Genomic DNA, 72089 nt, shown 5'->3' with positions numbered 1-72089 from the left:
CTTCTCCCTTAATCTCTACCTTCTGCCTGTCTGTCTTTTTCCTTTGTCTGTCTCATTCTCCCCTGTCTGTCTCTGCCCTCTCTCACTCTTGGCCTGATTCAGCATGAATTGCTATTCTGCTTATACGCACGCTACTTCATTGCTAATAGCAGTGATATTTAAATGTTTGCATTGTGAAAGCAGCCTGACATAAGGACGCCCACTTCCCCTTACTCACATCTGCATACTAGGGCAACATAGCAAAACAATCGGTAACATCAGACCCAGATGCATAATTAAGGAAGCCCAGACATTACTCAGGAATTGCTAACTTCTGCGCACTCTATGAGTACTCAGGAGGCGTCTGGTATCACAGTGGATAACATCGTCACCACGAATTTTGAGTTTGGGTTCTGCATATCTGATTTTTATTTCTTCCACATTACTAATTAAAGAAAAAATAGTTTTACCCAAAAAAGTTTGCTTTTATAGCTATCAGAATGAAATTACGGATTTTAAGAAAATTTCCCTATTTTCATACCTTTATTGTATGTAAAAATCAAACAAAGTTTTGTTACGAATTGAATTACTTTTATTTACAATTTTTTTTTAAAACAAACAACTACTGTAACAGAATATATACAAAAAAGTTTAGAAATTAATATTTTTCGTATTTCTTCTGTGATTGTATGGACTTTCTCGTATTAGCCCCCACATATAATTCCCCATCATACTCTCATTGTATTGCCCCTGATAAGTCCATCACATCTTGATGAAAACGTTCACCTTGCTCTTCCGAATAGGTACCCATGTTATCTTTAAATTGGTCCAAGTGAGCATGTAACATACGCACTTTATGGGACATTCTGCAACCCATGAGTTTAAAGTTATCAAGCATAGTTGAAATAAGCTCTTTGTAATTCTCAGCTCTGTTTCCGAGGAAACCATGAACCACTGCTTTAAGGCTGTCCCAGGTGTGTTGAGTAACTGTGGAAATTCGTCACTGCCCATTATTTTCTTTATTTGCGGCCTGACGAAAATACCGGCTTTAACTTTGGCTTCGGATAACTTAGGAAAAAAATTCTTTAAATATTGAAAAGCTTCAGAATCTTGACGAAGAGCCTTTACGAATTGCTTCATAAGGCCTAATTTTATATGCAATGGAGGCATCAATACGTGTTTAGGCTCCACAATTGGTTCCCATTTGACATTATGTTTTCCTATCTGGAACTCGGTCCGCTTAGGCCATGAGTGCTGTTGGTAATGCGCTGTGTCTGCTGTACTGTCCCATAAGCAAAAGTAGCAAGGATATTTAGTATACCCGCCTTGCATTTCCATCAGAAAGCCAACCATCTTAAAATCCCCTATCACTGGCCAGGTGTACTCTTTATACTTTAAAATCTCAAGGACCATTTTCATACGCTCGTCATTTTCTTTGAGCATTACGGAATGAGCCAAAGGAAGAGATGGAAATTTATTTCCATTGTGAAGGACAACTTTTTTTTTTTCATAAATATTTTTATTGAGACATTGTGTATATAAAATAAGAAACATTTTTGTTTCAAACATCACTTGATATACAATCATACATAATAAAATGTAATACAGAAACAAATTCTATTCATATATAATGGTAAATCATACAATTCAATATATGTCTTATAAACTTGAGAACAAATCTATAATTTTGTCTTTTGCATATATCTGTGAAGGACAACTTTTAAGCTTTTTGAAGAAATGTCTATGAAAAGAGGCCAGTCAGAAGGAATGCTTGGGATTCCGATTTCTTCAAACAAGCCCTTCACATCGTTACAATAGCAAAGTACGTCTTCTTTAGTGAAAAAGAAAGAAAATGCTTCATGACGCTTTCTTTGAGCACTTATTTTAACATTTGTTTCAAGCAAATTCCACTGTTTCAACCGAGAAGCTAGGATTTCTGCTTTACTTTTGGGCACGTTCAGACCTCTAACTAAGGACCTCATTCAGCGCTGGACGCTATTTGTGGTCGTTCGTTCAGAAAAAAGGGGTGGCTATTCAAATGAACCATTCGCTCTTTGCGGTCTGTTCACGCCTCTAGGTCTGAATGAGCGAACAAAACTTGCGGTCGTTTTTTGGATAATTGCGCCCCCTGGCCGCTTGCATCCTACGTCATGTCCGCTATTTATTAGATTAATCGAGTACATCGACCAGCGTACGAACTGCTCGCTATTCTTGTGGTTGGTTTTTCCTACCACAATCTTGCGAGTAGTTCTGACTATAAAATAACCCAGTGACGTGGTCAATGACGCTGCTGTATTAATTATGCACACCCATAAAACGCCCGTTTAGACCTTTAAGCACGCCTGCGTTCGGATCTCCACTCCCCGTTTTCAAGCACCTTCCCCTGTTACCACCCACATACGCCTCCTCCTGTCACTCAAAATAGCAGGCATTCGCTATTTAGCGAACAAACGATTTTCGTCCGCACTGACTGGTTCGCGCATGCGTATTACGATCCGTACGCATGCGCAGTTGGGCAAACATCGCTCGGAATGAACGAACGGCCGCTTACGAGCGGCTCTGAATCAGGCCCTAAGTCATTTAGCTCTTTTGAGTTAATGAGGTGTGGTTCACAACTTACTGATTTGATCACGAAAACTTTGCTGTCATAGCTACTACTAGAAGTTTGTGATGTAGGTACTTGGGAATCCTTCAGCTCTGGACAAGAAGGTACAGGAATATATTCACTATGGGGCACTGGAGCAGACGTTGAAGGTAGATCTGGATAAAACATATTTTTTGCATTTTTGCCAGCCCGACGCTTACTTGGGTTAACTATACAAAAATAGCAATCTTGAACATGATCAGTGGGTTCCATCCATATTCTTGGCACTGCAAACCTCATAAAAAAAATTCTCCCCGATACCAGGCTAAAAATAAAAAAAACTATAATATTAAAAATATAGTTTAAATTGGCTTAAAAGATGTATTGTGTCTACTTAACTTCTAAATAGTTTTTTGCAGTTATTACATGATAAATGAGGCGCCCAATTTTTATCTTGACTTCAAATGGGTAGTTTAAAATAAGCTTCATAGGCTTCACAAAGCTTTAAATTCATAGTCAAAGCAAATTTTTTATCTATTGTTTTGATAAATTGCCACAAATATAGCAAAATGAGGCTACATCATGTTTACAACTTCTTGAGGCTATTTTTGGACCTAGCGTCACACAAATATCATATTGTCTTGTTATTGATTTCATGTGACAAGTTAATGTTCTACACTCTGCTGGTTAAGTCTACTCTGTTCTATGCACAGAGGCGTATCTATAATGGGTGCATGGTGTGTGGGGCACACGGGCCCCTGGGTCCAGGGAGGCACCGCACTGCACTCCCTGCACCCATAGCATTACCTACCTCTCCAGAGTCTCACATTGGAGCGGGGGTCCGGCGCTCTAAAAACGATTGGAAAATGGCCACCGTGGCCATTTTCCCATCGTTTGCGCATGCGCAGTACAGGGAAAATGGCTGCCGCGGCCAGGGCCAGATTAACAATGGGGCGGATGGAGCTACAGCTCCAGGCCTCCACGTAAAAATAGGCCCATTGTCATGACAACATAATGTTGACTAGCTATCTGCGCTCCATATGGTCAGCCATAAATCATAAGTAGTAAAATTGTATTTCTATTTACCTCACAAAATGAAGGATTTTTTTTCCTTTACATAATTAGGGAGACTTTGGAGCAGAGAGTATAATGGGGTACACGCCCACATGGCACTAGACACAACTACACAGCACTGGTCACGCCTCCTCTGCTTCTCATAATAGGCCCTTAGTCATTTTCAGCTCCAGGCCCATGTGGCCATCAATCCGGCCCTGGCCGCGGCCATTTTCCCGGTGACCTGTGCATACTCTATAGACTCTGGGCGCACTCTAGTGCCCAGAGTCTATAACTCCGGTGCTGGCCGCGCACAGCTCACTGCAATGCCGGCCGCTGGACAGAGAGGAGGGGGCCCGTGTCATAGGCTGCACACGGGCCCCCTCCTCTCTAGAAACGCCCCTGTCTGTGCAGATCTGCACTTGTTTGTCTATGCTTAGCTGCCTTTTGCCATGTGACAGGTCAAAGAGTTAGATCCTCCTTTTTTGTTACTACTCAGTTATCTGTGCATTAGTTGCTGACAGGCTGTGTTAAGTCTCCTCTACCCCAGAGACTTATAGCTTCTTACTGTGCACTGTTTATTCTCTTATTTGTTACATGTACAGTGATCTATTCTGCAGAACTACAGCTATATTATATAGACAATCATTCCAGTCTGTATTAATAAAAGGTTTACAGTTCCAGAAATCTCATCGTCTGAACATTGAGAGATGGACATGGTTTAGCTATCTGAATAGTTACACACTGCTTACGTGTAATGAGGGTCAGAATACCACTTGCTTTCCCCCAGCTCGTCCCTTCCCTTACTTACTAAAACATGCTTCTCCTTATATGGTCATTCAAAAACTACAATATTTATTGATCATTGTAAAAGGGACAAAAGCAAAGTTTTTTAAAAATAAACGAAGGTTTTGGTTATTTTTTTATATAGAGATTCAGAAAATAGTCATTAAAATAAAGACTCAAAAAAATTTTTTTTTTGTGTTGACTGGTGTACTTTATGCAAGCCCATGCAATGGCGTTGAAACGCACTGGCATGCCTCCGTTTGCATCCCCCCCCCATCACCACCCACAAAGGGCACTTCCTGTCAATCACTGTCATTCGTCTGTGTAGCCTCTGCGAATGCAGTTCTGAACTCAGCGTCTGGCTCGCGCACGCACACTGCGATGCATACGCATGTGCAGTACGAATTATTTGACCGATTGCATGCATATATGCAACTGCGTTCCTTCAGAATCAGGCCCTCTGCCTCTTACTTCTGTCTCTCTCTTCCCTCTGCCCTCTCACATCCTTTTTCTGAAGACTGTCATGTCTGCACTTGAGGGCTGGCTCAGGCTTTGCATTAGTGCAGATACAGATGTATAAGGTAGCACTGGGCATTGTGTGTGTGCCAGGTAGACAGACCCTTTCCCTGCTGGGCATGCTGGCCCTGCATTTATCTTGACACTGACACTGTGCTACATTGTGACGGGCTTATAATGCCGTTTGCAGACAATTTCCAGAGCCCACCGGACCCGCAAATGCCCCATATATGGCTGCGAGCGGCTGGCTGGGTTGTCTGCCCTATCACTCTCAGCATCTGTTTCCTTCCTTGCTTTATGTCAGCTACCTGTAGCTTGTTGCTGTGTTAGGCTAAATGGGCTTACCAGTATGCTCTGGGGTCTTCGTGTTTAGTCCATACTTGCCGACATTCAGCTCCCTGAATGCCTGTATGCAGCGGAGGGCGTGGCCGGACAATGACACTGTATTGGGAGCGGGGCCGCATGATCGGGTCATCATGACTCCGCCCCATCTTCACAATGCCGACATTAAAGGCATTGTGAAACAGGGGGCGGGGCCACGATGACGCAATTCGGGAGGCTCCCGGTCAAATTGGGAGGGTAGACAAGCCTAGTTTAGTCTTATTTCACTAAATTAACATGGACGCCCCTCCCTTGGCCTGAAAATTCCATAAGCCATTTCTGATTGCTTAAAACATGTAGAGGGGCAGCTGGCACCTCTGTCTGTGTCACACAGTAGTGACAGTCAGTAAAAATTAAATGAGATGATAATCTAGCATAGATGTCTGAGATTAATATTTAACATATGAGGGATTATCCCACCCCCTCAATGACCTGCCCTCATTTAGGGTTGCTTCCAGAAATTTCCCGGGCTGGTTTTCCATCCCAATCTGCAGCTGGCGGGATGTAGAGTACCTGCAGGGACAGGAGCTCCGAAAAGAGCCTGTCCCTGCAATGTGCCGTGAGTGCTGCTGCCCATTTCCAAGGAGGGCTCCTGGGGAACCCTCTGCCAGCTGAATCCGTGATGTGTAGCCCATACTATCTACAATGGGCTACCGCAATCTTCAGATGGAGATAGCTGTGAGGGCCAGTCTTCGAAAGTTGGTATATATGGCAGTATCGAGTCCCCCATAAAAACCTATAGTGGATGCGGCTTCCCTCTGTGATACATCTGTGGGAAACTTAATATTTGCGGTAACCCCTGAAAATGGGCGTTTTCATGGATTAAGCCACAAATATACCATGATAAATGGGCCCCTTTATCCTCCTGTATTTGCCACACTCAGCACTGGTGCTTGGAACACTTTCTTAATTTAAAAATGGATTTTGTTGCACTGCAAAGGAGCACGCTGATGATCATCACCAGCACAGACCCTACAATAGATACAAGTCCAGATGAGAGTACATCTAACTACTGTATATAGACAGCCATGCGCAGTATGAAAAAGCATATATTATGCTACAAAAAAGTGCTTGCTTCTGACAAGATGTTTTCAAAAATCATATTTTCTTGATACAGCTTCTTTAAAATAGGGTTAAATGGCAATTTAATTGAATAAGTTGAACATTAATAGCATCTGTTAACCAGGAATGTCTGGACTTTACAGTCACAATAACAGCCAGGAATGTTGCTTTTAGAGAGTCTTTATTTTCAGTTTCAGAGCTGGGGCAATTCAGTTCTCGGGGATGTCAGAATGCCATTTTCAATCACACCCTCAACATCGCAAGAGCGCAGCTGAGATAGGATTCCTCTCCTGCGTGTCAAAGAATGCTCACTTATGTGCAGGGCTGTTAAGAGTCGGCCAGGGCCCGGGGGAAGGGATCACGCTGGCTTACTCGCGGGCCACACCCCCTTATCAAAATAAACCCTGCCCCCCCTGCAAGTGCCGCCCCTAGGCATGTGTCTCATGTACCTAATGGGAAATCCATCACCAGCTGCAGCAGCAGCAGAAAAATTCACATTTTAGAAATTGATTTCAAATATATTGTGTTGTTCCCTCAATAACGCTGCCTCAGCCGTCCTCATTATAAGGTCATCCATGAGTCACATTGATGTTTATATTTACCTCTTGTTTGTGATAGGTTATAGGTTTTGATTTTTGAGTTGTTGCTGTAACACTTTCTTTTCTGTTCCTTATATAATGGAAGAATGAGGAGTGTCCTTAGTAACCAAAACACAATGACCCTGCATTGTCTAACTAACACTTACTAACATGTAATGTAATGAGATGCAATTTGTCACTGCAAACAATAAGGATTAGTACTTGATCAAATGTTTGAGACAGTGTAGCCAGTGAAACTCTATTCAGCATCAACAGTATCAACAAAAAAACAACAATATGCCTTATACCTCAGTATTGTCACTAGTTCCTAATGAATTGAGAAGCTGAACTGCCAAATATTTCTTAAGCCAGAGTCATCCATGCATAATGCCTCGGTGATATCACCAGATCCCACCAAATTGAAGGACTACATTATCACCAGATCCCACCATATTGAAGGACTACATTATCACCAGATCCCACCAAATTGAAAGACTACATTATCATAAACATTCAGCTTGGATACGCTTGGAAAATGTAAAACTGATCTCTTGTGGGACAGCGCCTTCCTCTGTTTTGAATTGTATGTGAATAGTGCGGTTTTTGGATTGGTAATGGTATATTTTTAATTTGTGTGATTCCCCCCTCCCCCCTCCCTAACTGTAGGTTGAAATGAAATAGAAATAGAATACATGAAAATTACAAAGGCATGCATTTTTAGATACGGTATATGGGCATTCAGCAAAATGCACTAATAAGTAAGTGTGAATAATTTAAGGGAGCACATAAACCGGTTTATAGGGACAGGCAGCCTGCAGTAAACATCAATGATGTCCAGACTTAAGCTGGGTGCACACTATATGATCTGTGTACCTAATGAAGGAATGACGGGATGTACTGATAAATCACATGCACCTTACACACTGCACCATCCCAGGCATGACCGCACAATATATTGTTACATGCTGCATGTAGCAGCATGGGGTTGTTCATTGTATCATCCCATCTTCCGTGCAGAACAGCAGATGGGACAATGCAATGAACAACCATCGTGAACAACGGATCAGGTGTACACACTGCACATTCCGCATGATATATTGTTCCGATACGCAATGGACCGATATATTGTACCATGGATCATAGGATCATATAGTGTGTACCCGGCTTTGTCTACATATAGTAATGATTCTTGAAGAATCTTATAGGTTTGTGGGGGTTTTGTACAATTAAATTATCACATGTTGAAAGTGGAGCACAAGGTGCTGCTGTTATTATAATGTGTGGTGCACAGGATGGTGCTTATATTATTATTTGTGGGAAGTGGCTGGGTAACTGTAGATCACTGTTATAATCGCTACAATAAAATACAGCCATTTAGTGCAGTCTGCTGAGGATCCTAAATGGTCTTCTGGTGTCTCAATTTTTCATTTATTCCCCATATGGCATAAAAAGGAAAGTGTAGGTAACAACAACAACAGAAACAAAGATAGTATAGAATATTTTGGAACACTGTCCTCCTTATTGACTAAAGGTGTGTACACACGTAGCGATATAAATGAGCAATTTTAATGATATCATTATCGTTTAAATCGTTCATTTTTAGGTCCTTACAAACTCACCGACGACCAGCAATGCGCGGCCACGTATGGACGATAGCTAGTCATTATGTACATTGATAGTGCTCCACCACAGATACTGCTCCACCAGAGATACTGCTCCAACAGAGATAGTGCTCCACAAGAGATGCTGGGCCTGATTCAGAGCCGGACGCTCTGAACGAGCGCCCGCTCTGAATCAGGGCATTTTTATTTTTTTTGGAGCGTCCTCCTGGACACTCGCATAGCTGTGGGTTACCACCCACAGCTTATGCGAGCGTCCATGATGATTGTCGCGATGGTCAAGACCATCACGACCATCGGGTTTGCGATGAGACCCTGCGGTAGGGTCTCGGTGACCGCAAGCCCTGGAGTGATTTTGGCTCTATCAGAGCCAAAATCACTCCCACTGACATCACTAGTGATGTCAGTGGGGCTGGACCCAGATGTAGGCATTCCCATGGGAACGCCTCCAGCTGGCAGCCACGCCCCCGGCACGCCCACCAAAGGGGGCGTGCTGTCACTCAACATCGACAGCACACCCCCTTTGGTGCGAGACCCGAAGTGACAGCTTGGCTGTCGCTATCTGGATCTCGCGCATGCGCTCGATGGAGCTCCCTCTGTCGTGCGCATGCGCACTAGGGCACCATCGACCCGTTTGCGAGCGCTCAGCGCTCACGAGCGGGTCTGAATCAGGCCCACTGCTCCATACTTTTTTTGACAAAGAAAACCCGGGAACTGCTTGTCATTATGAACATTGATAGTACTCCACCAGAGATACTACTCCACCAGAGATACTGCTCCACCACTGATACTGCTCCACCACTAATACTGCTCCACCAGATACAGCTCCACTGGAGATACTAGTCCACCAGAGATACTGTTCCAGCAATGGTATTGCTCCACCAGAGAGAGATGCTGCTCCACCACATACTGCTTCACCAGAGACACAACAGAGTCAACATGGCCATCGACATTCTCATGTTGACATTATGAATGTCAGCAAAACATACCAAACCTGTAAAAAGTGTAAGTGTATTTGTCTTAAAGATCTTAATGTTTTTAAGGGTATTCTATGTGCACGTATTTTTTCCTATGATTTCTATTGTGGATTTGCTATTGTTAGTGTGGTGTTGCAGGGGGACCCTGGCTGTTCCTTCCAATCCATAGCCTCACAACCCTCCCTGTCATTCTCTTCCTTTAAGGTTCATACTATTCACCTTCTCCACCCAGTCCACCTTCACAGAATTGTTATCTGTTACCCCTTCCTTCCCTCCCCCCCCCCCCGTTTCTATCTACATTTGCCTGACATCTTTGCTTCCTGGTTCTCTCTATTCTGACCCACCTTCCCTTTGGTGACTTAAATATCTCCATTGATGCCCCACTGACCCCTCTGCCTCTACTAAACTACTTTATTTCACATATTCATTTTGTCTCTCTCAATGATACCTCCACGCCCTCACACATGACTGGGCACTCTCCTGATCTGGTCTTTACTCATTGTTGTGATATGTCTAACTTTGCCAATTCCCCATTCCTCTACAATAAAAACCTACATCTGCTCTGGGCTTTGTTGCTCCAGCTGTCAGTACTCACCTTCGCAGATCCATGCATCAACCCTAGCATATCACGCGCCACTGGAGACTTCCTCCTGCAGTCCTTTCCATCTCCAAACAGTGTAATTTCAAAACCTTTATCTCCTCTTAGTTTTCCAGCCTCCGTTGTCTCGATGCTACCTTCAACTATCTACTCTGCCCCCACATACTTACCTTACCTACTCGTTGCCCTTGACTTTCCAACCCACATCACATTCAAAATTGAATCCATCCATCAGGACATCATCTCCCATCAGGCCCTCCTTGTCCTATTCTTTCCCATCATCCTCTCCCTAGATTCTTCCTACATCCTGCCAGCTCTGACTTCTTTTTCCCCAGTTTATGGAGATGAAGTCTTATCCAGTCCTCCCCACTTTTCACCTCCCCCTTGATCCTATCCCCTCCTGCCTCATCCACTCCTGCTCTCCTTTTGCCTGTTCACATCTTGCTCATATTTTCAACCTTTATCTCTTCTCAAGCACTGTCTCCTCACATTCAAGCATACTCTTGTCTATATCCTTCTTAAAAAATCACTTTCCTTCCCTTTGCTTCCAAGCTTCTTGAGCGGATTGTCTACAACGGCATTATCACCTTTCTTTCCTTCCACTCCCTGTTTGACGTACTTCAGTCTGGCTTTTATTCTCTCCACCTTACATAAACTGCCCTCCCTAAAGTCTGTAATTACCTTCTTGCTACCAAATCCAAAAGCAACTAGTCTCTGCTCATTTTAGTTGATCTCTATGCTGCTTTTGACACCATGGACCAACATCTCCACTTGCAAATCCTTCACTCCCGTGGTCCCTTCCTGCTATCAAATCGAAGGGCAACTAGTCTCTGCACATTCTTCTTGACTTCTACACTGCTTTTGAAACTGTGGTTTGCTGTCTCCTCCTGCAAATCCTTCAATCCCTTGGTTTGCATGACACTGCCCTCTACTGGCTGTCCTCCTGCCTCTCTGACTTTATTTCTCCCATTCTTCCACTACCACTTTAGTGGGGATCAAGTAAATTACCGTGGCTAATTACCTCGCCCGGGGCTATCCAATTAGCCCCGAAGTCGGCCTGATGCGGGCACATATCAGGTTTTTTTTTTCAGGACGTGATGTGTCCCGAAAAAGAATCCACGATAATTGCCGTTTTTTCACCTAAGAAAGGCAAAAACACATAGGTCCGCAAGCTTATCGTGGTACCTATGTGTTTTCGGGAGAACTATCCTATTATTTTGACTGAAATAATAGGATAGGGTAAACAAAAAACAATGGCGAAAATTGAGGATAATCGGCGAAAAATCCCTGTTTTTTTGTGATCGCGGGGGTCAATTAGCGCCCGAACAATGTTCGGGGCTAATTGGATACCGCTCATGTGTTCCCTATTTATTCTCCCTTTGCACTTCTTCTTAAGGTGAGCTTATTAAATCTTTTGGTCTCTAATATAATCTCTATGCTGATGATAGTCAGCTCTACCTCTCCTCCCCTGACCTTTCCTTCTCTCTCCTCACCCTCTAGCTGTCTCTTTATTTCCTCCTGTATGTCCTAACACTTTTTTACTAGAATTTATTTACTAATATTTTGAAAAATAACATTGGCTACTATACAAAAAAACTAATGAATGACAGACATACCTAGCAAATAGTAATAACTGTAATAATAGCATACAATAAAAAAGAAAGGAGGGAGAGAAGGGAGCAATCCAGAGACAATGAAACTACTGATATACACAAGAAACGTAACATCTCTAGGATTCAGCCAATCATCTTCCCACCTCCCAGAGTCCCCTCACCTCCTTTGCTTTTGCTATCCATCAATAACCTCAACTTCTATCCCGCAAGGCCACTGTCTTTGAATTATACTTGACTCCATCTTCTCCTTCAAACCCAACATTTAGTACCTCTCCCAGTACTGACACTTCTACCTTCACCTCTCTACCAGGGTGTACACAGGCTCCCCTTTCTTATCAGAGCTCAATTAAAACTCCTCATACTCCCCTACAATGCCATACATCTCTGATGTTCAGTGATTCACTGTGTAATGTTAAGGTTCAGCACAGTTCTGCTAAGCAGATAGTGACATTCTTGCTAGTGTCTGGTTGTATCAAACAACTTCAATTGATTCTGCAATGTCAGCAACTATATATCAATTGGTATCTGCTGGTTGTATTTTTGCACCCACGGCTTTGCGAGCAGGCTGGAGAAAAAAAAACCCACCCTGATTCAGAGCGAGCGCTCGCCAACAGCGAGTGGCTCTGAATCAGGCCCACAGTCTGCTCAGGGATCAGTTTCTTCAGTTGGTGTGATTATATGAAAGCCGCAGCCAGGTGAGGTTTATTATATAATAATTACTGGCTGGAGGTACACTGGGGGCTGGCTGGAGGCAGGGCCAGATTTCCTGCAAGGCTACGCCTCTTGCTATGAGGCCACGCCCCCTATTTTGGAACCTGCGACTTTGGCATGCGCAAGAACATTATTAATCTTCTAAATTCCTGTGGGGGTAGCAGGGGTGGGGTGGGGGGGAAGCCAGATCGTCTAGAAACAGCCCTGGTGGTTGCCTCGATTGAAGTCAATGGTGGGAATTGCTCATTGGTCAATGGACGCTCAGCCCGTTCATTTCTATGGGAAATGTTGCGGCTGAGCCCTCACTTGCGAGGTGCCGCCCTTAGAGACGCTGGATGCCTACATGGACAGAAGAGGACTGGAACAAGGGGTAGGTGAGTATGGATTTTTTTTTCTTTTTTTTTACAGGTGTCGTGGATGCTATATGGACAAGAGGATGTGAATGGCTACAGAGATTGGAGGTAGGATGTGTGAATGAGCAAATGAGTGAGTGCATGTGAAATAAAATAATAAACCTTTGCTGTTCGTGTCCTGTGTTTATTTTTATATTTATTTTACAGGTGAACTAGAGATACTTAATGCCCCACATGCTGGTACTTGTGGTTCTCCAAGTGCCAGCATGTGGGTAAGGCTTGCTGGCATATGGAGAACCAAAAGTAGCTCACTAGTTCTACTGTAAACGATTATATTATTCAATCTATTTTTTACACAATCAACCTGGCACCCACCATGTTGAACAAAATCCCCATGCTTTTATTTGCTAGATACACACAGATTTGCAGTATAATATTGTTAGCGCCAATATCAAAAGTTTTGCTGTTTTGTATACAAATAATGGCATTAATACTACCACGCAGCTGGTAACATGTACAATATGGGTAAAACTGAGCATATTCCTTTTTAGATATTATGTACATAAATTACTACATGTATTGAAGTTGGCTGCCTTTTATAATGATACATCGAGGGGTAATAACATACATTATAGTTATTCTACAGAAATGAATACATACAGTATACTGCTGTTATTTATCTATTATAATGTGACATTAGGGAGATTGGGTCTTTTTGTTGGTAAAGAAAAGTGACATTGGAGGGTGTTGTGGAAATATGCAGAATGTTGGGTGATCAGACAGATCCTTTATTATAAATATATGAATTAAGTACAGAACAATTTCATGACATAGGCCCTCATTCAGAGCCGCTCGTTAGCAGCAGTACGCTCGTAGCCTTCCGATGTTGTGCAACCACGCATGCGCCGGTGTTACACAGCGCATGCGCGTACGGCTGATTGCGATCTTTTTTTAAGTCGTTCGTCAAATAGCGAACAGGAAGTGACATGTCAAATGTGATTGACAGAACAGGCCATTTTTGGACGGTGACGGGGGTGGAGATGGGAAAACGCAGGCGTGTCGAGGCATTTTGTGGGCATCCCTAAATTATCTCATGCGAACGGCAAATGTGATCGGAATGAGTCATACGTCACTGTCTGCTCCACTTTCCGTTCAAACTGCTTTCACAGCTTGGGGTCTGGTATACTCTACCACAATGTCGATGGGCTCGTCCCCCTCCCCGTGCCTCCTCGATGTTTCATCGATGTTTCATTTTTACCCAGAAAAGCAATCAACTTTGATTACCAAACTTGCTTGTAATGTGTTTAGCAACTAGTTTTTTTTTGGAAGCACAAAACCGTACGCAGGTGAAATACTCAGCTGCTAATTTCTGGATTAGACAATCAATTAGCGTACCATTTTTTGGGACAAAATTTATCTTTGTTTTTTGATGTTATTGCAACAATATTGTCATCCTGTTTGTGTTTTTTCTCCATTTTTAATGTTCCCGGAAATTTCACAGTCATTTTTAAATGGAAAAGTGTTCCTTTAAACTCCAAAATGGTTTTTAACCCTTTAGATTTTTTTTCCCGTTATTTTTTATTTATTTTTTTTGGGGCCGGGATTACCTAAAAACCATTTTGGGAATAATGTCACAATACAATGGTGAAGATTTAGAATGTTTTTATTTTTTTACACACATTTTTTGTTTTTTCAGGCCATTTGCCATTTTGCAGGTCTGGATAACGTCACAAAAAATGACATAATGAAATAAAAAACAAGAGTGGCATTTGGCCAAAATAAAATAACACACATTAAAAACAATTCACAAGAAAGGAGAGGGAAGTTTTGGCCCTTAAGGAATATGGGTCAAGCACAGAAGGATTGTGGGAAAATTAGCCAGTGCTGTCATCGCTTTTTGCCCCGTTTGGCTGGGGTAGGGTGGGAGCCTGACCGGGTCCGGGATGTCCTTTGGCTGGCCTCTCCAGAGGCAGATGTTGTGGCCTTTGGACTAGGCAGAGGGCTAGGCACATTTGGAGGGATGGCTGTTGTTGTGCCAGAGGTGGAGGATCCTGATGTTCCGGCAGGAAGGGAGGCCGGCTCCACCATGTGCTGGCGAACGAGCTACTCCAGGGCATTGGCAATTCGGATGTTGGCCCTGGTATTTTCTGCCAGGGCCTGACCAATGGTTACGTTGGCCGCAGCATTTTGCTCCATGGCCTCCGCCACCCGTAGCAGACTGGCGTCCATCCTCAGCAGAATCTCCGTGTGGTGATCCGATTTAAAATTGAGATCCGTGAGGAGGGCCACTGCCTGCGAGGGGGATTGCCCTGGACTGGCTTCTGCAGGGTCCCCAGCCGGATCTACTGCTTCCTCCCCTGCAGAGACAGCAGAAATTCTGCGGCCAAGGCTCCCCTCTGGAGCAGACTCATCCGCCTGTGTCTCTGTGTGAAAAATGAGAAAAGAGGAACATTACAATCTACATATTGTCACAAACACATTTCAGAGTTGGTAACATAACAACATTTACCTAGGACAACATGAGGAGCCGCAAAGTCTGGCATGTCCGTATCCATGTTGGACACGCCAAACACCTCCTCATACTGCACACACCCCTGTGCCAGCTCTTCCAAGTCATTCAGCTCCAATGACACAGGGGTGGGACCCCCACCTGTCCCCCTTGCATGCCTAGCCCTCTCTGCCAGTTTTTATTTCAGCCGATATTTATAATCGGTCCATCTGTGGGTAAAAAAAAAAGCATTATTCCTGCAGTATTTGGGCCTGTAACCACTTATATTAAAAATGTAGTTTTTACGTACCGGCGTTTGACATCCCGGGCTAGACGTTCAAAGTCACCCACCCTATTGACAGCACTGGCTATCTCCTCCCACATTTTCCACTTCTGGCTTGAACCCATATTCCGATCTGCCTGTGGCAGGGTGTCAACACACATTTGAACCAAAACCTCCATCTCCTTTCTTGTGAATTGTGGCTGCCTTTTTTTTTTGGTTTCTTTGGTTGGCATACTCGGCCCAGCAGCCTCTTCCATGGCATCCTCCACACCTTTTATACAAAAAATTATTATCATTTACATGTCCAACTGTCTCTAAATTCAGGGTCTAATTAATCCTTTAATCAGAAAGAGAGAAGTACTTACCGGGCGCCTCTTGGCCATCGTTTTGCTGGTCTGTAGCCATTTTGATCAAAACAACTTGAACTACACCAGACCGTTTTGGCTTTCCCGTGACGTATTTATACATGCGTCCTTATTTTGGGTACGCATCATTGATTGTGCGCTCCTATGATCCGTCCTTAATTTGAGCGGGAATATAAAGACTATTTATGGATATGGGCGACTCGAGTCGAGGTGGCGGGTGTTGATTGTTGGAGGTATCGTGTGTAGTAGTGGATTGTTGGTGGGATTAGTGGTTGTGAGGCGTTTTTTTGGAGGTGGAGTTGGTGCTTTATTTTTTTCGGCTATTTTGCGTTCGTTTTTTTTTCTAGCGGATATTTTGTTTGTTGGTTTTTTATGGAGTAAGTATTTTTTTCATGTCCTTTAAAAAATAAGGGATCTACAAACCGAATTTCTTCATTTTTATATATTTTTTTTCAGTTATTTTGGCTTGGCCCCAGAGAAGTTTTTGGACTGTGACTTATTGTTCGACTTTTGGTAAGTTTGTATTTAACATTATTTGAAGAATTTGATGTGTGGGTCTTCGCATATATTTGGAACATTAATGTCTTATTTATATTTATATTTTTATCATGTATTAATACTAAATATAGCGTCAGTTATTGGCAAATATTTTTTCTTGGTTTTTCAATGTCAAAATGCGAACTATTTAGCGCACTAATGTTTCCTGATTCTCCTTCGCAAAATTCGAACTATTTAGCGCACTAATGTTTCCTTATTCTCCTTTGCAAAATGCGAACTATTTAGCGCACTAATGTTTCCTTATTCTCCTTCGCAAAATGCGAACTATTTAGCGCAATAATCTTTCCTTATTCTCCTTCGCAAAATGCAAACTATTTAGCGCAATAATGTTTGTTTGGGTATAAATTTGCCCATTCTTTTTTGGCCTCTCAATGTAGGGTTCATTTTCTAAATAATGTGTGCTCCCCCCTATCTTTTAACGCATTTTTATTTTTGGTAAAGAATCAAATATGGCCCACAAAAAATCTAACCGGAATTTCAATTTTGGAAATGTAGGTTGTTGCACTCATGACAATACCCCGGCATGTAAGCATCTTTGGATTTTTAACCTAAGATAAGTATATTTTTGGCTTTACATTTAAAAAAAAAAATAACTACCTGGCTTCCCATTTCAGGTTGATGTTGGTCGTATTGTTTTGGCCATGCTTCCAGAACCCGATCAACCTCAATCTCGTCCCAGGCGTAGGCATCGTAGGCGTGCAAGGCCCAAGATATTTATAACACATGTCACCCTTTTTGGAATGCCCGATGATGAGGTTTTACGACGATACCGTCTTCCTCCAAAAATCATCATAGACACTCTCTCATTAATAGAGAGTGATCTTGAGCGGAAAATTGACAGTCCTACAGCAATACCACCACTTACGCAATTAATGGCGGTGTTACATTTCTGTGCCTCAGGATCCTTTCAAACCACGGTGGGAATAGTGGCCGGAATCTCACAATCCTCATTTTCAAGGATCCTGAGGGCAGTGATGGAGGCCCTTTTCAAGCACCTCCATCATTTTATTAACATGCCATTGGATATGGGTTCCCTTAGTGTGGTGAAGGCCAATTTTTACCAAATAGCTGGCTTCCCACACATCATAGGGGTTGTGGATGGTACTCACATACCACTTCAGCCTCCAGCACGGCTGGAGGCAATTTTTAGGAACCAAAAGCACTATCACTCCCTTAATGTAATGGTGGTATGTGATGCCTCCCTCCAGATCCTGTCCCTGAATGCAAAATTACCCGGGAGTGCACATGACTCATTCGTCATCCGGCAATCAGGGATTTGGCATAAATTAAACAACCTACAAGCTGGTGATGCATGGCTTCTGGGTAGGTGGAGACCTTTAGTTGTAACCAATGCAAAGCTTGATACACAGTGATCCTGATTGTTTGTTTTGTTTTTTCACAGGAGACAGTGGCTACCCTTGCACGCCCTGGCTGCTCACTCCTTATTTGGCTCCCACACCAGGGCCACAAAGTGAGTATAATTCCGCACTTACAGCCACCAGGCAGGTGGTGGAGCGCTGTATCGGCCTTTTAAAAGGCCGATTCAGATGCCTCCACCGCTCTGGTGGCGAACTCATGTATTTGCCGGCTATGGTTTCGAAAATTGTGGTCCTGTGTGGGATCTTTCACAACATTGCCATAAGGAGTGGTGTCCCAATGCAGCCAGAGGATGCCTTACCTGAGGATGGCCCCCCATGGTTGGTCGGAGGTCAGTATGTGGGGGGGCCATACGCGATGATGTGGTGGCCCAATTTTTCAGGTAATTATTGACAAACATTTACTTAATTGTCCCAATGTCTACATGTACGATTGTAATGTGCCTTTTTAATCTTGTTTTTCATTTTTTATTCTTGTCTTCCTTTTCAAACCATGTAAAAATGATGCCTACTACCTGATCCACTAAATTGGCTACATATGGCCACATTGGAACTAACTTGTTGAAAAATTATTTCATCGCCTCATTTGTGGATTCATGTTGGCCTGCTACTTATTTCAACAGTTCTTGAGTGTTGTTTGTTTTTTTTGCGTTTGGTGTAGGTTGTTTTTTGTAGTGTGTTTTCACTGTGTGAATTGCTTGTCACAATTCACTTTCTGTTTGTGTTTGCTGTGTATTAAAGTTTTCTTTTCTGTTAAAAAGACTGTTTATTTACACATTACAAGCACGTGTAACCTGTCTCCAAAAATGCCACCTTTCGTAATGCCGAATCCTGTAATGTGTGAAATTGTTAAGTCTTTGAACATGCTTTGTGGCTTAGAAAAAACAACAAAGGTATTAGGGTGAATCAGTAGTTTGTTAAAAAAGAGGACTAAGCAGGATTCAGTTTCTATTTACATTACCCACCACAAGAAAAACAACAAACTGTTGGTTTAGCCACAAACCTATTGGTATGGTAAGGTGTTTAATGTGGCAGCTTACATACTTTCTAGCGCTTTGTACAAGCTAATTTACCCTACTTTAAAGAACATGACCAAATAGTGGACTTATGGAAGGTTAAACAATGTAATATTTTCAGTCAAGAAATGAGACTCGTTAACATACAACGCTATTTTATTTTGTCAAAAAAACATAACTAAATTACAAACAAACAAAAAATCAGCTCCAAAGGAGTACCGCCATGCGGTCGAGGACCACGAGCATGGAAATGACGTGGCCACGCAAGGCGGCCAAGCCCTCCTGCATACCATGCATCCGCCTCTGGTCCGCTGTTGGTATAAAAAAAAAAGGGATCCTTAATGAAATGCCACCTTACATTATAAGTTGAATAAACAAACTAAACAAATAAATCTAGTTGCAAACAAGATCCAGTTTGGTGTTAAAAAAACAAGTCCTGGCAAATGCTAAGATGGTATCAATACTAAATTATAAATGAACACACAAAACGGCAACCCAAAAAGGACACAGTACCCTTGTTAGGGTAAAGCACAAAACCCCAAGAATGAGTGTTTTCACATGTGTAATATGTATCAGTGGAAAATATCCAAGACATTGTATATCCAATTCAAAATGAATTTTTACAACAAAGGAAAGGTAAACATACCGGTCATTGGGCTGGATGGTCTTGGAGGACCTCCATCCTCCTCCTCCTCGGAGGTGGGCCAGTGCTGGTGGGTTGAGGGAGGGGAGAAGGCGGAAATTGTTGACGGGCCGGAAAATCTAGGGGATGGTGGAGGGGAGGGTGAAGAAAAGAGAGGGGGGGTTGGAGGGGAGGGTGAATTTTGGGGGTGGGGCAAATTGGGAGAGGGAGGGGCCTCAGCTATTGGCTGGGCAGGGGTGGAGGGGGAATTGGGGGAAGGTTGGGGATGGGCTCGGACTGGTCGTCAGCGGCAGGGGCCGAGCCCGGCGCCGAACTCTGCGGCGAGTCCGGATTCTGCGTTCAGCCCCTAAATGATTAAGGAAAAATTTTTTTCTTTTTTTAAGGAAGGGGGGGTGTGGAAGCCAAATTTACAACACCAAAAAAATAACAAACATTCTAAAAAAGGAAAACGTGCACACACAGACATGTGTAAAAAAAATACAGGGCTAGACTGAAAACAAACATGCACACACAGACATGTCAAAAAACAAAAAACAGGGCTAGACTGAAAACAAACATGCACACGCAGATAGGGCCGCAACAAACAAACAGGGCGATACTGAAAACAAACATGCACACGCAGATAGGGCCGCAAAAAACAAACAGGGCTATACTGGAAACAAGCACACGCAGATAGGGCAGAAAACAAATCCGACAAACCAAAAAAAAACTTACTTGCAGCGATGTGCTGCCGAAAACATGCCAGCAAGCGGGGGGTGCGGCACCGCAGATCAGACCACCTGCGCTCTAATTGGCCTATATTACGGCGTGAGCCGAAGGAGCGCAGGTGGTGGCGAACCTCCGCATAGGCTGATCGCTTGGCACGGTTGGTGATGGGGGGAGGCTGGCTGGTGATCCTCCGGTCCATGACCTCTGTGAGGACCAACAGCTCCCGTGTGGTAAATGCGGAGGCTCTCATGATGGCAATGATTTTTTTTACAACAAACAGTTTTAATAAAGGCCAGAGAAAACTTTTGATTGGCTAATGTACTTTGTAAATTAACAGGAACCATTGTATTGGTTATTGTATGAGTCATGTGTCCTACAGGCTCCAAAATCTAATGTGAGTTATGATAGGCTTCATGCAGTGACATGCGTAAGCTAATTTAAATAAAGAAATTGAAATTTGAAAATAGGAATATCCTAAACACAGGAAAACAATAGAATAATTGGTTACAACATGTTTTTTTGATAAAGTAAACCATTGGTGAAACCGTACGTATTCTGCGGGTAAAATGACACACACGGACAACAATAAAGTTTATTGAAAAACAAAAAAAAAACGGATGGCAAACATGTGAAGAGCAATTAAGCTAATTGTGAGCGAGCGCAGGAATTAACATCTTCTCGCTCGTTCGGTGAACGAGCGTACTGCCGCTAACGAGCGGCTCTGAATCAGGCCCATAGTCACTGCATGCTATCTAGCAGGGCCGTAGCTAGGGTAGTGCGGCCGGTGCCATCGCACAGGGGACCACAGGTCAGGGGGCGCTGTTTGGGCCTGTCAAATTTCTGTTTATTATCATACTTGCTTGTAGCTTCCTCTTATTTCATCCCCAGCATCTCCTGACCTCTCCTATCTCTTCCCTGGCCATTCCCCATGAAGCCATGGTCCTTTTTTGGGTGCATTATGTCCCTTTGAAAAATGAGGGGGCGCCAATGCTCTTTCTGGCACAGGGCACCAAAGAGTCTAGTTACGGCTCTGCTATCTAGAGTATTAATAAGCAGAAATGTATATACCCTTAATTGGTATTGAAATGCACATTACATAATAAAACTAGACACTATGGGGTATATTCACTAAAGTGATAGTTTTTAGAAGTGGAGATGTTGCCCATATCAACTAATCACATTCTAGCTATTATCTTCTAAAAGTTGCTAGTTAAATGTTAAGGAGAATCTGATCGGTTGCTACGGGCAACATCTCCATTTCTAAAATTTCTCATTTTAGTAAATTTACCCCTATGTCAGATATGTTATGGACTGTATTTTGAAACAAAAAGAAACATGTATAGATAATAAATTTAATTTAGGTTATATATTGCAAAATGCTGCATCACAACTTATTATTATTAATAATAACCGTATTATCCATATACTGTATGTCTAACTCGATGTTCAACTTTACTCTTTGCATAACCCAGAATCATTAGATAATTTGGTAGTAATACAATAAATAATTCCAGTTTTCATAAATCTAAGGAAATAAATTGCAATTTTGACTTTTTGTTAGTGTTTGAAAATAAATGCACTTTGAAATATATGTAAAACCAATCAAATTCAGAAATTGTTGAAAAAATATTTATTTAAAACATGTATCTAAAAACAGTAATGTATTTGAACTCATTGCCATAATGCAATAATTTAATACTCTTCTCCCTCTTCTTCTCCCTCCCCTTCCACACTGTCAGTGCCAACCTCTTCATAATCCTTCTCCAGGGCCGCCATGTCCTCCCGGGCCTCAGAGAACTCTCCCTCCTCCATACCCTCCCCCACATACCAGTGCACAAAGGCACGCTTGGCGTACATCAGGTCAAACTTGTGGTCCAGGCGAGCCCAGGCCTCGGCAATGGCAGTGGTGTTACTTAACATGCACACAGCTCGCTGCACCTTGGCCAGGTCCCCACCAGGAACCACAGTTGGTGGTTGGTAATTGATACCAACCTTGAACCCGGTTGGGCACCAGTCCACAAACTGGATGGTACGCTTGGTCTTAATGGTGGCAATAGCAGCATTAACATCCTTGGGCACCACATCACCTCGGTACAGCAGACAGCAAGCCATGTATTTACCATGCCTTGGGTCACATTTCACCATCTGGTTAGCTGGCTCAAAGCAAGCATTGGTGATCTCAGACACAGAGAGCTGCTCATGGTAAGCTTTCTCTGCAGAGATAACAGGAGCATAGGTGGCCAGGGGGAAGTGAATACGGGGGTAGGGCACCAGGTTGGTCTGGAATTCTGTCAAGTCTACATTCAGAGCTCCATCAAACCTGAGGGAGGCTGTGATTGAAGACACAATCTGGCCAATCAGACGGTTTAGATTAGTGTAGGTTGGGCGTTCAATGTCCAGGTTTCTTCGGCAGATGTCATAAATGGCTTCATTGTCCACCATGAAGGCACAATCTGAGTGCTCCAGAGTGGTATGGGTGGTGAGGATGGCGTTGTACGGTTCAACAACAGCTGTGGAAATCTGAGGAGCTGGATAGATAGAGAATTCCAGCTTGGATTTCTTTCCGTAGTCAACTGAGAGTCGTTCCATCAAGAGGGAAGTGAAACCTGAACCAGTGCCACCACCAAAACTGTGGAAGATGAGGAAGCCCTGGAGACCTGTGCACTGATCAGCCTGATAGGGAGAGACACAAGAAGAGTTTGGTTGGATGTATTACAGACAAAAGAAAACATTTGCAAAAAAAAAAAAAAGTACAAGCACAGAAATCACAAAAGTGGCATCTTGCTTTAACCTGCAGCTAATGCTTGCTTTTTTTCCCCACAAAGACTATTCAGGGTATATTTACTAAAGTGGGGGTGATACCCATAGCAACCAATCAGATTGTGTCTATCATTTTCTAGAATGTAATAAAGAAATTATAGCTTGGTTGCTATGGACAACACCACCACTTTTCATTTTTGGAAGCTTTACGAAATCTACCCCTTATATTTCTAAATACACCACTTTTATAGCCAGAAACCTCAATTTTGAGAACTGGAGTTAAAAGTGACTGTAATTCTTAAACTAAAACCATGTGAACAATTTTCAAGAATTGAACCAACATTAATAAGGTTTCCAACGTGATCACCTGTGATCACCAGACAATATTACTCTGAAAAATAGATGTTTTCCATATATTGGTAGAAGGACAACATGGTGAAGATTTATCAAAGTTTGGAGAGAGATAAAGTGGACAGAGATAAAGTACCAACCAATCAGCTTCTAACTGTCATTTTTCAAACACCACCTTGTAACATGGCGTTATTTCTCTTCACTTTATCTCTCGCCACTTATCACACCAAAAATTCCATCTGTAAATGTGGGGGCACTCATATATGAAGGGAATTTTATGTATATACATGGTATACAAATATGGTATATATGAATCCTATCATAGTATAGCCTACAAATAACAATGTGAGGGGTATACGCGTATTTACTAAAATGCAGGTTTTTAGAAGTGTAAGTGTTGCCCAGAGCTATAACTAGACTTTTTGGTGCCCTGTGCCAGAAAGAGCATTGGCGCCCCCCTCATTTTTCAAAGGGACATAATGCACCCAAAAAAGGGCCATGGCTTCATGGGGAAGGGCCAGGGAAGAGATAGGAGAGGCCAGGAGATGCTGGGGATGAAATAAGAGGAAGCTACAAGCAAAAATGATAATAAACAGAAATTTGACAGGCCCACACAGCGCCCCTTGACCTGTGGTGCCCTGTGCAATGGCACCAGCCGCACTACCCTAGCTACGGCCCTGGTGTTGCCCATAGCGACCAATCAGGTTCTACGTATTTATCTAGCACTGTCTAGAAGATCATAGCTAGAATCTGATTGGTTGCAATGAGCAACAACTCCACTTCTAAAAACCTGCACTTTAGTAAATATACCCTTTATGGCAATTATATGGTTTGAGTGGAAGAACACTGCTGCCAGGCAGGGGTGTATCTAGGCATCCAAGCTCCCCTTGCAATGTAATGGACTGACGCCTCCCCCCCCATGCAGTGCCCCCAGTAGTAATCCCCCCCTATGCTGCATTGCCCCCAGTAGTAATCCCCCCTATATAGTGCCCCAGTAGTAGTCCCACCTATACAGTGGCCCCAGTAGTAGTCCCTCCCTATACAGTGCTCCCAGTAGTAGTCCCCCCTATGCTGCATTGACCCCAGTAGTAGTCCCCACTATACAGTGCCCTCAGTAGTGGCCAGCCCCCCCTAAATTGCCCCCAGTAGTGGCCACCCCTATGCAGTGCCCCCAGTAGTGGCCACCCCCCCCTAAATTGCTCCCAGTAGTGGCCATCCTTGTTCAGTGCCCCCAGTCGCGGGCACCCCCTCCTAAATTGCCCCCAGTAATGGCCACCCCTGTATAGTGCCCCCAGTCGCAGGCACCACCCCATAAAGAGCCCCCAGTAGTGGCCACCCACTATTTAATTGCCCCCCCTGCAGTGCAAAATACAACTTACCTGATTCCCGCTCCTGACACAATCACCGCTCTCCGCTATGAGTCCCGGCCCGCTATTCTCCTGCATGGGAGAGACGTCATGAAGTCTCTCCCATCAAATGCTGCGGGGGGAGCCGGAAGACGGAGCTCATTAGTGAGTTCCAGCTGGCTCCCTCCTCAGATGACGCAGCAGCAAATGAGAGTCTGTCTGACTCTCATTGGCCGGCTGCTATTACAAACACACAGCCGCTGCTGGCGGCTGTCTGTTTGTAAACTGTGTAGGGCAGACCGCTCTCAGGGCCTGATTCAGAGCCGCTCGTAAGTGGCCGCTCGTTCGCTCTGAGCGATGTTCGCACAACTGCGCATGCGTATGGGTCGTAATGCGCATGCGAAAACCAGTCAGTGCGGTCGGAAATTGAGCGCTCGCAAAATAGCGAGTGCCTGCTAATTTGAGTGACAGGATGAGGCGTTTGTGGGTGGTAACAGGGGAAGGTGCTTGAAAACGGGGAGTGGTGATCCGAACGCAGGCATGCCAAACGGTCAAAACGGGCGTTTTAAGGGTGTACATAATTAACAAAGCAGCGTCATCGGCCACGTCACTTGGTTGTCTCTTAGCCTGAACTGTTCGCATGATTGCGGTAGGAAAATCCTACCACAAGCACTGCGAGCAGTTCAGACGCCTTTCGATGTACTCGATTAATCTAATAAATAGCGGAGATGACATAGGATGCGAGCGGCCAGGGGGGCGTCTTTACAAAATAGAGAACGCATGTTTCGTTCGCTCGCTCAGACATAGAGGCGTTAACAGACCGCAAAGAGCGAGCGCTCAATTTAAATATCCGGCCCCTTTTTCTGAACGAGCGAGCACAAATAGCGTCCTGCTCTGAATCAGGCCCTCACTGCGGTCTTCCCTACACTTGTGGGGCTGGGGGACCTGTCCACTCCTTGGCTGCTGGTGGCACCGCGCGATGGTGCCCCCCCCTTTGGTCGGCGCCCCTGGCGAGTGACATCCTGGCCAATGGGTAGATACGCCCCTGCTACCAGGAAGTAATAGTTTTCTATATTTTAATCTTTGGGACAATATTTCATTTTAGAGGGCATTTCAGACACCTGTACTCTCACTTAAAATATTCTACTGCACTGAACTCACCAGTTTTCGGATCCTGTCCAGCACCAGATCAATGATCTCCTTGCCAATGGTGTAATGACCACGGGCATAGTTATTGGCAGCATCTTCCTTGCCTGTAATGAGTTGTTCTGGATGGAAAAGTTGTCTGTAGGTTCCTGTCCTCACCTCATCTGTTGAAGCAAAATAATATTTGTTAGTATCTGAGATCTAGAACCCTACTCTTTGTGACACATAGGGGTCAATCCAATTAGGTGCGAATTGCAAGGTGCGTGTTGCTATTTTTTCTTTGAATTCGCATAGTGAATTCATTTTGCAATCCAATTAGCAACTTGCACTGAATCAGTCAGACTGAATTTGCATTTTTCCATTCGCACCACCCTGGTGAGAGATGTAAATGAAAATCTTTATTTTAAGGTTAAAATGCTGGGACACCCTGCTTAACCCTTGCTCCTCCCCCCCCCCTAATGACTAATTAATCAATTGAAAGTTTCCAGTTAGCTTCATTAGTCCAATAATTACATGTCATTTTTTAGGAGAAAAAAAAAATCCCATCAAATTGCCCAAAAATCTACTTTTTTGTTAGTTTATACACCCCAAATTTAATTACAATATTTTTTTTATTGAAAAATATTTTTTTTATAATTATTTTTTTTCAAGTTGCCCTCAAAGTATCCCCAAATCACCTTTTTTCCTACTTTTTTGCATTTTTCATTTAATCCGTTTAAGATTAAATGTAAAAAGTTTTTTTTTTTTATATTTTTGCTTTAAAAAACAAAAACAAATCAGCCATGTGACACTATTTAAAAACCTACCGTACCTTCCTAATGCCCACAAACAGCCTTCTATACGGTTCTGCTAATGAAATTATTAATTTTGGGGGTCCAGGATGGTCCAGAATTCTCGGGACCCGCGTGTTCATGAGAAGTCTGCGAGTTTCAAGAAACAAACTCGCTACTCTCAATTCGCACCTAATTGGATTGACCCCCTAGACCATAGTCCTCCTCAGGACCCCAAACAATGCATATTTTTCAGGTCTCCTCACAGAATCACAAGTGAAATAATTATCTCCACCGGCGGATCTTTTAAAATGTGTCAACGAGCAATGACTATACCTGTGCACCTGCTGGGTAATGTGGAAAATGTGAACTGTTGGGGTCTTGAGGACCGAGTTTGAGAACCCACTGCCCTAGACAGATATAATTTTCCTCAAACAACCAGAGACAATAAAAGCTGATCTACTCACCGATCACAGTGGGTTCCAGGTCCACAAAGACAGCACGTGGGACATGTTTGCCAGCCCCAGTCTCACTGAAGAAAGTGTTGAAGGAATCGTCTCCTCCACCGATGGTTTTGTCACTGGGCATCTGTCCATTTGGCTGAATTCCATGTTCCAGGCAATACAGCTCCCAGCATGCATTGCCAATCTGCACTCCGGCCTGGCCAACGTGGACTGAGATGCACTCCCTCTGCATGGGGTAAATGGTGAGATATACAGTTAGATGGACAATAGATGTACAATAGATGGGATATAATGTCACACAGTCACCTAGATAATACACAGGACAGTACATACTAACAAAGTCACACACAGAAAAAATAGTTTAGGAGAGACTGATGGAAATGTAAATATGACAGGACAGTTACACACAGTTTATAGTATCTTATATATTGCAGTCATTTACAGAGTATATACTGTAGTACATTACTGTAAACACACACAATATCTAGTACATTATAGTATATTCACACGCAGACATAATAGCAGAGTCACACACTGAGAATATTACACTACAATATTATACTATAGTCACACAGAGTATATAGAACATTATGTTAAAGTCACATGCTTTTTATATAAGGCAGGAGAATACAGTTACAGATTATTTAGTATAGTATAGACATTGAGCATATTGCTCATTACAGCCATACAGAGTATATAGAACATTATATTACTGTCATACATGTGTATATAAGACAGAAGACTACAGTCATACACAGAGTATACTGTACAGAGCGGTAGAGTACAGTCGGACACAGAGTAAATAGCACATTACAGTACAGTCAGACACAGCATAAAGTGCATTACATTACAGTCATACACAGAATATTAAGTACAATCACTGCTGATGTAAAGTTGCATGCAAGTTAATCACAATTGCACTCACTGTGTGCACGGAACTAAATATGGATATTTGCCTGCATGCTAAGCTGTATGCATCTATGTAACCGCAAAGATCTGCATCTATGTAACCGCAAAGATCCTATTCACCTGCATGTGGAAGTAGCCATTACCATTATCAGCAAGTACATGCATCAGCTCTATAGCCGGAGCGGGAGATCTGTCTGATAAAAGATATATCTCTATGTAAGCCCCATCATGTCCTTATTCACCGTAGCCTAGGTGCGTTACCACCTAGTTAGTGGAGTTGTGACTGAGATAGATATAATACAGCATCACCCATAGATGGCTGCCCTTGGCTATGGAGAATGCACAGTGAGAAAAAGCTGACTGCCTGCAACTATGCACTATGACTAGCAGAGCCGTAACTAGACTTTTTGGTACCCTGTGCCAGAAAGAGCATTGGCGCCCACCCCGCTATTTTTCAAATAGGGACATAAGACGAAACACCCCAAAAAAGGGCCATGGCCTCATGGGGAAGGGCCAGGGAAGAGATAGGGGAGGCCAGGAGATGCTGGGGATGAAATAAGAGGAAGCTACAAGTGTGAATGATAATAAACAGAAAATTGACAGGCCCAAACAGCGCCCCCTGCCCTGCAGTGCCCTGTGCCACGGCACTGGTCGCACTACCCTAGTTACGGCCCTGGTCCCTAGATTCTATAGTACTTTACAGTACAGTCACACATAGAATATATAGTACATTTACAGTACAGACCCACACAGTGTACATAAGGCAGGACAGTACAGCATACTTGCCCACCCACGCCCCCTTGTGCCGGCCACACATCCCTGCCCTGCCGATCTGGAAGGGGCAGCCAGAAAGTCGGCAACCATGCAGTACAGTCACCAGTGGCAAACGCAGAATTTCTAGAGGTTTTTTTTCCAAATGCTTCATTTTAGACTGAGTGTGGCCAGTCCATGAAGAGGACATAATTAGCACTTAACCAGCTATAATATATGTCATACAAAGTGTATTGTGTGTCCAGCCTATACAGGAACCAGCGATCACAGTAAGCCATTATATGCGGCAGTAGGACTATCCTGCCTGACCTGAATACTTTTATGTCAGATGTGGGCACCATTCCAGAGCATTGGAGCAAGTCGGGGAGTCTGGGGGAGCAGCAGAAGAACCTAGCACTGCCCTGGACATATATGTACAAATTGGTCTTGTTATGCACTGGATAGTGTATTATTATATGGTATTAATAATTAACCCTATTGATGGTGTATAGCAGTGCACCTCTAAGTGCATGTTTTCCAGATTTCCTAGTTCGTGCACAGGTGTATTTATTACTGACTGACACATGTTAAAAGATCCACAGGTGGTGCTAATTATTTAATTTGTGATACTGAGAAGAATATGTAGCACTAGTAAAAAGCTATTATATTACTATTTCTATTGTGGTCATGGTGTGAGCCTGGGAGGAGGGTTTCCAGGCAACTGGATCCCCCTCCCCTGCGGTCTCCTATGGTCACAGGGTATATAAGCCAGTACAGTCACAAAAAGATTGGACACAGTATATATTACATTATAGTAATGTTGTCAGATACATACTGTAATGTATAGAATTATAGAATTCAGGCACTGAGTAAATAGTATATTAGCGGACACTGACAGTCATATAAAGAGTAAATACTGTAGTACATTAGTGCAGTACAGCCAAATAGTATATAATACATTACAGTACAGTACAGTCACAACAGAGTATATAATACATTATAGTCACACACAGAGTATATAATACAGTACAGTCACATACAGAGTATATAGTATAGTATAGTCAGACACAGAACATATAGCACAGTACAGTCGCACAGAGTATATGGTACTCTGGTATAATGGTACATTATAGAACAGTCACACAGGGCAAAAGACAGGACAGTACACTTACCATGTTATTAAATGTAGATCTCCTGTTTCCGAAGAGTTAGGTACTCGGATATGGAGCTGTTATTGAAACTTCTATTTTTTCACCTCTGTATATAGGGAACAATGACAACAGTGTCCATAGTAACACAGGAGGGGGTGGAAGAACACAATTGACAGAATCCATCCTGGGGGCTCTATTTACTACAATCCGCATATTGAATGCGGATTGTAGTGTGATATTACCGAGTGAATTCGCATTGCGAATTCAGGCAATATCACAGGGATTTACTATAAATTAGGGGTGTGCACTGGCCACTTTTCGTGTTTTGTGTTTTGGTTTTGGATCTGGATCTTTCTTCGTGTTTTGGATCTGGATTGGTTTTGCCAAAACCACCCTTCCGTGTTTTGGGTTCTGGGTTTTGTGTTTTGGATCTGGATTTTTTCTTAAAAAATAAAAAAAACCGCTAAAATCACATAAAATGGGCCTTTTTTTGTTCCTACGCTATTAATAACCCCAATAACATTCATTTCCACTCATTTCCACTCTATTCTGAACACCTCACACCTCACAATATTGTTTTTAGGCCAAAAGGTTGCACCGAGGTAGCTGGATGACTATGCTAAGCGACACAAGTGGGCGGCACAAACACGTGGCCCATCTAGGAGTGGCACTGCAGTGGCACACAGGAAGCCAATCAGCATTATGGTGCCCATTTGCATGTAGCACGAACCCGGGAGATCCATGCTACATGCATCTGTGTGATTGGCACAGAGCAATGAAAGGTCCGTGAGACCCGTCTGTGCTGCTGTGGTAAAAAAAAAAAAAAAAACCTGTGTAAAAAAAGAAAAAAATGGCGTGCACCCCCCCAAAAAAGAGCAACCAGCCCCGGACATTAGTAACCCAGTGCCGGGTGTGCTTAAATACAGGGGACAAACGACGTAAGGGTCCCCTGTACTTAAGCACAACCAGCACCGGGCTAGTCAGAACCAGCGCTGGTTGCCAAAATACGGGGGACAAATGACGTAGGGGTCCCCCGTATTCTGCGCAACCAGCTCTGGGCTCTGATCCGGTCCTGGTTCTGGAAATACAGGGGAAAAAAATTAGTAGGGTTCCCCTGTATGTTCCAGAACCAGCACTGGACTTTTTCTAGCGGGGGGCTGATGCCACAGCCAGGGGAGCCCTTTCACCGGGCCCCCCAGCCGCAGCATCAGCCCTGACCGCTAGTCAGCCCAGGCCGGGGATCCCTGGAGAGCTGGGGACCCCCCCAATAAAGGGGTCACCCTCTCCAGGGCACCCCAGGCCCAGGCTGATAGCCCGGGGCTATCCACGCCACCCCTGGTGGCGGTTGGTGGCGGGTTGATTGTGTGGTGTGGTGTAAATAAAGAATATCAAACATTGTCTTTACAAGTAGAACTGCAAGTCCCAGCTAGCCTGCCCCGCATGCTGGTACTTGGAGAACCACAAGTACCAGCATGCAGGGCATTAAGGGCCCACTAGTACCTGTAGTTCACCTGTAAAAAAAATGTTTAAAAAAAACACAGGACACACACACCGTGACAGTATAAGTTTATTAAACATACATACACACACACACACACATGTACACATACTCACCTATGTAACCCTGTAACATCGGTCCACTTGTCCGGTAAAGTATCCATAGGGGACCTGTGAAAAAAAACATACTCACCATCTCCTATGCGAGGTTCTGTCATCTTCGTTCCAAAGTAGGCATCCCCGGACTTGGCAAAAAAAAAAAACGAAAACGCGATCCACGAACTTAGTACCGTTCTATAGAACGGTACTTCCCGAATGAGAGCTTAGCGGCGGGGTATCACCATGGAAACCCCGCTGCTAAGCGTTCATTGGCTGAGCGAGGTCATCTCTCGTCTCTCAGCCAATGAACGGCTCCCTCCATTGTAGTCAATGGTGGGAACCGCAGGGTAAACTTTAATAACCTTGCGGCTCCCACCATTGACTACAATGGAGGGAGCCGTTCATTGGCTGAGAGATGGGAGATGACCTCTCTCAGCCAATGAACGCTTAGCAGCGGGGTTTCCACGGTGATACCCCGCCGCTAAGCTCTCATTCGGGAAGTACCGTTCTATAGAACGGTACTAAGTTCGTGGATCGCGTTTTCGTTTTTTTTTTTTGCCAAGTCTGGGGATGCCTACTTTGGAACGAAGAGGACAGAACCTCGCATAGGAGATGGTGAGTATGTTTTTTTTCACAGGTCCCCTATGTATACTTTACCGGACAAGTGGACCGATGCTACAGGTTACATAGGTGAGTATGTGTACATGTGTGTGTGTGTGTGTATGTATGTTTAATAAACTTATACTGTCACGGTGTGTGTGTCCTGTGTTTTTTTTAAACATTTTTTACAGGTGAACTACAGGTACTAGTGGGCCCTTAATGCCCTGCATGCTGGTACTTGTGGTTCTCCAAGTACCAGCATGCGGGGCTGGCTTGCTGGGACTTGCAGTTCTACTTGTAAAGACAATGTTTGATATTCTTTATTTACACCACACCACACAATCAACCCGCCACCCACCGCCACCAGGGGTGGCGTGGATAGCCCCGGGCTATCAGCCTGGGCCTGGGGTGCCCTGGAGAGGGTGACCCCTTTATTGGGGGGGTCCCCAGCTCTCCAGGGATCCCCGGCCTGGGCTGACTAGCGGTCAGGGCTGATGCTGCGGCTGGGGGGCCCGGTGAAAGGGCTCCCCTGGCTGTGGCATCAACCCCCCGCTAGAAAAAGTCCAGTGCTGGTTCTGGAACATACAGGGGAACCCTACTAATTTTTTTCCCCTGTATTTCCAGAACCAGGACCGGATCAGAGCCCAGAGCTGGTTGCGCAGAATACGGGGGACCCCTACGTTGTTTGTCCCCCGTATTTTTGCAACCAGCGTTGGTTCTGACTAGCCCGGTGCTGGTTGTGCTTAAGTACAGGGGACCCCTACATCGTTTGTCCCCTGTATTTAAGCACACCCAGCACTGGGTCACTAATGCCCGGGGCTGGTTGCTCTTTTTTGGGGGGGGCACGCCATTTTTTTCTTTTTTTACACAGGTTTTTTTTTTTTTATCACAGCAACACAGACGGGTCTCATGGACCCGTCAGTGCTCTGTGTCAATGACACAGATGCAAGTAGCACGGATCTCCTGGTCCGTGCGTGCATCTGTGTCATTGAAATACACAGCAGCACAGACGGGTCTCACTGACCCATCTGTGCTCTGTGTCACTGTCAGTGACACAGATGCATGTAGCACGGATCTCACGAGTCTGTGCTACATGCAAATGAGCACCATAATGCTGATTGGCTGAGAGCCGTGACAGACGGCTCTGTCAGCCAATCAGCACTTTGCCCATTAAAGGCAAAGGCATTTTTTTTAAAATGGCCGCTCGAGGCAAAACCTCGAGATCCGACAGCAGATCTCGAGGTTTTGCCTCGGGAGAGGGATCCGGGGCAGACAGGGAGATCCGAGCTTGGGCTCGGATCGCCCCGGATCCCCGAAGTTCGGGTGGGTTCGGTTCTCAGGGAACCGAACCCGCTCATCCCTAATTTCAACCTATATAAAGAAATAAAGATCAAGAGAAAGGGAAAATAGTGAGAAGAAATTATTTGCTTTGAATTCTGCAATACTGGCTCCCTCTTGTGACGACTTGTTGTAATTTCTCTATATGAACAACTACATCACTCTTTAACAACTAGTTCCATTTAGCATCTCAACATCTCATTTATGGCTCCCTAAACACCAGAATTCATACCCTCTGGGAGTCTATTCATTGGCCTTATCACCTTAATCTCCATGACCTTTTTCCGACAGTGAACTGCCTTTACCGTCATGAGCAGATCCGTTACGAGAACCAAGAAACCAAGTGGCGATATCGCTCAACATTTCGCGAAAAACGACAAAATGTCACATCCGCAAAATTCTACCTCTCCCTCAATTTCGCTTCCAGATGAAGATAGAACATCTTCCCCCGCCCTCTCTACCAAGGACGATATCCTAGCCCTAAGATCACTAATTACCGATTTTAAAGATTCCTTGGAGACCAAACTTGACAAGGCAGTTTTATCTATTAAATCAGATATCTCCTCCTTGGCCTCTAGAACATCTAAACTGGAATCACGTCAGGATATTCTTCATAAAGCTCAGACTGAGACCCACAAAGACCTAGATCATATAGCTCAAGAACTTTCTGATCTTCGCACGAAAAATTAAGATCTTGAGAACCGTGAAAGAAGAAATAACCTCCGTATTCGAAATATACCAGAATCCATAACCTCAGAATCTTTGGAACCCTATCTTCATAAGATGTTCTCTTTTATCCTCCCCGATCTGGGCTCTCATCACATGCCTCTGGAACGGGCACATAGAGCACTCAGACCCAACCTCGGGAGGGTGAACCCCCGAGAGATGTCATTATAAGATTTCTCAGCTTCAAAGATAAAGAATCTATTCTAGCCCCAACCCGAGGCAAACCTCACATCCTATACGAGAATACCAAACTTCAGTTTTATCAAGACCTTGCACCTACCACAATAATTAAAAGAAGAGAACTCAGAGAACTAACAAGGGCTCTATGTGAACGTGGAATTCGATACCGCTGGGGGTTCCCCTTCAAATTTATTATCGATTTACATGGTAAAACGATTATTATTCGAGACCCTAGAGAGGGTAAAGACTTGCTGAATCACCTTGAAGAATCCGGACCCCCTCCTCATTCAACTAATGACAGCACTTGAACTTTTCATTCATCAAAAATGAAAATACACTAGTTTAATAGGTTTTGTTATTTTACATGAGTCCTACTCAGTCATACCTATTACCTTGGATCTTTGACCCCCATTCTTACATCAATATCCGAGGCGACTTATATCCTTTTTTTGCCAATATAGGCTGTTCTTATTGCAAAATCTATACATCATGATGTTCTTGTTTTCCTACTTGTATGTTGTTTATCCACAGATTGTACATCAGTCATTTACCACATGTTCTAGAAAATGTTATATAAGTCTTTCAAACTTATTTCAGTTCCCATTCATAGCGAATGTCTTATTTTACGGTACTTGAAGTTCTTATTACTGGATTATATATACTAATTAATTATACATTTTTTATAATACAATATAGACCTTATCATACATTTATTATTGTTAGAACACACCCAGAGGGTTCTATCTCAATTCAATTCTGTTTAGATTCATTTGTACTTAGCCAGTGAATATTTTGTATACTAAAAAATATTTATTTATTTATTTTTTCCTTCTTTTGTCTGCTTCTTTTTAATTTTTATTATTTTCATATTTCCTAGAGGTTATAGAGATCAAGTTTCTTAAACCTCTCTGGACTCTTAAGTCCTAATCTCTGTGTGTGATATCCTCCGCTAGACTCGGGGATTTCATAACCGATCTTCTTTCTTACCCCTCCCCCCCCCCCCTTTTTTTTTTTTTTCTTCTTCTTCTTTCTTTCCTCTCCTCCCTCTACCCCATAGGCGAGTCGGGACCCAACTTTTATTCACTTTCCCCCTAAACCTAATCTTGCATTCTAAAATCCATTAAAATGCCTTTGACCTTCGCTTCCATGAATGTCAAAGGTCTCAATACGCCTTAGAAACGATCACTATTATTTCGCTCCATTCGTGGCCTTAAAGCTGGCATTGTACTCCTACAGGAAACCCATTTTCGTGCTTCCTCTCACCCGTCTCTCCAATCTAAATATTTCTCAAACGTGTTTTATTCTTCCAGTCCGACTAAACACAACGGTGTAGCTATACTAATCAACAATAAACTACCCTTTGTTCAAGATTCTGTCCTTACCGACACAGATGGCAGGTTCATTATTATAACAGGAAAATTGGGACATATAGACCTGACGATAGCTAATATATATATACACTCCTAACACAAACCAAATTTCCTTCTTCAATTCATTTTTTTCAACCCTAAATAAACGAAGGAAGGGTTGTCTCATTGTAGGTGGGGACTTTAATGCTGTTCTTAACCCAGAACTCGATAAATCGTACTCTCCAAATCATCCCCAAACACATCAACTAAGCAAATCTCTTAACAAACACCTGCGAGAATCGGGACTTTCGACGCTTGGCGAGCATTTAATCCCTCCTCTCGCGACTACACTTTCTTTTCTCCCCCCCATCAAACCTATTCTAGAATTGATCTGTTTCTCTGTTGCACTCAATTTTCAGAACACATAGTCAATTCCTCTATTCTTCCCAATACATGGTCGGACCATTCTATTCTTACAATTGCTCTCAATCTCCTAGAGACACCTATGTCTAAACATCCTTGGCGCTTAAATGAAACGCTTCTGAAGATACCCCAATTTCAAGAAAAAATTGGATCTGCACTGGCTGATTATTTTTCTACTAATAAAGCAAGTTCCCCCTGTTCACCTTTGGTATGGGAAGCCCACAAATCGGTTATACGCGGACGTATAATTAGCTATGCCTCTTATAGAAATAAGACTAATAAACTTCAATTAGCTCATTTGACTGAAGTTCAAAGATTAGAAAACTCTCACAAAAACAATCCTTCTTCACATATTTATAACAAACTCATATCAGCTAAAAATGATCTTAATGCCCTTCTGGCAGAAAAAAATGAGAAATCCCTCCGCTGGCTTAACCAGCGTTTCTATGAAAAAGGTAATAAGGCGGACACTCTACTAGCCAATAGATTAAAATCACGGAAAGCTAGATCTGCCATTCAAGCCCTTAGAGATGACAATGGGGAATCCCAATACAACCCAGTAGCCATAAATACTATTTTTAAGACCTATTATAGCCATCTATATAACCTTTCAGAGTCAGCCAGTTCAGATTTCAATGCTGATTCTCAAACTGCAGATTATTTATCCTCATGTGATCTCCCTTGTATTGACCAACAATTATCGGGAACACTTGGTCTTCCCATAACAGAAGAAGAAACATGTAATGCTCTGAAATCACAAAAACCATCTAAAGCACCTGGCCCTGATGGATTCCCAATATCCTATTACAAAACGTTCCAACCTTCTTTAATTCCACATCTCACTGAAATGTTTAACCAAATTTTCAATGGTGAAACTTTTCATCCCTCTACCACTAGAGCTACCATCATGGTCATTCCCAAACCGGGTAAGGATCCACTCCTCACTTCTAATTACCGACCCATTTCACTACTTAACGTGGATTTAAAAATCTTCGCTAAGATCCTGGCAAACAGGCTTAACCCCCTTCTACCCAACCTTATCCATCCGGACCAGGTTGGCTTTGTCCCGTCCAGGCAAGCACTTGATAATACTAGACGAACAGTGGACATTATCCACTATATAAATAATCACCAACTTCCTTCTCTTGTGCTTGCTCTGGATGCGGAGAAAGCCTTTGATAGGGTTTCCTGGTCATTTATGATGCACACGCTTACTTCTTTTGGCCTCGGGGGTAAATTTTTACAAGCTATTAAATCCCTTTACTTTAATCCAACTGCATCTGTTATGGCTGGGGGAATACTTTCAGATCCTTTTTCTACAACTAATGGTACCCGACAGGGCTGCCCGTTATCGCCCCTTATATTTGCTTTGATTATCGAACCGCTAGCTAGGAGAACACGGGCTAACCCTGACATATCTGGTGTAACTATTGGAAACTCTCAATACACTCTCTCTTTATTTGCTGATGATATTCTTCTTACTTTAACCAAACCACTTACCTCTCTTCCAAATTTATTTCATGAATTGTCCCTATATGGAGACCTGTCGGGATACAAAGTCAATCAAACTAAATCTGAAGCTCTTCCCATTCATCTCCCGGGTGATCTGAAATGGCTATTGCAATTGAATTTTAATTTCCATTGGAGAACAGACTCTTTGCGATATCTTGGGGTTAATATTACTAAAACATATGATCACCTATATAAAGCTAATTATCCTCCTTTGTTTAAAACAATCGAACAGGATCTCCTGCAGTGGAAAACTTATTTTATCTCATGGATTGGGCGTATCAATGCAATAAAGATGAATGTTTTACCAAAATTGCTTTATCTGTTTCAGACTCTACCTGTGACAATTCCAACCCAAGTCCTCAACCAACTCCAATCTTTATACTGTAAATTTATTTGGAACTATAAGAGACCTCGTATACGTCGAGATATCTTAGCTAGAAGATCATCAGACGGAGGCCTAGGTCTGCCTCTCTTATTACGCTACTATAAAGCTTCTCATTTGAGTCAGATGGTAGCCTGGCATGCTCCTAGTTTTACTAAACGCTGGGTTGACATTGAGAATGATTTAGTGGGATATGATTCAATCTCACATTTGCCTTGGTTACCTTTCAAATACAGACCGCGCACTGCCCTCTCCATACCGACGGTAGCTCTGACACTCTTCATATGGGATAATCTTAATAAAAAACTCTCTCTCTCCACCTATCCGTCTCCTCAAACCCCCATATGGAATAACCCTTCCTTCCCACCAGGCCTCTCACCTACCATGGCATCTACCTGGACCAGGGCGGGTATTACCCGCTTTCGTCATATTATAGGACAATTCGCCCCTCAAATGTTTAATGATATTCAGGAAAAACACGACATTCCCAACACGTTACATTACCATTATTTGCAAATTCGCCACTTCATCACCTCTCTATTTTCCACTACCTCACCCCGAAATCCCTCTACTATAGAAAGATACTGCATTCACCGATCTACTGACAAGGGTACTATATCTTTTCTCTACCATTCTATATTGGCACCGGAATCCCCCTTAACCTCGACACACGAGCTAGCATGGGAGACAGATCTGGGACACCCATTGGGCGATGACACCTGGGAGACAATATATCTTACTATTTCTAAATGTTCCATCAGTGTAGCAATCAAAGAAAATTCATATAAAGTTCTCACAAGATGGTATTTAGTCCCAGAACGCCTCCATCATATGTATCCCAACACTTCTAACCTGTGCTGGAGACAGTGTGGTCATGTCGGTACATTTTTTCACATTTGGTGGTCGTGCCCAAAGATAGTCCCATTCTGGAATATGGTCTGCTCCCTCATATCATCTGCTGTCACCCTACCTTTCTCTCTTTCCCCCGCTAACATTTTACTTTGTGTCCCAATGGATCAGGTTTCCAAAGACGCTAATAAATTGATTCTCCACATCTCCTGTGCAGCTAAGTATCAACTAGCACGCAACTGGAAAAAAATTAATACCCCAACTTAACAAGAACTTTTAAATAGAATCTGGTTTGTTTCTAAAATGGAGTATACTACCAGCCTCTTGAATAACTCAGTGTATAAATTCCACTCAATTTGGTCACCCTGGTATTCCTCTCAAGCAACTCCTATTCCAGGTCTCTCATGAATCACATCCTCTATATCTATTCCTGATGTTTTCATTTATTTATTCATTTATTTATTTTTTATTTTTATTTTTTTCACGTTACCCCGACTCGCTTACACAATCCCACCCTCCTCTTTTTTAATTTCTTTTTTTATATACTTTCCCTTCGTCCCAAATATTCTCTACCTGAATTTTTATTTTCTTACCACATTCTACCAATGTTGTTATAACTACTTAAGATAATATTCTCCGCAATTTTAAATTAGCCGAAGAATTTTTTCTAGTATAACATCACCGGTGTATTTTTTTTTCTCTTTCTCTATATGTTATATATGTTGTTTTCGAAGAATATATTTACTGTGACACCAAATTGTACTGTTGTTTACTCTTAATTCTAATAAACGATTAAAAAAAATTTAATACGGGGATAATTGAAACAGGCAAAAATTTCAACATCCGTCTCTTCCTCAAATTAAATACGGCCCATAGTCTGATACTTTATTTTCTGCATGTATGGCTGCTGCTAATGTCTGTGCGATGACATTACAGTGGTCTTATGATGTCACAATGAGTGGTAAGCCAGGGCAGCACACTAGAGTGTATGCTGTTTCCTGGTGCCTCTTAGAGTGAGAAGCGATTGCTGGAGCTGGTTGTGTTTTATTGGAGAGTGTATTGGTAGTTATAGGTTATAGTTTTTATAGTTTTATTTTCCTTAGTGTTAAGCTTAGATAGTGTTAGTTATATTAGGTTTGTTTATAAGTATTATTTATAGTTTAGTTTAGGATTTAGCATTTAGACTAGTATATAGTATAGTTATTTAGTTTAGGATTTAGCATTTAGAATAGTATTTAGTATAGTTATTTAGTTAGGAGTTAGCATTTTAGTATAGTTATTTAGTTTAGGATTTAGTATTTAGATTAGTATAGTAGTAGGACAGGAGTTAGGCCGGCACATTAGGGAGCAGCCATGAGCTGTTTCCGCTTCAGCATATTCCGCCGATGCTTCCGGAGAGAGGTAAGTGCTTGGTTATTGTTATTTGTGGTACTTTGTTATTTGCACAATTAGGGTTTTTCATGGATCTCAAAAGGGGGCGGGTCTTACCTGAAAGTGGGCGTGTCTGGGCATAGGTGGCGGCGTTTTGTCCCAGTTTATTAGGCCAAAATGTCAGGAGGTGTCTGTGCCCAAATCTGACTAAGCTAAGAGGTCATTTATTATTATTATTTATAGTATTGCTGGTTCTCAGTGGCCACAAATCATAGTCGTTACATATGAGCTGATATGGTTGTTCTAGTCCAGGGTGTACACCATGCAGCCTTCCAGCTGTTGTGGAACTACACATCCCAGCATGTCATGCCACAGTGTAGCTATTAGGGAATACTGAAACTATGGCAAGGCATGCTGGGATGTGTAGTCCCACAACACCTGCAGGGCCACATGTTGAAAGCCCCTGTTAGTCTATGAAAACCCCACCTCATGTACCCTTATGCCTGTAACATGGGGCACTGATGAGTACCTGCCATTCTGTACCACACTACTTGCACCTAACAAGGACAATGATCTTCAAATTGCCTTTTTTTTCTTCCAATATTCAAAGGGACTTTGTGACATGTCTACTTGTACGGTGTCCTGAAAATAATCCTCCACCATTCTTTGGATGGTAATCGTATTAGATGGAGTTATGGTAGAGGTGTCACTGGTGTTGGGCAATTCTTTTAGACCCGACCAGATGTCAAAATATTGACTTGACTTATCTGCATCATCACTGGGTCTTTTGGGAAAGAAATTTTTTGGTGGCTGCTGCTGGAGAAACCGAAGGAGGAGACATCATCATAGTGCCATGTGTCACTTCAGCTGCCAGCTTGCTCACCAGGAGCGCTTTGGATCTTTTAAGATCTGGGTCAGTTGTAAAGAAAGAAACAGCATATGACAAACCTAGGATCAAGCATGGTTGCTAAAATATAATGATCAGATTTCAAGATCTTGGCCACCCATGGATCCAGTCCAGAATACTTTGCAGAATCACTTTGTTTAATTTCCTCCTTCAATTTCACCAGCTGATTTTCCAAAAGCCTAATCAGGAGAATCACCTTACTCAAGCTAGCAGTGTCAGCACTCACTTCACATTTGGCAACTTCAAATGGTTTGAGCACCTTGCACAAGACAGAAAGTACACTCCACTGTGCTGGGCTAAGGTACATTCCCCCTCCTCTCCCAATGTCATGGCTTGTCGTACAGCTATGGATGGCTTTTTGCTGCTCCGCCATCCGCTGAACCCCGAGGCTGGCTGGCAACTTTCAGCCTGGGGGGGGGAAACACAAGCAAGTGGCCCAGCAAATGCAATTTTAAAAATGGGCATGACAATAATGTTGGGGGTGTGGTTTGCATGAAATCAGGTCAATTTAAGGCTGTTTATTATGGTGGGCAGATATTTAATAAAAGAAAAAGGCTTAGACTGTGCTAAGGTCACAGTGGAAATAGGGGCCTCTTCATGGTGAGGTGTTATCCAGCTATGGTCACTACCGTCCGCCTGTGTCTAGCCGCCGGTCCGCCCTTGCCTCTGCTTAAGCCTCTCACTGACAATTACAAAGTGACCAACAGCTTGTGTGTATAGCATCTAATAATGACTGTCCAGCCGGACACTGGCCCACAGCATTCAGCCTGCTCCATATCCTTCAGGTAATTTCCTGTGCTCTGGTGTCTCGTAGTCACAGGGGAAAGCTGTACGGTCTGGTGGCCCTCTCCAGTTTGCGTGGATTGGGCTGCTGGAGACATGTAGCGGGAGCCCTGAGTTGAGCAGTTGTGCCCGCCCCTTTGTTCCACCTTCCCATTCTGCTTCACCCAACAGTGTGTCTGCTGCAGAAAATGCGGGGCGCAATTCATCAATTACAAAATGGGCAGCGTTTAGCTTGGCTTGGGTTGCCTCGGATACAGGCACTTCCGGCTTTACGGCTGGAGCTGACCGGAGGTGAACCTGACCGAGACACGGGTGTCTGGCTGTAATGCTTCCCGGGAGGAGGCCGCTGCGTCTGTGGTGTACACGAAGGTCAGTTAAGGTAAAGGTTTAAGGATAAGATACCTGCTTACAGTTTACTAGAGGTTTCTATGGTTATGACGTCACTCCCGGTGGTGTGCCATGTGTAGTGTATATTTGTCTTATTTGCTACTAATATTTTAGGGGGGTATGTGCATTAGTGGTGTAGGAAAACAGCAGCATATACACTGATGGGTCCTATCTTGAGAAAGATCACGTTTGGTGACCGAAACGTCCACTATGACTGTACCTTATGTCTTCTTTGTGAGTAATAAAAGTTCTTTCTAAATGAAGTAGTCCCTGGTAAGTGCTTTCAACTTGTCTTTGGACTATGTATATATATATGTATGTATGCGTGTGTGTGTGTATTAATATGTATGTATGTGCATGTGTATATATATATATATATATATATATATATAAATCCCTTGCAGGGACAGAGCTTGCGATAAAGCTCTGTCCCTGCGGATCCCATCCACACTATAGTCGCGGTATTTTCGGAAAAAATACCGTGACTAAGAGCCCGCGCATGCGCTGACCGACCACCGCTACTACCCCCCCACCGACGCTAAGCCCCACCCCGATGCTAAGCCCCACCCCCCACGATTGCGAACCCCCGCGACCCCCCCTCCCTTCATTACACTTACCTGCACCTCCTGGCCTCCGGTGATCTTCTCCGGGCTTCCCGATCAGGTGATCTCCCATACTGCACTGGGGCCTGATCACCTGATGACCGGGCCCCAGTGTACTATGGGAGACCAGCTGACCGGAGAGGAGCCATCACCGGAGGCCCGATCACCGGTCCCTGGATTCAGGTAAGTAGAAAAAAAAATGGTTACTTTTTTTTTCTTTTTTTTACAGTAATCAGCTTGCGGTCTGCTTAGACCACACAGCTGATTACTGGTACCGGCTCCCGGCTCTGCTCTCCCCGTTAGAGCAGAGTGGGAGCCCGGTAACCGGGGGAGACCCTGGATAACGCCACCTCCAGGTGGCGTTATTATCACAGGGCTTCCCCCGGTATTTTTTTACAATTTATTTTTAGTAACTATGGTCGGATCACATTTCCCATTACAATTATGGGAAATGCGATCTGCTTTACTAAAAATAAGTGATACTGGGGGTTGGAGTAGAATTTTACTAATTCTACTCCAATTGCCCTGTAATAACTACAGGTGAAACTAAAATAATGTGAAAAGGGTGTGAAAACACCCTTTTTCACTTTATTTTAGTAAAAATAATGTTAATAAATAGAGCCCTGGGAGAGGCTGCACAAAACACAACGGTTACCGAGTGTAACTTACTGGGACAATGGCTGGGGCTGAGAGTCTAAACAAACATATGGACGGAAACAGACAGGGAAAAAGTGACAGAGAGGGAAAAGTGGAATGAAGAGGGAAGAACTCTGAGGGGAAATCCAGAAAAGAGTTAGGGGCCCATTTATCACTAGATATTTGCGGCTTATTCCACGAAAACACCCATGAATGTATTATACCAAATAATTATATCTTAATCTATTGATCACATTCACAAATTACAATAAATGATGAAAAAATAATGCTGGTGTGAATATATCACTATTCTTAGGTCAATATCAGAGATAACTTCACAGATCTCAAAATTATTAAAACATGGATATTAATAATAAAATATTTTTAGTAGATTTAGTATTTTATTTTAATATAGTTTAGTCGCGTATGTAGAGGAACGCTATTAGCTGGACATTATTCCGGATTCCATCTTTTGAGGATTACCATTGATTATTAACACCAGGCCCTTTGGACTGAGATTTCTTATCCCTATATTTGTGACTTTTATTTATTCATTTTTTCAACAACAAACTTTTTTATTTTGTATGATACTGTTTCATTGTAATATTTGTGCACTATTGTGTATTTTACTGGCATGATATGACATGCATATTAAATTAATACAATTTTTACCGTCAACCAAGCCTATACATCTATCTATTTTATTATTAATATCCATGTCTTAATAATTTTGAGATCTGTGAAGTTATCTCTGATATTGACCTAAGAATAGTGATATATTCACACCAGCATAATTTTTTCATCATTTATTGTGATATGTGAATGTTATCAATAGATTAAGATATAATTATTTGGTATATATAAGATTTAGCGCAGGTTCTTTCATTATTTGTGGTTTTGTATTAGTCAGGAGAGTGACATCCTCCTTGAACTAGCAGCTGTCAGATAGCGCCATCTGATATTTGTATCCGATCGCCGATATATCTGTTGCGGTCCCTCTACTTCCAAAATAGGTATCTGTGGGGGATGCGATGCCGTCAGATTAACCAAGTTCCACAATGCTAAACATTCCAGAACTTGGTCCCCACAGCTAACGCCATCTGACGATGGCGGAAGCCTCTATCGCCTATGGGCTACACATTGCAAAACCACCCAGGAGATGGACGCCGCCCATGTGTGGTCAGTAGAGCATGCATACGCAGTGTCCCCAGCACAGGGGTGGAGAGACCGCTGACGTACTGTCACGGTGTCTGTGTCCTGTGTTTTTTTTAAACATTTTTTTACAGGTGAACTACAGGTACTTGTGGTTCTCCAAGTACCAGCATGCGGGGCAGGCTTGCTGGGACTTGCAGTTCTATTTGTAAAGACAATGTTTGATGTTATTTATTTACACCACACCACACTATCAACCCGCCACCCACCGCCACCAGGGGTGGCGGGGATAGCCCCGGGCTATCAGCGTGGGCCTGGGGTGCCCTGGAGAGGGTGACCCCTTTATTGGGGGGGTCCCCAGCTCTCCAGGGATCCCCGGCCTGGGCTGACTAGCGGTCAGGGTTGATGCTGCGGCTGGGGGGCCTGGTGAAAGGGCTCCCCTGGCTGTGGCATCAGCCCCCCACTAGAAAAAGTCCAGTGCTGGTTCTGGAACATACAGGGGAACCCTACTCATTTTTTTCCCCTGTATTTCCAGAACCAGGACCGGATCAGAGCCCAGAGCTGGTTGCGCAGAATACGGGGGACCCCTACATCATTTGTCCCCCGTATTTTGGCAAACAGGGCTGGTTCTGACTAGCCCGGTGCTGGTTGTGCTTAAGTACAGGGGACCCTTACGTCGTTTGTCCCCTGTATTTAAGCACACCCAGCACTGGATCACTAATGCCCGGGTCTGGTTACTCTTTTTTGGGGGGGTGCACGCCATTTTTTAATTTTTTTACACAGGTTTTTTTTTTTTTTTTTACCACAGCAGCACAGACGGGTCTCACGGACCCGTCATTGCTCTGTGCCAATCACACAGATGCATGTAGCACGGATCTCCCGGGTCCGTGCTACATGCAAATGGGCACCATAACGCTGATTGGCTTCCTGTCTGCAACTGCAGTGCCACTCCTAGATGGGCCATGTGTTTGTGCCGCCCACTTGTGTCGCTTAGCATAGTCATCCATCTACCTCGGTGCAACCTTTTGGCCTAAAAACAATATTGTGAGGTGTGAGGTGTTCAGAATAGAGTGGAAATTAATGTTATTGGGGTTATTAATAGCGTAGGAACAAAAAAAGGCCCATTTTATGTGATTTTAGCGGGTTTTTTTTTATTTTTTAAGAAAAAATCCAGATCCAAAACACAAAACCCAGAACACAAAACACGGAAGGGTGGTTTTGGCAAAACCAATCCAGATCCAAAACACGAAGAAAGATCCAGATCCAAAACCAAAACACAAAACACGAAAAGTGGCCGGTGCACACCCCAACTTTTTACATGCACCATACAGTCACAAGAGAAGTAACATTTACATCAGGAGAAGTGATACTGTGCACTCAGGAGTGCCATACAAATGTACGTGGCCAGGGGCGTCTTAAGAGAGGAGGGGGCCTGTGTGCACTCCCCGTGCGGGGCCCCCTCCTCTCTTCCCGGATGCCGGCAGCTGACTGACGTGGTTGGCCAGCCACCGAAGCATTAGTAGACTCCAGCACTAGAGTGTGCCCGAAGTCTACTGCGCATCCGCAGAACACCGGAAAAATGGCCACGGTGGCCAGTTTCCGGTGTTCTCAGCAGCGCTGACACTCGCCGCGTGACCACGGACAGGTAAATTTAAATTAATATGGATGGTTTGTGTACGGTGCGGGGCCCCCCTGGACCCGGGGCCCGCGTGCCCTGCACACACTGCACCAGAGCCGGCCCTAGGCATAGGCATTCTAAGCAAATGCCTAGGGCGACTGGAATGCTTAGGGGCATCCATGGCTCTGCCCCTCACCCCCTCTCATTGCCGCGATCAGAGCTCAGCTCCGATTGGGCAGCGCAGCTGCTAGCAGGTCAGATTGACAGCTGAGCCAGGTCACCCCCAGAATGAGCTTCTGCACAGAAGCTCATCCTGGCTACAGGAGGAGAGAAGAAGTATGGCCGCGCATGCCCACCAGCTGCCACTCCTCCCATGGGCCTTTGCGGAGCAGAGCCATGAGACACAACTCACGGCTCTGCATCCTCCTCCAGTTTTCCCGCCGCCCACCGCCCACCAGCGTGCAAGAAGAAAGGCCACAGGATGAGTGAATGACTACAGGTAAGCTCGGTCTAGCTCAAGCTGGGCAGCTGGGTGACAGAAGGAGAGGGGCAGGTACCCACTGGACAGATACTGTACTAGTGTGAATTACTGTACATGTAGCATAAAGAAATATAAAGCTGATACTGTGCACTAGTCATACATACAGAATAATGTAGATACTAGTGTGAATTACTGTACATGTAGCATAAAGAAATATAAAGCTGATACTGTGCACTAGTCATACATATAGAATAATGCAGATACTAGTGTGAATTACATGTAGCATAAAGAAATATAAAGCTGATACTGTGCTCTAGTCATACATACAGAATAATGCAGATACTAGTGTGAATTACATGTAGCATAAAGAAATATAAAGCTGATACTGTGCACTAGTCATACATACAGAATAATGTAGATACTAGTGTGAATTACTGTACATGTAGCATAAAGTAATATAAAGCTGATACTGTGCACTAGTCATACATATAGAATAATGCAGATACTAGTGTGAATTACATGTAGCATAAAGAAATATAAAGCTGATAGTGTGCACTAGTCATACATACAGAATAATGCAGATACTAATGTGAATTACATGTAGCATAAATAAATATAAAGCTGATACTGTGCACTAGTCATACATACAGAATAATTCAGATACTAGGGTGAATTACATGTAGCATAAAGAAATATAAAGCTGATACTGTGCATTAGTCATACATACAGAATAATGCAGATACTAGTGTGAATTACATGTAGCATAAAGAAATATAAAGCTGATACTGTGCACTAGTCATACCTACAGAATAATGCAGATACTAGTGTGAATTACATGTAGCATAAAGAAATATAAAGCTGATACTGTGCACTAGTCATACCTACAGAATAATGCAGATACTAGGGTGAATTATATGTAACAAAGAAATATAAAGCTGATAGTGTGCACTAGTCATACCTACAGAATAATGCAGATACTAGGGTGAATTATATGTAACAAAGAAATATAAAGCTGATACTGTGCATTAGTCATACATACAGAATAATGCAGATACTAGTGTGAATTACATGTAGCATAAAGAAATATAAAGCTGATACTGTGCACTAGTCATACATATAGAATAATGTAGATACTAATGTGAATTACATGTAGCATAAAGAAAAATAAAGCTGATACTGTGCACTAGTCATACATACAGAATAATGCAGATACTAGTGTGAATTACAAGTAGCATAAAGAAATATAAAGCTGATAGTGTGCACTAGTCATACATACAGAATAATGCAGATACTAGTGTGAATTACATGTAGCATAAAGAAATATAAAGCTGATAGTGTGCACTAGTCATACATACAGAATAATGTAGATACTAGTGTAAATTACTGTACATGTAGCATAAAGAAATATAAAGCTGATACTGTGCACTAGTCATACATACAGAATAATGTAGATACTAGTGTGAATTACTGTACATGTAGCATAAAGAAATATAAAGCTGATACTGTGCACTAGTCATACATATAGAATAATGCAGATACTAGTGTGAATTACATGTAGCATAAAGAAATATAAAGCTGATACTGTGCTCTAGTCATACATACAGAATAATGCAGATACTAGTGTGAATTACATGTAGCATAAAGAAATATAAAGCTGATACTGTGCACTAGTCATACATACAGAATAATGTAGATACTAGTGTGAATTACTGTACATGTAGCATAAAGTAATATAAAGCTGATACTGTGCACTAGTCATACATATAGAATAATGCAGATACTAGTGTGAATTACATGTAGCATAAAGAAATATAAAGCTGATAGTGTGCACTAGTCATACATACAGAATAATGCAGATACTAATGTGAATTACATGTAGCATAAATAAATATAAAGCTGATACTGTGCACTAGTCATACATACAGAATAATTCAGATACTAGGGTGAATTACATGTAGCATAAAGAAATATAAAGCTGATACTGTGCATTAGTCATACATACAGAATAATGCAGATACTAGTGTGAATTACATGTAGCATAAAGAAATATAAAGCTGATACTGTGCACTAGTCATACCTACAGAATAATGCAGATACTAGTGTGAATTACATGTAGCATAAAGAAATATAAAGCTGATACTGTGCACTAGTCATACCTACAGAATAATGCAGATACTAGGGTGAATTATATGTAACAAAGAAATATAAAGCTGATAGTGTGCACTAGTCATACCTACAGAATAATGCAGATACTAGTGTGAATTACTTGTAGCATAAAGAAATATAAAGCTGATACTGTGCACTAGTCATACATACAGAATAATGCAGATACTAATGTGAATTACATGTAACAAAGAAATATAAAGCTGATAGTGTGCACTAGTCATACATACAGAATAATGCAGATACTAGTGTGAATTACATGTAGCATAAAGAAATATAAAGCTGATACTGTGCACTAGTCATACATACATAATCATTCAGATACTAGTGTGAATTACATGTAGCATAAAGAAATATAAAGCTGATACTGTGCACTAGTCATACATACAGAATAATGCAGATACTAGGGTGAATTATATGTAACAAAGAAATATAAAGCTGATACTGTGCATTAGTCATACATACAGAATAATGCAGATACTAGTGTGAATTACATGTAGCATAAAGAAATATAAAGCTGATACTATGCTCTAGTCATACATACAGAATAATGCAGATACTAGGGTGAATTATATGTAACAAAGAAATATAAAGCTGATACTGTGCATTAGTCATACATACAGAATAATGCAGATACTAGTGTGAATTACATGTAGCATAAAGAAATATAAAGCTGATACTGTGCACTAGTCATACATATAGAATAATGTAGATACTAATGTGAATTACATGTAGCATAAAGAAAAATAAAGCTGATACTGTGCACTAGTCATACATACAGAATAATGCAGATACTAGTGTGAATTATATGTAACAAAGAAATATAAAGCTGATACTGTGCACTAGTCATACATATAGAATCATTCAGATACTAGTGTGAATTACATGTAGCATAAAGAAATATAAAGCTGATACTGTGCACTAGTCATACATACAGAATAATTCAGATACTAGGGTGAATTATATGTAACAAAGAAATATAAAGCTGATACTGTGCACTAGTCATACATACAGAATAATGCAGATACTAGTGTGAATTACATGTAGCATAAAGAAATATAAAGCTGATACTGTGCATTAGTCATACATACAGAATAATGCAGATACTAGTGTAAATTACATGTAGCATAAAGAAATATAAAGCTGATACTGTGCACTAGTCATACATACAGAATAATTCAGATACTAGGGTGAATTATATGTAACAAAGAAATATAAAGCTGATACTGTGCATTAGTCATACATACAGAATAATGCAGATACTAGTGTGAATTACATGTAGCATAAAGAAATATAAAGCTGATACTGTGCACTAGTCATACATATAGAATAATGCAGGTACTAATGTGAATTACATGTAGCATAAAGAAAAATAAAGCTGATACTGTGCACTAGTCATACATACAGAATAATGCAGATACTAGTGTGAATTATATGTAACAAAGAAATATAAAGCTGATACTGTGCACTAGTCATACATATAGAATCATTCAGATACTAGTGTGAATTACATGTAGCATAAAGAAATATAAAGCTGATACTGTGCACTAGTCATACATACAGAATAATGCAGATACTAGGGTGAATTATATGTAACAAAGAAATATAAAGCTGATACTGTGCACTAGTCATACCTACAGAATAATGCAGATACTAGTGTGAATTACATGTAGCATAAAGAAATATAAAGCTGATACTGTGCACTAGTCATACATATAGAATAACGCAGATACTAGTGTGAATTACATGTAGCATAAAGAAATGTAAAGCTGATACTGTGCACTAGTCATACATATAGAATAATGCAGATACTAGTGTGAATTACATGTAGCATAAAGAAATATAAAGCTGATACTGTGCACTAGTCATACCTACAGAATAATGCAGATACTAGTGTGAATTACATGTAGCATAAAGAAATATAAAGCTGATACTGTGCACTAGTCATACATATAGAATAATGCTGGATACTAGTGTGAATTACATGTAGCATAAAGAAATATAAAGCTGATACTGTGCACTAGTCATACATATAGAATAATGCAGATACTAATGTGAATTACATGTAGCATAAAGAAAAATAAAGCTGATACTGTGCACTAGTCATACATACAGAATAATTCAGATACTAGGGTGAATTATATGTAACAAAGAAATATAAAGCTGATACTGTGCACTAGTCATACATACAGAATAATGCAGATACTAGTGTGAATTACTGTACATGTAGCATAAAGAAATATAAAGCTGATACTGTGCACTAGTTATACATACAGAATAATGCAGATACTAGTGTGAATTATATGTAACAAAGAAATATAAAGCTGATAGTGTGCACTTGTCATACATACAGAACAAGAGAAGTTATAGTGTGCATTAGTCATACATAGAGAAAAACAGCAGATATTACTGCGAATTGCATCAAGCATACAGAACAAGATCAATGATACTGTGCAGATTAATGACAGGAAATATTGCAAATAAGATTCAGCATGCAGAACAAGAGAAGTGATATTGTGCACCAGTTATAAACAGAGAAGAAAAATAGATATTATTGTGAATTACATCCATCATACAGAACCAAAGAATTGATATTGTACAATTTGCATAAGTCACACATACTGTACAGTACAAAAGCAGATACTGTACTACTGTAATTTACTTCCAACATACAGAACAAAATGTATTAATGTGCACTAGTCATTATTCTTATTCTTTATTTATATGGCGCCACAAGCGTTCCGCAACACCTTACAAAGTACATGTACAAGTGAGCAAACAAGAAAACTGACTTACTGTACAACAAATGGTTTATAAGCATTGCTGCATTAGCGAGCATAACACTCGAAAAGCAGAAGGGATAAACATAGAACAAATTCCGATACTGCTGTGAATTACATTTAGCCTATAGCAAAAGAGAAATTGATTTGAGAACTAGTCATATTTATAGAGAAAAAAGTAGATACATATGTGTCCTCATACATCATTACTGCAGCTGTGCCAAATAGCCCATCTTGGCATACCAGGTCCTGTGCGACACTCCTAGCGCCAGGCATCTTTTTGAGTCTCATTTTGCCAAAAAACGCTCCTTAGTCGCAATGCGATACAACTAGGACGCACCAGGAAACTACATGTATTAATTTGTTATGCGACACTTGTATATCTGTGTATGAATAAGTCACTAAATCTATATACCAAGTGCTATGATGCAGCAGCCGCTGCTGTTTTCCATGCCAAGTTCCTTTGTGCTTCCTAGACAGACTCAGACGCATTCGGAATAAAGAACCGTGATATTGTACATTAGTCATACATAGAGAACAAAAGCAGATATTTCTGTGAATTAAATCCATCATAAAAATTAAGAGAAGTTATAATGTGTACCATGGATGAACTGGGGGCAATAATTAGCCCTGGCATTTGTAGTGAGTGTGCACAGGCAAAATGGGTGTGGCCATGTATCACTCAGGTGTGCCACGAGTCTTGGGGACGTGGCCTCGTGGCATTCTTGTGTCTCAGCATGCCAGGCAGAGCAGAATGCTGTGAGGTCGGAGCTGCTCAGCCAGGTCATCAGGCTGCCGGACTGGCTTATTGGCCATTCTGGCATTTGGCCAGAAATGCTACATGGCCAGTTTGCCCCTGCTGTGTACTAGTTATACATACAGAACAATGGCAGAGAATATAGTGAATGACATTCAGCATACAGAACAAGAGAAGTGATACTGTGCATTAATAATATATAAAGCTAAAAGCAGATAATACTGTGAATTATATCCGGCACACAGAATAAGGTACATTGTGTACTAGTCATACATACAGAACAATGGCAAAGAATAGTGGGAATTACATCCAGTATACAGAATTAGAGAAGTGATACTGTGCACTGATTGGTCATTCCATGTCAAGTGGACCAGTTTTGAAGATCATCCTCACCTGCTGATTATGCACTACGGAGTTGGTAATCCGTTGCAGCCACCCCCACTTTGAGGGCCATAGTTTTGCTAATGTTAGAAATATCTGGCAGTGATATGCGATCATTGACCAACATTTTTTGGTAGAGACAAAAGATTAAATTTATCGCCCGCGGGAGTGCGCATCTGTCATCGTTCAGGGCCTTATCCATTAGCAGATAAATTGAATGACTGAACGACATATCGTTCAGTCATTCAATTTATCTGCTAATGGATAGGCCCCTTTAGAGTGTGTGAGCTGCAACAAAAAAAAAGTCTTATATACAATTTTGAAAGGTTTATTATTAATAAAAACCAATGCAGTGCCCCCTGTAGTAATGCCTCTTATGCAGTTCTACCCTGAATTTGTGCCCATTATGCAATGCCCCTAATGCAGTGCCCTAGTAGTGCCCAGTATGCAGTGCCCCAATTATGCCCCTTATGTTGTGCCCCCAGTAATGTCCTTAGTAGTGCCCCTTATGCAGAGCCCCCAGTAATGCCCCTTATGTTGTGCCCCCAGTAATGCCCCTTATGCAGAGCCCCCAGTAATGCCCCTTTATGCAGAGTCCTCAGTAATGCCCCTTTATGCAGAGCCCCCAGTGATGCCCCTTTATGCAGAACTCCCAGTAATGCCCCTTTATGCAGAGCCCCCAGTAACGCCCGTAGTAGTGCCCCTTTATGCAGAGACCCCATCAATGCACCTTATGCAGAGCCCCCAGTAATGCCCCTTTATGCAGAGCCCCCAGTAATGCCCTTAGTAGTTCCCCTATTAATGCCTCTTATGCAGAGCCCCCAGTAATGCCCTTAGTAGTTCCCCTATTAATGCCTCTTATGCAGAGCCCCCAGTAGTACACCGAGCCGGCACAGGCATTCTGTGCAGCCATAGGACTGCGCTAATGTCCAGCGGTGCTACCAATGTGTGTTCAATGGGGCAACTTTTTACGCACAGTGGCAGATAAGAAATGCAGCCATCTCAGTAGGAAGCCCATGCATTAGCATACATTTGCAGTCACGCTGCGCAAAAAGAAGCAGGCACGGCTGCAATAGCGTCCACCTCTGAATCAGGCCCATAATGAGAATATATCCAGCTTAACAAATAGAAGTAAAGGGACTGTGAATATGAAAATATGCAAAACAGAAGAAGATGCTGCCAGCCTGCTTTGTGTAGAGTGTAGGAAGTTACCCACAAATTATATACCCAAATACATGGGAAATGTTTTATATGCATTTATATAGTTTCATGCAAGAATTTGGGTAGTATGACTGTCTTAACATACAAGATAGAGAATATTCAATTTGGAAACTAGATTGCATGATAGGAATATATTTCCACCACTAAACACACATGTAACATGCAAGAAATGGAGCAAGCAGAATAAAGCAACAGTGTTGCAGAGTGGGGATGTAGTAATTGGAAACAATGGTTTACAGTGTGAGAACCAATATTCATGCATTGTACTATTACAATGCAGGAAATTGATGCCAATGAGAGTAATGTGAGAAGCTGCCGTGGGTACGGTTATACCTTGTGTTTGAAAACAAATGGTTACTATGACTATATAAACAGAGGGGGGGCATCTCACACCACAAAACATGGGCCGTAGCAGGTGTGGTCACCTGGTGATAAATATACCTTCACATTTTATTTACATAGGGAGACGTGGTGGAGACCATTTGCACTCACCAATTGACTTAAACAATCAAAATTGAACTACAAAGAGATGATTCGTAAAAAACAACAACACTTTCTTTCAATTCATGGGAAAGTGACAAGCTACTGGCATAGGAAATTATTTTAAAATAATACAATACAAGTGTAATACCGTCCAACTAAAATGCAAATGCAGCAGGAGGTATCTGTAGGAAATAGACACCTCCAGCATGCATCTGCGATCTGTAATCTTCGGATCACCATCGGCCTGGCCATTGGAACCATTCTGCTGGGTCCAGGAAGTCTGCATCTGAGACCCTGAGCTTGGCATGCCTACAAAACTAGGGTGAAATGCCCCCATTTTGTAGAACGGTCTTGGTCGCTGACCCCGATATGTCACAGCATGTCAGTCATACTGCGGCTAAGGAGGGACTGCGGATGACCACACCAGACCTGTTCTGCACATGTGCAGACCTCAAACATCGGATATGTATGTAAATTATGGGGTTTACGTCAATGGTCGAAGTGGGAATTTTGAGGTGGGGGTATGGAAAATTTTGGATTGTACCTATGTACGTGTCAAAGGTGATTGCACGGCGGAAAAGGGGACGTGGCCACTCAATAGGGGTGCGATCTTAAAGAACGCCCCCTTTACATCAATGTAGTGTACCACACTGAAGTGCCCATTATAATATATTATGACATGCAGTAGTAGTTCCTCTTACACATCTTGCCTTGCCACAATATTATATTAGGTATACTGTATGTTAGGACATAGGCACAGAAATGAACAAATGTATAAATTTTTAATATATTTATTATATAAAAATGGAAGCAGTGAGTGGATGTCACAGGGTTCTACAAACATCACTGGTAAGTACTTAGGGGGTCATGCAGACCCACTCACGAGCGGCAGTATGCTCGCAAGTGGTATGATGTTCCCCACTGCGCATGCGCACGATGGAGGGAGCTCCATCGTGCGCATGCGCGAGACCCGGCGAGCGAAGGACTTTCCATCGCTCCGGGTCTCGCACCAAAGGGGGCGTGCTGTTGATGTTGATTGACAGCACGCCCCCTTTGGTGGGCGTGCCGGGGACGTGCCTGCCAGATGGAGGCGTTCCTATGGGAACGCCTACCGTCTGAAGCCGGCCCCACTGACATCACTAGTGATGTCAGTGGGAGTGATTTTGGCTCTGATAGAGCCAAAATCACTCCTGGTCTTGCGGTTGAGAAACCCGACCACAGGGTTTCACTCGCAAGTCCGATGGTCGCGATGGTCAAGACCATCGCAACCAGCTTGTTGGACGCTCGTATATGCTGTGGGTGGTGACCCACAGCTATACGAGCGCCCAGGAGGACGCTCCATTTTAATGGAGGTGCTCTGGTCAGAGCGTCCGGCTCTGAATCAGGGCCTTAGATCAGAGCTTGCCACAGAGCACTGATTAGCACTTACCAGTATTAGTGCAGTATCAGGCTGCATCAGGGCTGGACTGGGACTAAAAATAGGCCCTGGCATTTAAAACACACAGGCCCATCTCGCGTCAGCACCTGGCTGCTGGCATATACTCCTCCCCTTACTATTCCTGACTCCTCCCACTTCTTAGTCTATGCTCTTACAAATATAATTATTAGAAGAATATAAAAGTATATGGTTGGTTCTGTTAGGTAAAGCTGGCACTTCGTTGGGGCAGGTCACACAAAAAGGGAAGACATTTTTCCAAATGACCAAGACCCAGCTCAGAAGTTATACAGGATTATATAGTGTCCATTTTAGGAATTTTTTAGGGCATGGGGTGCCGAAAAAAGACAGATGTGGTCTTACTGGGAAGAGGCGTGACCACACAAAAATACCCCCAATTAAAATTATGCTACACTGTAATGCCCCTTCATCACATTACACCGCACAGTAGTGTCCATTTGTCATATTACACCACACAGTAGTGTCCATTTGTCACATTACAATGCACAGTAGTGTCCCTTAGTCACAGTACACTGCAAAGTAGAGTCCCTTGGTCACATTACTCCGCACAGTAGAGCCCATTCACTTTATGCCAAAGAGCCCAATCATGTTATGCCACACCTAACAGTAGAACTCCTTATAAAAATTATGCCACACAGTAGTGCCCCTTAGTTATAACACATTATGCCATGCATAAATTGTGCCCTTTATACATGCCACACAGTAATACCCCTTATAACATTTTATGCCACACAGCTCTCCTCCTGAACCATATCTCTCACACAGCTCTCCCCAACACAGCACTCCCCCTTATGCAGGTCTCCCCCTTAACCATATCCCTCACACAGCTCTCCCCCTGACACAGCACTCCCACTGATGCAGCTCTCACCAACACAGGTCTCCCTGTGATACAGCACTCCCCATGAAGCAGCTCTCCCCCTGATCCATATCTCTCACACAGCTTTCCCTCTGATGCAGCTCTCCCCCTGATGCAGCTCTCCCACGACACAACACTCCCAGTGAAGCGTATTCCTCACACAGCTCTTCCCGACGCAGCACTCCCTCTGACGGAGCACTCCCCCTGATGCAGCACTCCCCCTGAACCGTATCCCTCACACAGATTTCCCCTGATGCAGATCTGCCCTTGATGCAGCTCTCCTGCTAACGCAGCACTCCCCCTGAACCGTATCCCTCACACAGCTCTCCCCATGACGTAGCTCTACCCCTGATGCAGTACTCCTCGATGCAGTTCTTCTCCTGAAGCAGCGCTCCCCCCTAGGGAGATGTTCCTGATACAGCTCTCCCCCTGAAACAGATGTCCCCCTGATACAGCTCTTCCCTGATACCGATGTCCCCCTGATACAGCTCTTCCCTGATACCGATGTCCACCTGATGCAGCACTCCCCCCTGAACCGTATCTCTCACACAGCTCTCTCCCTGACGCAGCTCTACCCCTGAACCTTATCCCTCACATAGCTCTTCCCCTGATGCAGCTCTCAACCTGAACCTTATCCCTCACACAGCTCTCACCCTGAAGTAGCTATACCCCTAATGCAGCACTCCCCGATGCAATTGTTGACCCCTGAAGCAGCGCTCCCCTCTATGGAGATGTCCCCGACACAGCTCTCCCCCTGATACAGATGTCCCCGACACAGCTCTCCCCCTGATACAAATGTCCCCGACACAGCTCTCCCCCTGATACAGATGTCCCCGACACAGCTCTCCCCCTGATACAGATGTCCCCGACACAGCTCTCCCCCTGATACAGATGTCCCCGACACAGCTCTCCCCCTGATACAGATGTCCCCGACACAGCTCTCCCCTTGGTACAGATGTCCCCGACACAGCTCTCCCCCTGATACAGATGTCCCCGACACAGTTCTCCCCCCGATACAGATTTCCCCGACACTCTCCCCGTGATGTAGCTCTCCTCCTGGATCTCACACAGCATATGTTCCCTCATGTGGCTTCCCCCTCATGCAGCTCTTTCCAACTTACCTCTATAATGTGCTCCCCATACTGTCCTCAGATTTCCTCCTCCATCGCTTGCTCCCTGTCACTGATATGGGCCTTCGGCGTCCGCCCGGGTTGGTCTGTGTTCGGTCCTCTCACAGCGGCTCCTGGCTCTTCGTGCGGCAGGAGAGACAAGCGCGCGATGACGTCACTGCGTCGTTTCATTCCTGCCAGCACAATGGGAGGGGCGCCAACAGGGATCGAGGGAGGCAGGCTGAGTGTCTAGCGCTGCACGCCAGCCACATATATTGACGTTGGAGGTGCGGTGGCGGCGGGTGGCTCGGTGTGCAGCAGGGCAGGCAGGAAATCTCATTCAATCAGGCAGCCACAGCACTGCCTATACAGAGTGCTGTGGCCATGAACACTGCTGCCGTCCGCCTCCCCCCCGCGGCACTGCCTGGATCTGGCCATAGGCCCCGATGGTCAGTCCTGCCCTGGGCCACATGAAGCTGTCACCGGGGCACTGCTGCTTATTGACGGCCGGCTATGGAATGAGAAGGGACGTGTGCAGCACATTACTGCTGCCAAATGGGAACAAACTGGTTGCGCACAGTACAGCGCACAACGCCTCCATCATTTTTAATCTAGGGCTGACTGCAAGCTAATTGGTGCTCACAGACCTGTAACCAATCAGGAGCGGCCGCTTCTGATTGGCTGCCGGACCACGAGCTCCAATTAGCTCGCGGACAGCCCCAGATTAGAAAGGATGGAGTCGCTGTGCGCTGTATTTCCATGGCAACCAGTTTGTTCTTATGATTCTATTGAAAGAACAGACATCTTCAGCGGGCGGCGGGTGACACGACAGGGCTCAGTGCTCGGAGGAAGTGCCGGTATATCATACCGTTGTATACCGGCACACTTCGAGCACTGGTTTACGTACATATCTGAATCAGGCCCATAGTTAACTGAACCTTCTGATCATTTGTAATGTTTAAGCTGTTCTCTGTTATAAGGTACTGGCACATTTCCTGCTTGAATACAGTTGTCTCAGTGAAAGTCACAGACAAACTAATGGACAGCTAAGTCACCCATAGTTTTATTATTTTCACCCTACTTAACTTAAACTTAACATCTAAAATAATGACACTGACAACTGAATAGATTTGCAATAAAGAGGTCGCAGCCAAATTTATTTAATTGGATTGTAATTGATCTGTAATAGCATCGAGCATGGTGGCGAAAAAGCAGTGCTAACTCGGCTACAGCCCATAAGCGGAATGTATTTCTAAGATGGGGGTGGAGATTCCACCCCCAAGTGCGAGCTATCTCGAGTAGTACCATCTCCCCTTAATCTAGCAAAGTGCTGATCCCTCCATAAGATGGAGACCTGGTCCTCCCCTAAGGCAGCGACCGACTCGCCTCCTCAAAGGGGGGATGCTAGCCAAGTTCAGCTGCACTAAATTGAGCCGCCGAGGAGCACTGCTTTCCGCCAGCTGCGCCTCACCTGTTGGAAGAAAACAAAGAATAACACTCCAACGAATAACATCGGCCCAAGCCGATTTAAATTGCAGGATTGGTGGGTGGGATCACAACTGGAAAAGAGGAAGCTGACTCCTCCCAGTGCACTGATAACTCTAAACAGAGCCCGCCTAAACAGGTCCCTGATAGGCTGTCAAACTCTGATTGACTCAATACAAATACCAATAACATGACTGCGACCAAAAAACCAGTTCTAACCAGTACTGCTACAATAAAAAACAGGGTGCTTATCTCCTCTCATGCTTATGCTAGCATTCGCGTGCTTTAAGTCACCCATAGTTTTATTATTTTCACCCTACTTAACTTAAACTTAACATCTAAAATAACGACACTGACAACTGAATAGATTTGCAATAAAGAGGTCGCAGCCAAATTTATTTAATTGGATTGTAATTGATCTGTAATAGCATCGAGCATGGTGGCAAAAAAGCAGTGCTAACTCGGCTACAGCCCATAAGCGGAATGTATTACTAAGATGGGGGTGGAGATTCCACCCCCAAGTGCGAGCTATCTCGAGTAGTACCATCTCCCCTTAATCTAGCAAAGTGCTGATCCCTCCATAAGATGGAGACCTGGTCCTCCCCTAAGGCAGCGACCGACTCGCCTCCTCAAAGGGGGGATGCTAGCCAAGTTCAGCTGCACTAAATTGAGCCGCCGAGGAGCACTGCTTTCTGCCAAATACGGGGTCCACTGACGACGTACCACCACCAGCTAACTAGGACCACTAAATGCTTCCAATACCAGACACAAGAACTGGTACAAACCAGATCAAACCTTTCCCAACCAAATGCACTCCATTTGATCTATAGAAGTCAACCTCTTCATAGCGGGGATGGGGGTGTTTGATAGCATGCCCCGAGACTCTCCACGGAACAAGACACCGCAGCATTCAGTTGTCTCCTCACTCTCTCACAAGCTGAAGCTCCTTGCTCTCCTCTCCAAAATCTACGAGGAATGACTTCAGACCAAACCAACTGAACCTGTGACCAATGCTGAGCAATTATTTGCAAGTCTCTCTTATAGCAATGATGAACTCTACACCTCTACACGTGCCCAAATCATTGCCTCCCAGATGGATGACCAAGCAGTCTGGGGCACCCCATTTTTTCTCTGAATCCCAGAGAAGAGTCAAAAAGCCATTCCATCTGACACCGCGCACCCCAATCCAGCGGACATTACAGGGGGTCTCTCGAGCAAGGGAGTGCCTGCAAGCCCAATACACATATGAATGACCCACAATCCACACCCTATCAAGTACCCTACCACGACCTGTAAGGAAAAAGTTTTTAAAGGAACAGTATTGCTCATACACCATAGCATTTTCACCACCAACCAGGGAGGGAAAACTGAGTTGTTTGAGTGACCCAGATGGAGGTGAACAACACCAAAACCTCATTGAGGGCAAAAGGTGAAAAGAGCTCCAATCCCCCCTAGCGGCGGGTAGCTTAAGGCACTGGGTTTCCCAAAAAACAAACTCGCATTGAAGCGCTATCTAATTAGGCAGCTTGTCACCTCTAGCATAGCCTTTATAAGCGGAAGACTTCCACCGACCCAATCGCTTGATTGCCTCGCTGGAAGAACCCGCTGCTGCCGCACCTTAAGGCACTGGGAAATCTGAATGAGTGTGCGCCATAATGCCCACCGGCAAATCAAGGGCTATCAAATAACGCTTAAAATTCGCTGTGAACTGAAAAACGCGAGAGCGGTGAAAGGTCCCCATGCACTAGTCATTTGCAACCCCCCTTCGTGGACGCCGCTGGTTGTAATGCTTAGCTATGGCCACGGGGCATATGCTCGGGTCCGGATGCTCAGTAATTGACTACCAATGTCCCCCACCTAATTGGTCGGTCTTTGATCTCAGAATTTTCAGCAAAATCGAGTCCGATATCATAATCACAGTCTCCAACAAAGTTCCTGTGCGCACTGACTTCTTACTAGCAGTTGCCAGTTCACCTACACGCAGCGCCCCGAAAAATGCCAAAACAAATGCCAAACTGACAACATCGCCTCATAATCTCTAAAGGCCGCGCCTGCCGCTGCCAGGCCGCTATTCCTTAACAAACTGGTACCTACTGGCCTACGAGAATCATCTGAATGCGCCTGTTCTTACGCCCAACCCTTCAGAGCTTTGGAAAGAATAAATTACTAGTTTGGTCTACCAAGAATGCAATTGTGAAAAATATGAAGTGCCTGCCAAAGCACCGGACATTGCTGCTTTTGACCGTCCTTGTTCATGCCAAAACCAAATGAACTGCAACATGTTACCTTCAACACTCTTACCCTGATCTATTTTGTTAATGAAAGCCAGCAAAGAGTTCCACGCTTCCGTATAGGACCTTAGGGTACCCGTCGCCAACGCTTTTAGAGCGAGTCTGCCGATGCCGACCTGATGCTCTGCCAGACATGAGCATGGCAGGGTAAACCATTAACGCTAGCTGTGGGCGCCAATGCTCTAAACCTTGACCATTGGACACGAGATAAAGCATCCGCTAACTCGTTTTCAACTTCCGGAACGCGTTAATGGCCTGAACCACCCCCAGGTTGTTGCACCAGAAAATTATGCTACGATTACTAAGCTGCGCCATCTAGAACTCTATGGCCACTACAATTGGGAACCAATAGAGGAGGAGCATATTGCTTGTAAAACCGGCAGCTCGCCAATCCTGTGGCCAAGCTGCCGCGCAATACTGACCCTCAAAAAAGGCCCCAAAATCCAAAGCCCATTGGCTTGGGCAACCAAAAACCGAACCCCGTTAAAATCCTGCAAAAAGTGCCCCATAAGCACATGTCGACCTTAAGTTCACTATTCAAACTAGTTCACTATTTTTATTTATTTTATTTTTTATTTTATTTTATTTTTATTTTATTTTTATTTTTTTTTGTTTACGCCTGCTGTGGCCCTCTCTACCAATAAGAATTCATCTAAATAATGGACTATACTTGACTGCCCTGAACCTGGCTGAATGCACCACTGTAGGAAAGAGCTGAAACACTCGAAAAAAGGAGCAGGAAATGGAGAATACCATTGGCAAACACTTATCCACGCAATATGACGCATCAATTTTGAAACCCAAGTATCTGAAAGAATCAGCCTGAAAAACGGACTCTGTCACTCTTCGCCAATGGGGCTCCCTAACCGAATTTGTGCACCCACCGTAGAGGCATCCTCCAAAGATCGATAAATGACGCTGCACTCGCCTGGATCTACAGCGTCGTGAACGGACTCTCCCTCTGGATAGAACAGGTGTTGGATCAACCGGAATTTACCGGCCTCCTTTTTAGGAACAACACCCAAAGGGGAAAAACGCCAATAGACTAAGGGAGGAGATGGGAAACAGGCCTGCATCCACTTTTGCCGCTATTTTTTCCCCACAACAACTGGGTAATCCCTAGCTGACTTAAAGTTCCTTTGGCTTTCACCGCTATTTTACAAAAAATTGGACGAACAACGGGCAAACGAAACCCTTTTTCTTTTTTTTTCTTTTCTTTTTTATCTCTTAACGAACCTATCTAACCCCTGCAAAAACGCAGTATTAGAGCAATGAACTGCATCGCTTGATGCATCCGGAACCGAGCTGCCTGCATAACTGCGGAATCTATTTGTGCTCTTACGCTTCCCTTTTTTCTTCTAAAAAAAAAAATTAACACGTGAGCCTGTATGAGACTTCAGAGTGTGATGACGTGGCAGTGTTATGTGGTGAAGTGATCTCACCTGCTCCAGACGTCGATGGAGTAGCGGCCCCGACCGTGGAAACTGATTCCTGTCCCGCGCTGTGAGATGTGCCCACCACGACTTGAATCGATAAAGCCGGAACGTCCTCCGTGACATTGGCAGCAGGAGCCAAAGACGCTGGTGACACGATGCTCTGCGAACTGGGGACATCAACATTAGTAATGTACAAAGTTGAAGCTGAAAAAGCAACAGGGATGGGAGTTCCGGCTCAGGCAGACAGAGGGGGATGTGGATGAATTTGGGTGGGGTGCGGAGGGGTGGGAGACCTGACAGGTGGTGGGACCAGAGGCAAGGGGGGTTATAGGGTGGGATTCGGCTGTAAAAATGTCCCTGGGCACCTGCTAGATAAATTACGGGTAAGGGTTATGTACGGTCGAAGTGTAAAGAAACTGCTGATCACACGAAGGGTGTAGCACCTGCGGCACATGATGGCCCAGAGCATGGGGCAATTGAGGGTTAATAAATTGCTGGGAAAAGACAGGAAGGGCAGGCTGAAGTGTCCGCTGGCTAAAACCCTGACCAAAATATGCAGCGGGCGGCGCAATACCTATTGAAATTCATGGTGGGACAAACCGCTGATGGGAACGCTGGTAACAGGTGGTAAAGGGGCTAAACCTGGGTATGAGAACTGCTGAATTAACGGGGTATTGCGGTTTGAATCACCATGATGGCTGTCCACGGCAATGTGGCTCATTGGTGAATAGTTCAACCCAGCTGTGCTGGCAAGTAGCTGACCCCTGGAAAGGGGGTGCCCATTGTCAGGTGTCAGCAGCAAAAACCCTCCCCGCTCCTGGAGCAGTGGAGGGTGACGTTTGAGTGCTATGGGGGCTCAGGCCATCTAAAATGGCGCCCGCTACTTGTGGGGGCGGGGCTTAGCGCAGTGTCTGAGGACACCGCGCTGCCCGGCCTCATGGAAGCGGCTGGTGAGCGGGGGGGGGGGCCCGATGCAGCACCCGCTCGCCCCAGCCATGCCTGCAGGCTGGATGGGGAAGGAGCGGGTGCACTAACCAATGCTCCGGGTGTGGCGGGTGTCACCGGCCCGGAGGCAACGTGCGGGTGCAGTGCACATGCCCGTGGTGACATAGTGGCTATGGGGGCTCAGGGCACCTAAAATGGCGCCCGCTACTTGTGGGGGCGGGGCTTAGCGCAGTGTCTGAGGACACCGCGCTGCCCGGCCTCATTGAAGCGGTTGGTGAGCGGGGGGGGTCCCGATGCAGCACCCGCTCGCACCAGCCATGCCTGCCGGCTGGATGGGGGGGAGCGGGTGCACTAACAAACACTCCGGGCGCGGCGGGTGCCGCCGGGCCGGAGGACACGCGCGGGTGCAGTGCACGCGCCCCGCGTGGGTGAGGAGAGATGGCCGCCAAAGCTAGAGGCCAGGCCGCCTACAGCAATCGACGGGGAGGGGGGCATCTCAGCGGAGATGGGGCATGGCAGCAGTATGAATGTGCCCAGTGGGGAGAAGTAGAATGGAGGGGGGGTTGAATAAAATGGGGCTGCACACAAAAAAGGACAGTGGGAAGAGAGGAGGGGGGACTGTAAAAAGAGCAGGGGGGGAATGTAAAATAGAGAAAAGAGGGGAGGGGGAAAATTAATAAAGATATGAGGATGGGAAGAAAAGACAGAGTAAAAGGGATATACTGCTGAATAAGCAAGGAAATATGATAGGAAGACAAAATATATGGCTTCAGTGACACTGAGGTACTTATCCAGACGATCACAACTGGAAAAGAGGAAGCTGACTCCTCCCAGTGCACTGATAACTCTAAACAGAGCCCGCCTAAACAGTTCCCTGATAGGCTGTCAAACTCTGATTGACTCAATACAAATACCAATAACATGACTGCGACCAAAAAACCAGTTCTAACCAGTACTGCTACAATAAAAAACAGGGTACTTATCTCCTCTCATGCTTATGCTAGCATTCGCGTGCTTTAATGCTGGGCACACACTGACAGATATACTCCCCGTCGGCCAGTGTGTATCTGCGATATGTCTGTGAACGACGTAATTCACAGACATATCGCATTGGCTGTGCTGCACAGCCGATGGACAGATATATCTGCAGACATATCTGTCCATCAGCAAGTGTGTTCGGGTGGTCGGCAGACTGCCCGTACACATACAGCGGCAGCTGCGGGGAGGGGGGCAGATCTACCCCCGGCCGGCGGGACCCATCCCCTCCTACACACTGAACACAGATGATGGTTGTTCAGTGTGTACGAACAACCATCACCTGGACATACAGTATATCTGTAGATCACTCAATCTGCAGATATATCTGTAACCCCCCTTTCATCTGAGTGGTAGTTACCTGCATTTTATATAATATATTTATATTATATATTATTATTATCATCATTTATTTATATGGTGCCACCAGTGTTCCGCAGCGCCTTACAAAGTGCATAAACAAATTGTAGACAAGCGACTTACAGAACAATACAGTACAGGACTAGGACATGGATAATATATATTGCTACATTAGCGACCATAACACCCAGATAAGCAACAGAGCATAAGCAACCAAGTATTAGGTGCCCTAGTGGTGAGTAAGAAGTAGATGAAACTAAAGTAGGGAGAAGCACAAAAGGGTAGAGGGCCCTGCTCGTAAGAGCTTACATTCTAAAATATATATATAGTAATTTATCTTAATGTGGCTTGTGCATAATAGGATCTATGGATATATTTCTGTAAGGAAAATGTAACCCCCATTGCCATTTGTACTTATGTCAGCAATGAGGGGGTTAATGTAAATGCAACCAGTACTGGTTGATTTGAAGGGAGGTTGCCATGGCAACTGAGAAGGCACTATATACAGCTGTGAGGCTAGCAGGGGGATACTTGGTCTGAGGTAATTAGGGATGGGCAGAGTGATTCACAGTACTGAGTTGAGCCACATGGATCTCATGTCTCAGGACATGGCTCTTTAGATTCTGCAGACTGCACTGCAGAGTTGTAGCAAGCAGGAGTGCCGGCAACTCTGAGTGATATACAGTATAGTATATACAAATCAATAGGGCAGCAGAAGTGAGGGGTTCTTTCGTCCTGTGATTATATGGGTGACATACACCATTGATTCTTTCATAGCATTTATCTGGATACTATAGGTTTTGTGAGATATTAATATTGCTGGAGTGGCATTATATATGGAGGAATACTTACCTGTTTTAAATTTCGACAGCTGAGAAAGACTATACTATCTATTATACTGTATGTTGAACATTTGTGCTTCCATAATTGCTGGTACATAGAGACTTCATTTGTATTGTCTGGCCAGCACAGGAGGGGTTAATACGCCATTTTGGATTCTGTTTCCCTAATCTAAGCTGTAACTGGGTTTTTTTACTTATATTTTTGTTGATATGTGTGTTTAGTGTTGCTTGTGTATAAAAATCATAGGAAATAAGCTCTGGTATTCTGTTCACACCAGTTTAAAACACCTAATTGGTATTATGTTGCAATTTTGAGACATGCTTGCAATCGGATTATGGGAAGAGGGTAAAAGCCGGAAACAGTAACAGGGGAATTCAATATGGAGCGAAAACTCAGTTTTTGCGTTAATATCGCACCTATGACGTCATTATCGCAGGTTTTAGTTTTACACCGTATTCAATTTCAAAGACTTTTCGCAGGTTCGAAAAGTCTTTGAAAAAAAACGGGGATAACTTTTCACCACTGAATAGGTGGCGAAAAAAGTGCAGAATTGGGGTTTAGGGGTGCAGGCTTAAAAAAAATAGCCTGCACCCCTGGGAATGACATTTTAAAAAGAACTGTGTAAAAAAAAAAAAAAAAAAAATAGGGACACCCCAAAAAATTAATTTAGAAATTGGGGTGAAAAAAAAAATGGGAAAAAAGTGTTTAAAAATAGGGAATTAGGTTCAGGGCTATTCTGCAAGTATGCGGCAGGTGTATTCTAGAATAGGCTATTAGCGGCAGGTGCATAGTTGCAAAATTTTTAAAAACTTACTTTAGGGACATAAAAATATACTAGTACCCATTTTCATGTACCCCAAATTTGATGGGACCACTTAAAAAAACGAAAAAAATAACCTAAGTGCTCTGCTGCAACACTTCTTCAATGTCGGGAAAAAAACACTTGCTGCGGCTATTTAAATCCCCGACTTTCATTTGCAGGCTAAAACGGGGGTACGCATAGTGATCCCCCATGTTTTTACAACTTTAGGGGGGTCCTACAATTTTTTCCAGGAAAATTTCGTAGTTTATCGCAAATCCCACTTCGCCAGGTCCCATTTTCCTAGATTTTATATTGAATACGGGGATAAAGCGGGCTCGCGCCCGATACTTTATCCCTGAAAAATCTCTGATGTGGAGCGAAAAGGCTTGCGGTTGCATAGCAACCCAAGAAAGGGGATTAGCCATATAGATTACAAAATTTAGGCATTATAGCCGGTTTCCATCTTGTACATAGAATGAAAACAAACATACTCTATAAAAACCACTTGATTTCAAAATCAGAGTTCAATCCTGTAGGTTTCAGTGTCTGAAGTTCATATATACAGTGCATCAGACTTTGGCAAGTCTGATATCCCTATCCCTAACTCGCCAATTCTCCTTAACACAGACCATGCCACAACAATGTTTCAAACCCTTAATTGAACTATTGTGTTTTTCCTTGAAATGCATAGAAAAAGGGTGATTTTCGCAACCTCTGGTAATATTGCTCACATGTTCAGCCCATCTTATTTTTAACTGACGTTTAGTCTTTCCAATATATGTTAGATCACTTGTGCATGTCAACGCATATATTACATAATTAGTATGACAAGTAATGAAATCCCTGATGGGATGTTTTGTTGAAACATTTTATAAAAGTGTAATGGACGATATTGAAAATATGAAATCCAAGGGTTTGAAATATAAAAATAATTTAAATCAAAAAGAGAAAGAAGCACTAAAATCATTGCAAGATAATAAAACTATAATCATCAAACCCGCGGACAAGGGGGGAGGAATTGTCGTAATGGATAAAGATTTATATATTAAAGAAGGCTTATGACAATTAAATGATGGAGTGACATATTCCAAATTAAAAAGTGATCCCTCCGCATATATTTAAAAAAATTATCAGTTTATAATTCATTCATATAAAGATTTAGGTACCATTAGTAAGGAAACATCTGAGTATTTAATTAATGAGAACTTTTCTATCCCTGTGCTATATTTGCTACCCAAGATACATAAGAGCATCCAAGATCCGCCGGGTAGACCTATAGTAGCAGGGACCAATTCTATTACTTCAAACCTTTCAGCAAATATTGATCATTATCTCCAACCTTTTGTCATAAAAGGAAGATCACATTTGAAAGATACAAAAGATGTTCTAAATAAACTTAATGAGATAGAGTGGAAGGATAATTACTCCCTTGTTACTGCAGATGTATCATCGTTATACACCATTATTTCTCATTCACAAGGAATAGAGACTATCCATACAGTCTTAGAAGGAGAAAATCTTGATGAAATAACTAACAGATTTATTCTTGATGGTATTAATTTCAAATTAAATTATAATTATTTTAATTTTAATGGTAATTTCTACAAACAACTTGTCGGCACGGCAATGGGCACCAGGTTTGCGCCCAGCTATGCCAACCTGTTCATGTCCAAATGGGAGGAGTCTCATGTATGATCTGGGCATGGCTGGGGCGCAAACCTGGTGCAGTGGTGGCGTTATATTGACGACATCTTATTTGTCTGGGAAGGTGATGAAGAAGTGCTTAATGAGTTTTGTATATATCTTAATAAGAATTTGTATAATATAGTCCTTACTTTTTCTAGTAGCAAGGATACTGTGAATTTTTTGGATTTACAAATTAATGTGAGAAATGGTCAGATTGAGACTAGTAATTTCAGGAAACCAACAGATTGCAACACGTATATTGATAGAAAAAGTAACCATCTTCCCTTTTGGTCGGAGAATGTACCGAAGGGACAATTGTTGAGACTCAGACGGAATTGTTCCAATAATTCAACATACAAAGTTCAAGCTAAGGAAATGATTAGTAACTTTATCAAAAAGAGATATAGTGCCTCAAAATTAAAAGGTGATATGGAGGAAGTATTAAAGGTTGATAGGAATTCTTTGCTAGATGACAATAAAAATAAAAACCGTAAAAACAAGTATATGGTGTCCTTTAACACACAATTTAATAATAAATATAAGTATATTGAAGGTATTTTCAGAAAACATTGGGGAATCCTATTAAAGGATGACATTTTGAAAGAGATTCTACCAGGAAAACCTAAAATTATATGTAGAAAAGCCCCCAACATCAAAAATAGATTGGTGTCTAGTGCACTGCCTATTAATGAAAGATGCCTATTACCAAGGAATAAAGGTTTTTACAGGTGCGGAGATTGCAAAATGTGTAAGGCATGTAAAATCCCACAATCCAAGATGACTGAAGTATGTATTAATGAACATCGTTTTCCTTTCAGGGATTTCATTACTTGTCATACTAATTATGTAATATAGGCGTTGACATGCACATGTGATCTAACATATATTGGAAAGACTAAACGTCAGTTAAAAATAAGATGGGCTGAACATGTGTGCAATATTACCAGAGGTTGCGAAAATCACCCTTTTTCTATGCATTTCAAGGAAAAGCACAATAGTTCAATTAAGGGTTTGAAACATTGTTGTGGCATGGTCTGTGTTAAGGAGAATTGGCGAGTTAGGGATAGGGATATCAGACTTGCCAAAACAAAGATGCACTGTATATATGAATTTCAGACACTGAAACCTACAGGATTGAACTCTGATTTTGAAATCAAGTGGTTTTTATAGAGTATGTTTGTTTTTATTCTATGTACAAGATGGAAACCGGCTATAATGCCAAAATTTTGTAATCTATATTTCTAATCCCCTTTCTTGGGTTGCTATGCAACCGCAAGCCTTTTATTTGTATGTCACGTGACCAGTGGTTTTAGTTTAACATGACCACAATAGAGTGATCACGTGATGCTTTTGGCCGAGGTTATAATAAACATGCGTGGCACTTAATGTTGATGTAGTTCTTTAAGCCAAGAGGTGGGCGTGTTGAACTAGATCATCAATGCCTTATGGGATTTGTAGTTTTTTTAAACAAAATGGCGACCGCGCGATATCACGCGGCCGGCGTCATACTAGCATGCGCGGCATGTATTGATGACATCATCAGTTAGGCCAACAGATGGTCATTTGACTGGTATGTCCAATGGAATACCCGGATACCACCTGTAGGGTTTAAATACCAGCAGTGGCTTATGGGAGATGTAGTCTTCAAAGCAAGATGGCGGCCGCATGACCACACATGCTTCATTGTTTGGTGAGTTATGCTACATTCTCCTCAATAATTTTTATAATTTTTATATTATAGATTTTTGTACCTTAATTGGAGCTTTTGTTTATACAGACACTAATGTTGATAAATGCGCTGCAGAGCGTCGAAACGCATCCCAGTGTCTGTTTTTTTACCCTGTGTGATCCATTATACCTACCTAGCGTTATTCCCGGGATCCATCTTTTGCTGTAGGATTGTTTGGTGCACATAGGGTATGTCTATTATGTGTTTTTAAATGTATTTTTAATAAACTTATGGAATACTAGCCATTCTTTGTGACTGTCTGGTCCCTTTATTTTTTGGGCCCTGTGGACTCTATCCATGTGAGAAATCTGTGGATTTGTGATTGGGAAAGAGGACCACAAAAGAAACTGCTATGTACCTGTATCATACTTTATTCATGTAAGCTTACATGTAAGCACCATTTGTTCATATCACGGTGTGGGTGAATTTGAATGGACATTTTGGATATTTTCTTAAGATCTACTTCTATTCTGGATTGGGACTGTTATCACCTCTCCATCCGTTTCTGACACCTGAGGTGTACAATATTTATGGCATGAACTGTATGATGAAAGAGCGCTTTCTCTCTTTTTCAATGTTTTTTCATATGGACTTATTGAAATATGTTTGGAGTCTGTGAAAAAGGTTCATTATCTGGAACATCTCATAAGCGCGGACTGTAAGATAATTTCTTTATGTGTTTATGATTGTATCTGTAAGTTGGTGACTTATATTTTGATCTTTTTCTGCTGCTATATGAGGCAGCGCCAAAGGTTGTGAAAGTTTTCTCTTTTTTGTTATATGATTGATGTGGAAGGCCGAAACCGCCTTAGGCAGAAAATCCATTCTGGTGCTTAGCTCAGCTCTATCCTCATGAAATACCAAATATGGTGGACAATATGATAAAGCTCCCAGCTCCGACACCCTTCTGGCGGAAGCTAGAGCCAGAAGAAGTATCACCTTCCATGAAAGATATTTCAATTCCACTGACTCCAAAGGCTCGAACAGCGAAGACTGCAAGAAAGACAGGACGAAGTCCAAGTCCCATGGAGCTGTAGGGGGAACAAAGGGTGGTTGCAATCTAACCACACCCTGCAGAAAAGTCTGCACGTCAAGGCCAATTTATTTTGGAAGAAAATCGAGAGTGCTGAAATTTGTACCTTCAGAGATCCCAACTGAAGGCCCGCTGAGAGACCTGCTTGCAGAAAAAGCAGAAATCTGGGAAGACTGAACTCCGTAGGAGGCAAAACTCTAAGTTCGCACCAGGATACATATGCCTTCCAAATACGATGGTAATGCTTGGAAGTAACATCCTTCCTGGCTCTAAGCATTGTAGGAATCACCTTGGAAGGTATCCCTTTATGTCTTAAGATGGCCCTTTCAACAACTACACCATCAAACGTAGCTGCTTTAAGTTTGGATAGACTAAAGGACCCTGTAGGTGTAGATCCTCTCTGAGTGGTAAGGGCCACGGATTGTCTACCAACAGGAGCTGAATGTTGGAGT

The 72089-nt window shown here is 43.2% G+C and overlaps 1 protein-coding gene across 1 annotated transcript; it reads right to left on the bottom strand.

Moving 5' to 3' along the window:
- Positions 1–21939: 21939 nt before the first annotated feature.
- LOC148524033 (tubulin alpha-1A chain-like) lies at positions 21940–27223 on the bottom strand. Its single transcript, XM_088472403.1, has 3 exons — positions 27088–27223; positions 25866–26014; positions 21940–22920 (listed from the first exon to the last, which is right to left on the bottom strand). Exons 1-3 carry the CDS (start codon positions 27206–27208, stop codon positions 21940–21942), a joined length of 1251 nt encoding a protein of 416 aa, XP_088328529.1. The 5' UTR covers positions 27209–27223.
- Positions 27224–72089: the final 44866 nt, after the last annotated feature.

This window comes from Taudactylus pleione, unplaced genomic scaffold (genome assembly GCF_031769625.1).
Source record: "Taudactylus pleione unplaced genomic scaffold, aTauple2 ptg000122l, whole genome shotgun sequence".
Taxonomy (NCBI): Eukaryota; Metazoa; Chordata; class Amphibia; order Anura; family Myobatrachidae; genus Taudactylus; species Taudactylus pleione.
The sequence above is the reverse complement of the archived record's forward strand: the minus strand, read 5'-3'. Positions and strand labels throughout refer to the sequence as shown.

Bases quoted from the DNA above. Each gene is read 5' to 3' on its own strand.
- LOC148524033 (XM_088472403.1), bottom strand. From the start codon at position 27,208: ATGCCCAGTGACAAAACCATCGGTGGAGGAGACGATTCCTTCAACACT. The intron at 26,015-27,087 runs GTGAGTAGATCA...TTGCTTCAACAG, and splicing joins CCTGGAACCCACTGTGATCG to ATGAGGTGAGGACAGGAACC. The intron at 22,921-25,865 runs GTGAGTTCAGTG...TCTCCCTATCAG, and splicing joins TGGACAGGATCCGAAAACTG to GCTGATCAGTGCACAGGTCT.